The following is a 72,089-nucleotide window of genomic DNA, read 5'->3' as shown; positions in this document are numbered from 1 at the left end:
ATCAAAATTAAAAGCATCTGATGAGAAGCGTAAACTTGCCAATATGCCATTTACGACACGGAGTGGCAAGTAATGGCTGAGGCCCTGGCCTATGTTCATGGCTAGTGGTTCAGATTCACATGAGGATGGAAGCACTCATCCTCTCTCTAGAAAACTGCAGTGCCACTCCTAGGTGGGCCAGGTATTTGTGTCGGCCACTTGGGTCGCTTAGCTTAGCCATCCAGCGACCTTGGTGCACCTCTTTTTTTCTTTGCATCATGTGCTGTTTGGGGCCTATTTTTTAAATCGGCCATCCTGTCTGACACTGCAGTGCCACTCCTAGATGGGCCAGGTGTTTGTGTCGGCCACTTGGGTCGCTTAGCTTAGCCATCCAGCGACCTTGGTGCACCTCTTTTTTTCTTTGCATCATGTGCTGTTTGGGGACTATTTTTTAAATTTGCCATCCTGTCTGACACTGCAGTGCCACTCCTAGATGGGCCAGGTGTTTGTGCCGGCCACTTGGGTCGCTTAGCTTAGTCATCCAGTGACCTCGGTGCAAATTTTAGGACTAAAAATAATATTGTGAGGTGTGAGGTGTTCAGAATAGACTGGAAATCAGTGGAAATTATGGTTATTGAGGTTAATAATACTATGGGATCAAAATGACCCCCAAATTCTATGATTTAAGCTGTTTTTGAGGGTTTTTTGTAAAAAAAAAAAAAAAAAAAAACGAATCCAAAACACACCCGTATCCGCCCAAAAAATTTCAGGGAGGTTTTGCCAAAACGCGTCCAAATCCAAAACACGGCCGCAGAACCGAATCCAAAACCAAAACACAAAACCCGAAAAATTCCGGTGCACATCACCACTTATAGCACTTAGAGCATGGCCACTTATGAGAGCAAGGGGTCTGACCCAGCAGCAAACCATCCCGGCAGGCCAATCCGCTACCGAACTGTATATGCAGCCCATTTAGAAACAGGTAGAGGTGAGCTCCAGTCATTTTTGTGAAGAAATTGAGTCTAGCCACTGCATGGAAGATAGATTGTAGGGTTGCAAACTGTCCTTTGTTGCAGACAAATCTAACATTTCAGAAAGTGCAAAGGAAATATCATCAAAGCCAATTTGGGTGGACCTCGATTATAATATTTACATTATCATGGGTTGCCCACCGTTTCCTTAAACCCCATAAGGCTATAAGGCTAACTATGTAATTGTGCATTGGTGATGTCAGGGTGTGATGATGTTATGTGTGTCACCACAGGCCTCTATCTCAGCATTCTAAAGCGTTTTGGACCAGTGCACTTCCTTCAGGAGAATTGCAGACTTTCTTGGGAGTCACGGAGGCCTCTTATAAACCCAGAAACCTCCTGGACATTGTGAAACCTTTGCTTCTCATCTTCTAACCTGCAGCACAGTAACTGCTGGAGTTATATTACGTACAGCACATTACTGCATATAGCATAGCACCCTTTAATATTTATTCTGACTGAAGTGTTACTGAAATGATATAAAAGGCTGTGGCTTAGTATTTCCCTTTGAAGGAGGTAAAGTGGCCCAGATGTTTTATGTAACCTAGTAAATAAATGATGGGAGTGTTCCTCGGTGCAATATGATTAGCTGTCATCTACACTGTGCTGTACCCAGCTTATTCAGGGACAGCATTATCACATGTGCGCATCATCAGTACTTTAGCTTACACATTGAAAGCCCCTAGCTCGTCTTTGCATCTGCTTGGTGTTAAGAGTGACAAGAAACAGAGAGAAGCTAATGCAAATTTTTCATTGTGTTTTCAATCCCTATCCCTTATTTAATGGCTCATAGGCGGCTGTCAGCAAGAGAAGAGCCAAATAGGAGTCGTACGCTTCAAAAACTACTGGCACTGACAAATTCCTTGCTCAATCTCTGCGCACGAATGATCTGGCAGATTTGCTCAATGGGTAAGGAATGGAAAAAGGAGAGATACTGGCCAAACATTTGAAAAGGTTATATCATTGCTTAATTGCTCTCTATCACATGTATCTTGGAATCCAGGCCCACTCCTATCCCATTTGTATAAATGTTAGCTTATTACACAAACTATATTTCTCCATTGTCCATAAATGTTAGAGGTGAAAGCTATAACTTAGAAAGGGAAATAATAAAGTACATTTCACATAAATGGTAACTTAAAGCATCGGTGGAGATTTATGGCAGCTGGTGCAATTCATATATAGTATACTTGCCAACTCTCCATGCAATAGTAGCAATCTCCCTGACTCCCTGAAGAGTCTTGCAATCTCCCTGATTGCACCTTATCCCCATTACTGTATGTAGCAGTTATATTTTTTTTGAGAAAAAGAAATCAGAGATACTGTATATACATTCAAATGGGATCATTTTCCTGCATTTGTTATAAGGCACAATGGGGTAGCTGTATTAACCTGGGGAAGGGATAAATAAGTGATAAAGTAGTGATAAGCGCAAGGTGATAACGCACCATCCAATCATTACAGATTTAAAAAATGACAGGAGCTGACTGGCTGGTGCGTTATTACCTTGCACTTAACACTTCTTTATCCCTTCTCTAGGCTTAATACATCTGCCCCATTGATCACTATGGCTACATGCATTTTAAAATAAGGCTTCTCGTGGCCACTTATATGGAACTCCTTGCAGGGCCGAAAATGGGATTTTTTTCAGCAACAAGTAGATCTTCCTGACTGCTTTTGGGCTCATTTACATTTGGATGTTAGTAAATTTTATGACACGCCTCTCAGACATAACAGTACTCGCCCACTTTAACACTGCGCTGATAGGTGTTGCTTTCACAGTCTCCATGAAATGCTTTTTCAAAAGTAGGAAAGTATGCAGCAATAGCAAATGGATATTTTCTCCATAGCAAAAAGGTTTATCTAGTGCAAGTTAAAAACATGTAACTACTACACATGTGATCAGTTGCGCTGGGTAACATCTGTGGCTCCCCAACACTAGCGCACACAGGGGGGGGGGGTTCTGAGTACCCAGAAACCCCCCCTGACAGACCAAAGAATTTTTTTTTTAAACGCGTCCGCGTCCCGTGATTTAAGCCGAGCCCCTTTGGTGTTTGGCTCCGCCCCTTCTAGGGACCCGCGAATCGCGGGTTGTACACCTGTCATGGACTGGCTGTATGTCAGCTGCAGCTGCTATTGTCTCTGATGCTGCCACAGTCCTTACATTCCGTGCTGCCTCTATTCACTCAGCCCACTCTCTGATCCTCTTCCTTCCTTCCTGGAGGAAGGTACTGTATTTCAAGCTTAGATTAATTCATAAATATACATACATACAGCATGCAGTAATATTTTATAAGTTTATATATATATATATATATATATATATATATATATATATAAACTTATATGACCAGACGAAGTTCATTCTACCCGTGGGTACTGCATCTCCGACTGCTCTCTTGACGTGGTGTCCGGACGAGTCACGGCTGGCATCCTCACCCGGCGGCGCGGGTTTCAGGTCCTGGTCCTCGGACGGCGGTGTGCAGGTTATGCCTGGGTTGTAATTTGTTATACCATGTGGTAATCAGCCCACAGAGTGGGAATACAGGGTACGAGTCTCTTTAATCATTGCGAGCTGCATAGACTTACCTGTGTGCAGTGGCGTCACAAGGCGGGTGCGGGGGGTGCGGCCTGCACCCGGGTGTGACGCCTGGAGGAGGGTGACACCAATGTCATCTCCTCCGCACTGACAGGAACCAGGTGCTGCAGTGAGAAAGTCTCCTACAGCACCCGGCTCCTGTCACAGAAGAGGAGCCGACAGCGAACGGAGACTGGCTCTGGGGGAAGCCCAGCATCTCCGGAGATGCTGGGCACGCCCCCAGAGTGACGATTTCGGGATCCCACGAAGCCACGCCCCTAAGTACAAGGCCACGCCCCTTTTACCGCGATCGTGGCAGGAGATCAGGGACGCGCACCGGGTGTCACCACACCCGGTGACGCCTCTGCCTGTGTGTCAAATAAAATCAAACTGATCTGCACTATGAGCGCATTCTTCTTTTGTTTCTAGAGATCTATATATATATATATATAATTTATACAGTGTATGTGTAATGTGAAAATGTCTTGTAAACGACATTGAAGCGTTGAAGACAAATTGTTTCTGAGCTACGAGTGCTGCCGACACATGTATTATATGGATGGTAATGGCTTTGTTTCATTATTACCGGAGGGCACCGGCGCTACCTAAAGCTGATTGAGGAAATGGAGTGCGGCAGATGGCTGGTATATATATATATATATATATATATATATATATATGTAGACAAATACATATACATATTGGTTTCCATATCTGGCTAACCCCTTCAAGGTCTAGCACCTGGCATTGTCATGTTTCTTCTATACAGTGATGGGTTTCTAATACATTTTTAGAATAGCTCTATGACTATTCCAAAATACATTTGGTCTATCTACGAGTATCTATCTGTCTATCTATCTATCTATCTATCTATCTATCTATCTATCTATCTATCTATCATCTCATGTAGGCCTATATATCTATGCTAGTTTAACGGACCTGGCATATACTGGGTCACCACAGTCTCCACCCTCGTGCTTGGCTCCGCCCCACTCTGGAAACCCCCTCCTGCATATCCTGCGTTTGACCCTGCACAATCAGAAATATCCCCATTGTGCATTAAAACACAACTGGATAAACCCTCACCATGCAGCCCTCCAGCTGTTGTGGAACTATACATCCCAACATGCCATGTCCCAGTTCGAGAATACCCTAATAGGAAAACGATTACTGGGCATGCTGGGATGTGTAGTGCTACAACAGCTGGAGAGCTGCAAGTTGAACACACATGACATAGAGATTCTTTGGTGGTAATATAATTAACCTGTGTCCTCTTCTGAGGCATAGATTTCACTGTAATATGGACTACATAGGCTGGTTGGCATAGAGATTAATAGATTTCTGTTCCACATTTGTTTTCAAGTACTTCCTTCAATTTATTATCAGACAAAGTTAACTATTGTCCAGGAGGCAGCCAATGAGAGCAGAGCCTAAAGAAGGACAGTATTTCAATGACAGCATGACTATGCTTTAGCCCATGATTCTGAGCTACACGCAATGCCCATGTTCACATAATTGTGTGTAAAACTCTGAAGTCTGAGGGTACACACAGAGGTGCTGATGCGAACATAACAAATGGTATCAGAGTGTGGCGCAAGTGATGTGCGTTCATGTGCAGTGACTGGGAGGTGGCTAGTAGTACACGCAGAAATGGCCCGTTCCATGGCCATATTATGTGAGTGTCTCAGGCGTGTCATTGCAAGCGGCTGTTTTCCTAAACACACAGCTGCAGCCATAGGAGGCCGTGCTCATAGGGCTGGTGCAATTTTCAATGGTGCCGCTGATGGTGGCGTATAAGGATGCACCACTCAGTATTATAGCTTGCATGGGGGCTAAAAGGGTGGGCGTCTATCCTTGCACATTTGGTTGCACAGGTGTATACCAGTGAAGGAGTTTGTAGGGCATTTGCATAAGGTCGCAGGCGAGCGGCCACCAATAGATGCTGCAGCAGAATCAGTTCGTAAGTGTCTCATGGATGAGTGCTCCTAGTCCATAAATTCCCATCTGACACTATGCTGTGTCCACTGTCTTCACACATAGGGGTAAATCAGATCAAATTAAATGCGATGGGTGCGAGTTGCTATTGCCACTGTGTTTCAACACCGGCATCCACATCCAAACTCGCAAACATTATGGACAATTTCAGCCCGAATTCGCTGAAAAGTGCTTGCAGCCCTACGGGGCAGAGAGCACTTTGTGTGAGTTTGGGCTGCGTAAGGTGCGCTGTTGCTGTGATGACACGTGCTGCGGGGAAACTCACATTTTATTGGATTGACTCCATAGTATGGGTCAAATTTTCCAAAAATATTATTTCCTCCTTAAGGGTTCAGGTTTGGTCAATAGAAGTACAGTATATAATTGCAGAGGCATGTTTATACATATTGGACACTGTTTTATGGTGGGGGAGTCTGTATTTTTATTTACACAAATTTCCTCATAAACATATACTGTACAACCCAGATATCCAGAATACTACTGTATATAAAATATTACTCAACAGTTCTATCACATTACACATTATCATTCCCATCTTTTTTACACCAAGCAGTGCCGAACAGGTAATACCCAGTGCCCAAGAAATATTGCCCAGCAGTGTCCATGGGAGGGTACATGGCATTACAACCAGTAGTGTCCAATAATGTCGAGCAGCTATCAACACATTATATGCTCAATGGAGTATTCTCATTTTGATTGATCCTTTTGCTGAGCTATTAACTACTACTAGTCAGTGACGCTTTGCTGTCATTGGCTAGGTCCGCATGATACCGATGTTTCTCTTTTACAATGTTTCTCTTTTACAATGAGCTCCAGCTGCAAATTAGATTTCATTCCAGCTAAAGTCAAAAGGCTGCTTATGTTGGCTGTTACAGACAACTAATGGCAGCAGAGCATTTTAGGAGTTGCTTGCTCTGTACTGCTCACCTCTCGGCTGAATTAAATTGAGTCACCTTGGTGTGCCAGAACAAATGAAACACATCATGGGAATACAGATATTTTTCTTCAAAATAGGATATCACAGGTGATCAATGGCTACTGCATCACCAATAACTAGGAAAAAAAATCTTAAAATAGCTAGAGATGAGCGGGTTCGGTTTCTCTGAATCCGAACCCGCCAGAACTTCATGTTTTTTTTCACGGGTCCGAGCGACTCGGATCTTCCCGCCTTGCTCGGTTAACCCGAGCGCGCCCGAACGTCATCATGACGCTGTCGGATTCTCGCGAGGCTCGGATTCTATCGCGAGACTCGGATTCTATATAAGGAGCCGCGCGTCGCCGCCATTTTCACACGTGCATTGAGATTGATAGGGAGAGGACGTGGCTGGCGTCCTCTCCGTTTAGAATAGATTAGAGAGACACTTGATTTACTAATTTTGGGGAGCATTAGGAGTACTCAGTACAGTGCAGAGTTTTGCTGATAGTGACCACCAGTTTTATTTATAATCCGTTCTCTGCCTGAAAAAAGCGATACACAGCACACAGTGACTCAGTCACATACCATATCTGTGTGCACTGCTCAGGCTCAGGCCAGTGTGCTGCATCATCTATTATCTATATATAATATTATATATATCTGTCTGACTGCTCAGCTCACACAGCTTATAATTGTGGGGGAGACTGGGGAGCACTACTGCAGTGCCAGTTATAGGTTATAGCAGGAGCCAGGAGTACATAATATATTATATAGTGAGTGACCACCAGACACACAGTGCAGTTTATTTAATATATCCGTTCTCTGCCTGAAAAAAGCGATACACACAGTGACTCAGTCAGTCACATACCATATCTGTGTGCACTGCTCAGGCTCAGGCCAGTGTGCTGCATCATCTATATAATATATATTATATATCTGTCTGACTGCTCAGCTCACACAGCTTATAATTGTGGGGGAGACTGGGGAGCACTACTGCAGTGCCAGTTATAGGTTATAGCAGGAGCCAGGAGTACATAATATTATATTAAAACAGTGCACACTTTTGCTGCAGGAGTGCCACTGCCAGTGTGACTAGTGACCAGTGACCTGACCACCAGTATATATAATATTAGTAGTATACTATCTCTTTATCAACCAGTCTATATTAGCAGCAGACACAGTACAGTGCGGTAGTTCACGGCTGTGGCTACCTCTGTGTCGGCACTCGGCAGCCCGTCCATAATTGTATATACCACCTAACCGTGTTTTTTTTTTCTTTCTTTATACATACATACTAGTTACGAGTATACTATCTCTTTATCAACCAGTCTATATATTAGCAGCAGACACAGTACAGTGCGGTAGTTCACGGCTGTGGCTACCTCTGTGTCGGCACTCGGCAGCCCGTCCATAATTGTATATACCACCTAACCGTGGTTTTTTTTTCTTTCTTTATACATACATACTAGTTACGAGTATACTATCTCTTTATCAACCAGTCTATATATTAGCAGCAGACACAGTACAGTGCGGTAGTTCACGGCTGTGGCTACCTCTGTGTCGGCACTCGGCAGCCCGTCCATAATTGTATACTAGTATCCAATCCATCCATCTCCATTGTTTACCTGAGGTGCCTTTTAGTTGTGCCTATTAAAATATGGAGAACAAAAATGTTGAGGTTCCAAAATTAGGGAAAGATCAAGATCCACTTCCACCTCGTGCTGAAGCTGCTGCCACTAGTCATGGCCGAGACGATGAAATGCCAGCAACGTCGTCTGCCAAGGCCGATGCCCAATGGCATAGTACAGAGCATGTCAAAACCAAAACACCAAATATCAGTAAAAAAAGGACTCCAAAACCTAAAATAAAATTGTCGGAGGAGAAGCGTAAACTTGCCAATATGCCATTTACCACACGGAGTGGCAAGGAACGGCTGAGGCCCTGGCCCATGTTCATGGCTAGTGGTTCAGCTTCACATGAGGATGGAAGCACTCAGCCTCTCGCTAGAAAACTGAAAAGACTCAAGCTGGCAAAAGCACCGCAAAGAACTGTGCGTTCTTTGAAATCCCAAATCCACAAGGAGAGTCCAATTGTGTCGGTTGCGATGCCTGACCTTCCCAACACTGGACGTGAAGAGCATGCGCCTTCCACCATTTGCACGCCCCCTGCAAGTGCTGGAAGGAGCACCCGCAGTCCAGTTCCTGATAGTCAGATTGAAGATGTCAGTGTTGAAGTACACCAGGATGAGGAGGATATGGGTGTTGCTGGCGCTGGGGAGGAAATTGACCAGGAGGATTCTGATGGTGAGGTGGTTTGTTTAAGTCAGGCACCCGGGGAGACACCTGTTGTCCGTGGGAGGAATATGGCCGTTGACATGCCAGGTGAAAATACCAAAAAAATCAGCTCTTCGGTGTGGAGGTATTTCACCAGAAATGCGGACAACAGGTGTCAAGCCGTGTGTTCCCTTTGTCAAGCTGTAATAAGTAGGGGTAAGGACGTTAACCACCTCGGAACATCCTCCCTTATACGTCACCTGCAGCGCATTCATAATAAGTCAGTGACAAGTTCAAAAACTTTGGGTGACAGCGGAAGCAGTCCACTGACCAGTAAATCCCTTCCTCTTGTAACCAAGCTCACGCAAACCACCCCACCAACTCCCTCAGTGTCAATTTCCTCCTTCCCCAGGAATGCCAATAGTCCTGCAGGCCATGTCACTGGCAATTCTGACGAGTCCTCTCCTGCCTGGGATTCCTCTGATGCATCCTTGCGTGTAACGCCTACTGCTGCTGGCGCTGCTGTTGTTGCCGCTGGGAGTCGATGGTCATCCCAGAGGGGAAGTCGTAAGCCCACTTGTACTACTTCCAGTAAGCAATTGACTGTTCAACAGTCCTTTGCGAGGAAGATGAAATATCACAGCAGTCATCCTACTGCAAAGCGGATAACTGAGTCCTTGACAACTATGTTGGTGTTAGACGTGCGTCCGGTATCCGCCGTTAGTTCACAGGGAACTAGACAATTTATTGAGGCAGTGTGCCCCCGTTACCAAATACCATCTAGGTTCCACTTCTCTAGGCAGGCGATACCGAGAATGTACACGGACGTCAGAAAAAGACTCACCAGTGTCCTAAAAAATGCAGTTGTACCCAATGTCCACTTAACCACGGACATGTGGACAAGTGGAGCAGGGCAGGGTCAGGACTATATGACTGTGACTGCCCACTGGGTAGATGTATGGACTCCCGCCGCAAGAACAGCAGCGGCGGCACCAGTAGCAGCATCTCGCAAACGCCAACTCTTTCCTAGGCAGGCTACGCTTTGTATCACCGCTTTCCAGAATACGCACACAGCTGAAAACCTCTTACGGCAACTGAGGAAGATCATCGCGGAATGGCTTACCCCAATTGGACTCTCCTGTGGATTTGTGGCATCGGACAACGCCAGCAATATTGTGTGTGCATTAAATATGGGCAAATTCCAGCACGTCCCATGTTTTGCACATACCTTGAATTTGGTGGTGCAGAATTTTTTAAAAAACGACAGGGGCGTGCAAGAGATGCTGTCAGTGGCCAGAAGAATTGCGGGACACTTTCGGCATACAGGCACCACGTACAGAAGACTGGAGCACCACCAAAAACTACTGAACCTGCCCTGCCATCATCTGAAGCAAGAAGTGGTAACGAGGTGGAATTCAACCCTCTATATGCTTCAGAGGTTGGAGGAGCAGCAAAAGGCCATTCAAGCCTATACAATTGAGCACGATATAGTAGGTGGAATGCACCTGTCTCAAGTGCAGTGGAGAATGATTTCAACGTTGTGCAAGGTTCTGATGCCCTTTGAACTTGCCACACGTGAAGTCAGTTCAGACACTGCCAGCCTGAGTCAGGTCATTCCCCTCATCAGGCTTTTGCAGAAGAAGCTGGAGGCATTGAAGAAGGAGCTAAAAGGGAGCGATTCCGCTAGGCATGTGGGACTTGTGGATGCAGCCCTTAATTCGCTTAACAAGGATTCACGGGTGGTCAATCTGTTGAAATCAGAGCACTACATTTTGGCCACCGTGCTCGATCCTAGATTTAAAGCCTACCTTGGATCTCTCTTTCCGGCAGACACAGGTCTGCTGGGGTTGAAAGACCTGCTGGTGACAAAATTGTCAAGTCAAGCGGAACGCGACCTGTCAACATCTCCTCCTTCACATTCTCCCGCAACTGGGGGTGCGAGGAAAAGGCTCAGAATTCCGAGCCCACCCGCTGGCGGTGATGCAGGGCAGTCTGGAGCGACTGCTGATGCTGACATCTGGTCCGGACTGAAGGACCTGACAACGATTACGGACATGTCGTCTACTGTCACTGCATATGATTCTCTCAACATTGATAGAATGGTGGAGGATTATATGAGTGACCGCATCCAAGTAGGCACGTCACACAGTCCGTACTTATACTGGCAGGAAAAAGAGGCAATTTGGAGGCCCTTGCACAAACTGGCTTTATTCTACCTAAGTTGCCCTCCCACAAGTGTGTACTCCGAAAGAGTGTTTAGTGCCGCCGCTCACCTTGTCAGCAATCGGCGTACGAGGTTACATCCAGAAAATGTGGAGAAGATGATGTTCATTAAAATGAATTATAATCAATTCCTCCGCGGAGACATTGACCAGCAGCAATTGCCTCCACAAAGTACACAGGGAGCTGAGATGGTGGATTCCAGTGGGGACGAATTGATAATCTGTGAGGAGGGGGATGTACACGGTGATATATCGGAGGGTGAAGATGAGGTGGACATCTTGCCTCTGTAGAGCCAGTTTGTGCAAGGAGAGATTAATTGCTTCTTTTTTGGGGGGGGTCCAAACCAACCCGTCATATCAGTCACAGTCGTGTGGCAGACCCTGTCACTGAAATGATGGGTTGGTTAAAGTGTGCATGTCCTGTTTTGTTTATACAACATAAGGGTGGGTGGGAGGGCCCAAGGACAATTCCATCTTGCACCTCTTTTTTCTTTTCTTTTTCTTTGCATCATGTGCTGATTGGGGAGGGTTTTTTGGAAGGGACATCCTGCGTGACACTGCAGTGCCACTCCTAGATGGGCCTGGTGTTTGTGTCGGCCACTAGGGTCGCTAATCTTACTCACACAGTCAGCTACCTCATTGCGCCTCTTTTTTTCTTTGCGTCATGTGCTGTTTGGGGAGGGTTTTTTGGAAGGGACATCCTGCGTGACACTGCAGTGCCACTCCTAGATGGGCCCGGTGTTTGTGTCGGCCACTAGGGTCGCTAATTTTACTCACACAGCTACCTCATTGCGCCTCTTTTTTTCTTTGCGTCATGTGCTGTTTGGGGAGGGTTTTTTGGAAGGGACATCCTGCGTGACACTGCAGTGCCACTCCTAGATGGGCCCGGTGTTTGTGTCGGCCACTAGGGTCGCTTATCTTACTCACACAGCGACCTCGGTGCAAATTTTAGGACTAAAAATAATATTGTGAGGTGTGAGGTATTCAGAATAGACTGAAAATGAGTGTAAATTATGGTTTTTGAGGTTAATAATACTTTGGGATCAAAATGACCCCCAAATTCTATGATTTAAGCTGTTTTTTAGTGTTTTTTGAAAAAAACACCCGAATCCAAAACACACCCGAATCCGACAAAAAAAATTCGGTGAGGTTTTGCCAAAACGCGTTCGAACCCAAAACACGGCCGCGGAACCGAACCCAAAACCAAAACACAAAACCCGAAAAATTTCAGGCGCTCATCTCTAAAAATAGCCACATATGTTATACAGCATTTAAAATATAACTTTTAATTCCTGTAAATGACCCTGACAACTTCTGCAAACCCAAATTGGCAAAGGGTAGTGCAGACCTTACCGGGTAACACCATCCCAGAGGGTGGTATAGGAAAGAGGTCAAAGGCATTCTGCACTTTCTCCCTCTTGATTACCTTTGTCAGCCAGCACTAGGACCCACTCCGGCTCTTACAGCAGGTCCTTCCTGGTGAATTTGCTACTGCGGAAGTGTGGCAACCAGCATCCATTGCAGTCAGATGCAGCCCACAAGCTCCTGGCCCTGCTACATGCTGTACCACCACCGCTTAACTGCTCTAGTACTATTATTTACCTCACAGTGAATATATCGCCCGATGGTGCATACTGCACCAGATGCCCTACAATGCCCAGCAACTCCTACTTGCTCTAACTGGTTAAGTCTCAATATTTGGCTTTCTGGTACATTTTATATTTCACTGGTGCCTAATGTTCTAAACCGATATGACATATCACTAAGTAATGTGCCCAGGTACCACAGATGCCAGATGGAGCAGCATGCACTGTGCAGTACCAGTAGCAGCCAGCATGAAATTCATGAAATTGAGAGGCTCAGAAACTTATCCCACATGGAAGAGTTCTATGAAGATGCAGCTCAAGCAAGAGAATCTCTGAAAGACTACAACTACTATAATCCAGGTGACAATCCTAATCCTGATGAAGTAGATAGAGCCATGGGGACTACAGGCTTAAATGAGGACAAACATGTTTCCATGGTTCAGGGGAAAGGTTCAGCATATGACTGCGTATAGCCCTGCAGACAGTATATGAAGACAGAAGTCTCATGAGGAGGATACATTTAAGGCGTGCACTGTACACTACCAAATTGAGTGAATGTTTAAACATGAATTACTATATTGATAGAATGATGTCCACATTTCAGCAGCCAACATCTGTAGGAGTCCAAGATGATGGCGAACAGCTCGCAATGGCGATGTTAACCTAATGTCTGAAATCTATTTCCTAGTAGTAGCTTCAGAAACTAAAATGACTAAGCTACCAACAGAGATTGTCGGGACAAAATTGTTTCAGTTCCAAGAACACCTACCAGTTGAAGTAAGTGCTGAGAATAATACATTACACACAAAAATTACCAAGCCTAAGAAGTCTAAGTAGAGGTATTGCGTATGTCACAAAGTTGAGCTCAAGGGCACAGAATTAAAACTGAAAGTTGTGAATGCCGCACAGCAAAGAACTGTGACCAGGGGTTACAGTGAGGGGGAATGGGGTGGAACTGAGTTTCACCACCTGTAATGGCAGGTGGAACTAGTTCCACCTCCTCCATGGCCCTGCACAGTTACTCCAACAGAAAAGCCTGCCCCAGCATCCTTGTCAATAGAGGATGTGGGTGGCGCTAGTGTCACTGATGAGTTGCAGCTACCTTCCCCTTCCTCAGGTCCTGGGGACTCTATTGTCCTCTGCCTGCAGCCCGCCCCTCCTGGTACTTGTCGAAGGGTGTTCATCCCCTCCTCAGAACCCAGTGGCTTCTTTTCTGACATGGCGTATGTGATGTTATGACGTCGCCACCACTAAGTGAAGAAGGGCCACAAAGAGGAGCAGGCTTTGGGATGCTTAATACAAGGTGAAAGGGGGCTGGAGGAATGAACAGCAGTGGAAAATCTGCTAGAGGGACACGGTCAGTGAGCTGCTGAAGGGACACGGGCAGTGAACTGCTGAATTATTAGAGGCAGAGATGTGTATAAGGGGCACACATGTGGGCATTATTTGTAAAATGGGCACTACTGCTGCGGGCATTATGTGTATAAATGGAACTACTGTGGGCATTATGTGTATAAAAGGCACTTCTGTGGGCATTATGTGTATACAGTGCATCCAGAAAGTATTCATAGCGCTTTACTTTTTCTACATTTTGTTATGTTACAGTCTTATTCCAAAATGGAATAAATTAATTTTTTCCTCAAATTCTTCACACAATGGGGCAGATGTATTAACCTGGATAAGGCATAAGGAAGTGATAAACCAGTGGAAAGTGCAAGCCAATCAGCTCCAATATGTAAATTAACAGTTAGGAGCTGATAGGCTGATGCATCTATCACCTTGCATTTATCACTGGTTTATCACTTCCTTATGCCATCTGCAGGTCAATACATCTGTCCCAATATCCCATAATGACAACATGAAAAAAAATTTTTAGAGATATTTGCAGAATTTATTAAAAATGAAAAACTAAGAAATCACATGTACATAAGTATTCACAGCCTTTGCTCAATACTTTGTTGATGCACCTTTGGCAGCAATAACAGCCTCAAGTCTTTTTGAATATGATGCCACAAGCTTGGCACACCTACAGTGTCTTTGGGCAGTTTCGCCCATTCCTCTTTGCAGCATCTCTCAAGCTCCAACAGGTTGGATGGGAAGCATCAGTGCACAGCCATTTTCAGATCTCTTCCGAGATGTTCAATCAGATTCAAGTTTGGGCTCTTGCTGGGCCACTCTAGGACATTCACAGAGTTGTCCTGAAGCCACTCCTTTGATATCTTGGCTGTGTGCTTAGGGTTGTTGTCCTGCTGAAAGATGAACCATCACCCCAGTCTGAGGTCAAGAGCTCTCTGGAGCAGGTTTTCATCCACGATGTCTCTGTACATTGCTGCATTCATCTTTCACTCTATCCTGACTAGTCTCCCAATTCCTTCTGCTGAAAAACATCCCCACAGCATGATGCTGCCACCGCCATGCTTCACTGTAGGGATGGTATTGGCCTTGTGATGAGCAGTGCCTGGTTTCCTCCAAACATGACGCCTGGCATTCATACCAAAGAGTTCAATTTTTGTCTCATCAGACCAGAGAATTTTGTTTCTCATGGTCTGAGAGTCCTTCAGGTGCATTCTGCGAAACACCAGGTGGCCTGCCTTGTGCTTTTTACAAAGGAGTGGCTTCCGTCTGGCCACTCTACCATACAGGCCTGATTCGTGGATTGCTGCAGAGATGGTTGTCCTTCTGGAAGGTTCTCCTCTCTCCACAGAGGAATGTTGTAGCTCTGACAGAGTGACCATCGGGTTCTTGGTCACCTCCCTGACTAGGACCCTTCTCCCACAATCGCTCAGTTTAGATGGCCGGCCAGCTCTAGGAAGAGTTCTGGTGGTTCCAAACTTCTTCCATTTACGGATGATGGAGGCCACTGTGCTCATTGGGACCTTCAAAGCAGCAAATATTTTTCTGTACCTTTCCGCAGATTTGTGCCTCGAGAAAATCATGTCTCGGAGGTTTACAGACAATTCCTTTAACTTAATGCTTGGTTTTTGTGCTCAGACATGCACGGTCAATTGTGGGATCTTATATAGACTAGAGATGAGCGGGTTCGGTTTCTCTGAATCCGAACCCGCCCGAACTTCATGGTTTTTTTCACGGGTCCGAGCAGACTCGGATCCTCCCGCCTTGCTCGGTTAACCCGAGCGCGCCCGAACGTCATCATGACGCTGTCGGATTCTCGCGAGACTCGGATTCTATATAAGGAGCCGCGCGTCGCCGCCATTTTCACACGTGCATTGAGATTGATAGTGAGAGGACGTGGCTGGCGTCCTCTCCATTTAGATTATAAGAGAGAGAGATTTACTGGAGCTTAGGACTAGGAGGAGTACTGTAGAAGTGTAGAGAGTGCAGAGAGTTTACTAGTGAGTGACCACCAGACAGTGCAGTTTATTTAATATATCCGTTCTCTGCCTGAAAAAAGCGATACACACAGTGACTCAGTCACATACCATATCTGTGTGCACTGCTCAGGCTCAGCCCAGTGTGCTGCATCATCTATATATATTATATATCTGTCTGACTGCTCAGCTCACACAGCTTATAATTGTGGGGGAGACTGGGGAGCACTGCAGTGCCAGTTATAGGTTATAGCAGGAGCCAGGAGTACATAATATTATATAGTGAGTGACCACCAGACAGTGCAGTTTATTTAATATATCCGTTCTCTGCCTGAAAAAAGCGATACACACAGTGACTCAGTCACATACCATATCTGTGTGCACTGCTCAGGCTCAGCCCAGTGTGCTGCATCATCTATATATATTATATATCTGTCTGACTGCTCAGCTCACACAGCTTATAATTGTGGGGGAGACTGGGGAGCACTGCAGTGCCAGTTATAGGTTATAGCAGGAGCCAGGAGTACATAATATTATATTAAAATTAAACAGTGCACACTTTTGCTGCAGGAGTGCCACTGCCAGTGTGACTGACCAGTGACCTGACCACACTGACCACCAGTATAGTTAGTAGTATACTTATATTGTGATTGCCTGAAAAAGTTAAACACTCGTCGTGTGACTTCACTTGTGTGTTGTTGTTTTTTTTATTCTATAAAAATAAAACTCATTCTGCTGACAGACAGTGTCCAGCAGGTCCGTCATTATATAATATATAATATATAGCTGTCCGGCTGCAGTAGTGATATATATATATTTTTTATATCATTTATCATCCAGTCGCAGCAGACACAGTACGGTAGTTCACGGCTGTGGCTACCTCTGTGTCTGCACTCGGCAGGCAGTCCGTCCATAATTGTATACCACCTAACCGTGGTTTTTTTTTCTTCTTTATACATACATACTACTACGACATCTCTTTATCAACCAGTCTATATTAGCAGCAGACACAGTACAGTACGGTAGTTCACGGCTGTGGCTACCTCTGTGTCTGCACTCGGCAGGCAGTCCGTCCATAATTGTATACCACCTAACCTTTTTCTTTGCATCATGTGCTGATTGGGGAGGGTTTTTTGGAAGGGACATCCTGCGTGACACTGCAGTGCCACTCCTAAATGGGCCCGGTGTTTGTGTCGGCCACTAGGGTCGCTAATCTTACTCACACAGTCAGCTACCTCATTGCGCCTCTTTTTTTCTTTGCGTCATGTGCTGTTTGGGGAGGGTTTTTTGGAAGGGACATCCTGCGTGACACTGCAGTGCCACTCCTAGATGGGCCCGGTGTTTGTGTCGGCCACTAGGGTCGCTAATCTTACTCACACAGCTACCTCATTGCGCCTCTTTTTTTCTTTGCGTCATGTGCTGTTTGGGGAGGGTTTTTTGGAAGGGACATCCTGCGTGACACTGCAGTGCCACTCCTAGATGGGCCCGGTGTTTGTGTCGGCCACTAGGGTCGCTAATCTTACTCACACAGCTACCTCATTGCGCCTCTTTTTTTCTTTGCGTCATGTGCTGTTTGGGGAGGGTTTTTTGGAAGGGCCATCCTGCGTGACACTGCAGTGCCACTCCTAGATGGGCCCGGTGTTTGTGTCGGCCACTAGGGTCGCTAATCTTACTCACACAGCTACCTCATTGCGCCTCTTTTTTTCTTTGCGTCATGTGCTGTTTGGGGAGGGTTTTTTGGAAGGGACATCCTGCGTGACACTGCAGTGCCACTCCTAGATGGGCCCGGTGTTTGTGTCGGCCACTAGGGTCGCTTATCTTACTCACACAGCGACCTCGGTGCAAATTTTAGGACTAAAAATAATATTGTGAGGTGTGAGGTATTCAGAATAGACTGAAAATGAGTGTAAATTATGGTTTTTGAGGTTAATAATACTTTGGGATCAAAATGACCCCCAAATTCTATGATTTAAGCTGTTTTTTAGTGTTTTTTGAAAAAAACACCCGAATCCAAAACACACCCGAATCCGACAAAAAAAATTCGGTGAGGTTTTGCCAAAACGCGTTCGAACCCAAAACACGGCCGCGGAACCGAACCCAGAACCAAAACACAAAACCAGAAAAATTTCAGGCGCTCATCTCTAATATAGACAGGTGTGCACCTTTCCAGATCATGTTTAATAAACTGAATTTACCACAGGTGGACTCCAATTAAGCTGTAGGAACATCTCAAGGATGATCAGTGGAAACAGGATGCACCTGAATGCAATTTCGAGCTTCATGGCAAAGGCTGTGAATACTTATGTAGATGTGATTTCTTCATTTTTATTTTTATTTTTATATAAATTTGCAAAAATCTCAAAAAAACTTTTTTCACATTGTCATTATGGGGTATTGTGTGTAGAATGTTGAGGGGAAAATTAATTTATTCCATTTTGGAATAAGGCTGTAACATAAAATGTGGAAAAAGTGAAGCGCTGTGAATACTTTCCAGATGCACTGTAAATGGCATTACTGCAGGCATTATGTGTAAGGGGCAGGGAAACTACTGAGTAATGTAATGTGAATAAGGGGCACTACTGTGTTTTGTAACATGAACAAGGAGCACTACTACGTGGTGTAATATGAATCAGGGGCACTACATACAGTGAAATGTGAATAAGATCATTCTACCGTGTGGCATATTTTGAATTGGGGTACTATTGTGTGACCACACCCTTCCTTGTGAGACCACACTGATTGTTTTGCAACTAGCAGGGTGCCGAAAACCCTAGCTCTGGCTCCGCCCAATAAGAGGGGGTGGTAGGTGGTAGGGGAAATGAGTTCCACCACCTCTCCAGGACCACTTTATGACCTGACTGTACAGAAAAATCTAATCAGCCTTTAATGTAACAAGTGGTCACTGGAAAGATTGCTGATACATGGAGTTGGTAGCCACAAGGGATTTCAGTTTCAGTCATTAATGGTTTAGATCACTGAGGATGTGCAAACTTATAATAGTGGAAGGAACTGGAAACAGAACCCTTACAGCCAGAAAAGTCATAGTTCACATAAAGATAACCAGTGATACCATAGTCACTGACTTACAAAATGTGTTAGTCATACTGGGTTTGTGGAAAAACCTCATTGATATAAGTATCCTTGACTAGAATGGATACAAGGACTGTACATCTTAGACACGGAACAGTGGTGTGCGATGAGAGCCTCTGAGAGTAGTGAGACTATGGTACTATGGCATAGACAGCAAGACCACGTGGGGAGTGATAATGCCCAGAAGTTTGTTTCAATGGCTATGCCTACAGATGGGAAGCATGTCTGAATTAGAGACTGACAGCGTGGATGTCAAATAGCAGACCAGGATTTCTGTGAAAGCAAACAATAGTAAACCCCTTGAAAATATTAGAGGACTTTGCAAGTATCACATTCTGTACACCACAAAATGCTCAAGGGAAAGTGTCAACAACTGATCTGCCTACCACTGAGAGGGAATTTGTGACATTTGCAGAGACTGCTAAAGAGATTGTGTTGTATAGGATGAGAAGGAAGAAAATGGTTTGCCTTCCAATATAAAATGTTATGATTAGTGATGAACTGCTGTACCTACCTCTGTGTCGTCAAGTATACTATCCATCCATACCTGTGGTGCATTTAAGTTTTGCACAGTTTGCTGACCACCAGTATATAATATATAGCATTACGGTACAGTAGGCCACTGCTGTACCTACCTCTGTGTCGTCAAGTATACTATCCATCCATACCTGTGGTGCATTTCAGTTTTGCACAGTTTGCTGACCACCAGTATATAATATATAGCATTACAGTACAGTAGGCCACTGCTGTACCTACCTCTGTGTCGTCAAGTATACTATCCATCCATACCTGTGGTGCATTTCAGTTTTGCACAGTTTGCTGACCACCAGTATATAATATATAGCATTACAGTACAGTAGGCCACTGCTGTACCTACCTCTGTGTCGTCAAGTATACTATCCATCTAAATTCTATACCTGTGGTGCATTTCAGTTGTGCAGTTTGCTGACACAGTGACCACCAGTATATATAGCAGTACAGTACGGAAGGCCACTGCTGTACCTACCTCTGTGTCATCAAGTATACTATCCATCTAGATTCTATACCTGTGGTGCATTTTAGTTTTGCAGTTTGCTGACAGTGACCACCAGTATATATAGCAGTACGGTACGGTAGGCCACTGCTGTACCTACCTCTGTGTCGTCAAGTATACTATCCATCTACATTCTATACCTGTGGTGCATTTTAGTTTTGCAGTTTGCTGACACAGTGACCACCAGTATATATAGCAGTACGGTACAGAAGGCCACTGCTGTACCTACCTCTGTGTCGTCAAGTATACTATCCATCTACATTCTATACCTGTGGTGCATTTCAGTTGTGCAGTTTGCTGACACAGTGACCACCAGTATATATAGCAGTACGGTACGGAAGGCCACTGCTATACCTACCTCTGTGTCGTCAAGTATACTATCCATCTACATTCTATACCTGTGGTGCATTTAAGTTTTGCAGTTTGCTGACAGTGACCACCAGTATATATAGCAGTACGGTACGGAAGGCCACTGCTGTACCTACCTCTGTGTCGTCAAGTATACTATCCATCTAGATTCTATACCTGTGGTGCATTTCAGTTGTGCAGTTTGCTGACACAGTGACCACCAGTATATATATACTAGTACGGTACGGAAGGCCACTGCTGTACCTACCTCTGTGTCATCAAGTATACTATCCATCTACATTCTATACCTGTGGTGCATTTTAGTTTTGCAGTTTGCTGACAGTGACCACCAGTATATATAGCAGTACGGTACGGAAGGCCACTGCTGTACCTACCTCTGTGTCGTCAAGTATACTATCCATCTAGATTCTATACTTGTGGTGCATTTCAGTTGTGCAGTTTGCTGACACAGTGACCACAAGTATATATAGCAGTACGGTACGGAAGGCCACTGCTGTACCTACCTCTGTGTCGTCAAGTATACTATCCATCTACATTCTATACCTGTGGTGCATTTTAGTTTTGCAGTTTGCTGACAGTGACCACCAGTATATATAGCAGTACGGTACGGAAGGCCACTGCTGTACCTACCTCTGTGTCGTCAAGTATACTATCCATCTAGATTCTATACCTGTGGTGCATTTCAGTTGTGCAGTTTGCTGACACAGTGACCACCAGTATATATAGCAGTACGGTACGGAAGGCCACTGCTGTACCTACCTCTGTGTCGTCAAGTATACTATCCATCTACATTCTATACCTGTGGTGCATTTCAGTTGTGCGCAGTATATATAGTAGTAGGCCATTGCTATTGATACTGGCATATAATTCCACACATTAAAAAATGGAGAACAAAAATGTGGAGGGTAAAATAGGGAAAGATCAAGATCCACTTCCACCTCGTGCTGAAGCTGCTGCCACTAGTCACGGTCGAGACGATGAAATGCCATCAATGTCATCTGCCTAGGCCGATGCCCAATGTCATAGTAGAGAGCACGTAAAATCAAAAAAACAAAAGTTCAGTAAAATGACCCAAAAATCAAAATTAAAAGCGTCTGAGGAGAAGCGTAAACTTGCCAATATGCCATTTACGACACGGAGTGGCAAGGAACGGCTGAGGCCCTGGCCTATGTTCATGGCTAGTGGTTCAGATTCACATGAGGATGGAAGCACTCATCCTCTCGCTAGAAAAATGAAAAGACTTAAGCTGGCAAAAGCACAGCAAAGAACTGTGCGTTCTTCTAAATCACAAATCCCCAAGGAGAGTCCAATTGTGTCGGTTGCGATGCCTGACCTTCCTAACACTGGACTTGAAGAGCTTGCGCATTCCACCATTTGCACACCCCCTGCAGGTGCTGGAAGGAGCACCCACAGTACAGTTCCTGATAGTCAAATTGAAGATGTCAGTGTTGAAGTACACCAGGATGAGGATATGGGTGTTGCTGGAGCTGGGGAGGAAATTGACAAGGAGGATTCTGATGGTGAGGTGGTTTGTTTAAGTCAGGCACCCGGGGAGACACCTGTTGTCCGTGGGACGAATATGGCCATTGACATGCCTGGTCAAAATACAAAAAAAATCAGCTCTTCGGTGTGGAATTATTTCAACACAAATGCGGACAACAGGTGTCAAGCCGTGTGTTGCCTTTGTCAAGCTGTAATAAGTAGGGGTAAGGACGTTAACCACCTAGGAACATCCTCCCTTATACGTCACCTGGACCGCATTCATCAGAAGTCAGTGACAAGTTCAAAAACTTTGGGTGACAGCGGAAGGAGTCCATTGACCACTTAATCCCTTCCTCTTGTAACCAAGCTCCTGCAAACCACACCACCAACTCCCTCAGTGTCAATTTCCTCCTTACACAGGAAAGCCAATAGTCCTGCAGGCCATGTCACTGGCAAGTCTGACAAGTCCTCTCCTGCCTGGGATTCCTCCGATGCATCCTTGAGTGTAACGCCTACTGCTGCTGGCACTGCTGTTGTTGCTGCTGGGAGTCAATCATCATCCCAGAGGGGAAGTCGGAAGACCACTTGTACTACTTCCACTAAGCAACTGACTGTCCATTAGTCCTTTGCGAGGAAGATGAAATATCACAGAAGTCATCCTGCTGCAAAGCGGATAACTCAGGCCTTGGCAGCCTGGGCAGTGAGAAACGTGGTTCCGGTATTCACCGTTAATTCAGAGGCAACTAGAGACTTGATTGAGGTACTGTGTCCCCGGTACCAAATACTATCTAGGTTCCATTTCTCTAGGCAGGCGATACCGAGAATGTACACAGACCTCAGAAAAAGAGTCACCAGTGTCCTAAAAAATGCAGTTGTACCCAATGTCCACTTAACCACGGACATGTGGACAAGTGGAGCAGGGCAGACTCAGGACTATATGACTGTGACAGCCCACTGGATAGAAGTATTGCCTCCCGCAGCAAGAACAGCAGCGGCGGCAACAAGTAGCAGCATCTCGCAAACGCCAACTCGTTCCTAGGCAGGCTACGCTTTGTATCACCGCTTTCCAGAAGAGGCACACAGCTGACAACCTCTTACGGAAACTGAGGAACATCATCGCAGAATGGCTTACCCCAATTGGACTCTCCTGGGGATTTGTGACATCGGACAACGCCACCAATATTGTGCGTGCATTACATCTGGGCAAATTCCAGCACGTCCCATGTTTTGCACATACATTGAATTTGGTGGTGCAGAATTATTTTAAAAACGACAGGGGCGTGCAAGAGATGCTGTCGGTGGCCCGAAGAATTGCGGGCCACTTTCGGCATTCAGCCACCGCGTGCCGAAGACTGGAGCACCACCAAACATTCCTGAACCTGCCCTGCCATCATCTGAAGCAAGAGGTGGTAACGAGGTGGAATTATTCAACCCTCTATATGCTTCAGAGGATGGAGGAGCAGCAAAAGGCCATTCAAGCCTATACATCTGCCCACGATATAGGCAAAGGAGGGGGAATGCACCTGACTCAAGCGCAGTGGAGAATGATTTCAACGTTGTGCAAGGTTCTGCAACCCTTTGGACTTGCCACATGTGAAGTCAGTTCAGACACTGCCAGCCTGAGTCAGGTCATTCCCCTCATCAGGCTTTTGCAGAAGAAGCTGGAGACATTGAAGGAGGAGCTAAAACAGAGCGATTCCGCTAGGCATGTGGGACTTGTGGATGGAGCCCTTAATTCGCTTAACCAGGATTCACGGGTGGTCAATCTGTTGAAATCAGAGCACTACATTTTGGTCACCGTGCTCGATCCTAGATTTAAAACCTACGTTGTATCTCTCTTTCCGGCAGACACAAGTCTGCAGAGGTTCAAAGACCTGCTGGTGAGAAAATTGTCAAGTCAAGCGGAACGTGACCCGTCAACATCTCCTCCTTCACATTCTCCCGCAACTGGGGGTGCGAGGAAAAGGCTAAGAATTCCGAGCCCACCCGCTGGCGGTGATGCAGGGCAGTCTGCAGCGAGTGCTGACATCTGGTCCGGACTGAAGGACCTGCCAACGATTACTGACATGTCGTCTACTGTCACTGCATATGATTCTCTCACCATTGAAAGAATGGTGGAGGATTATATGAGTGACCGCATCCAAGTAGGCACGTCAGACAGTCCGTACGTATACTGGCAGGAAAAAGAGGCAATTTGGAGGCCCTTGCACAAACTGGCTTTATTCTAACTAAGTTGCCCTCCCTCCAGTGTGTACTCCGAAAGAGTGTTTAGTGCAGCCGCTCACCTTGTCAGCAATCGGCGTACGAGATTACTTCCAGAAAATGTGGAGAAGATGATGTTCATCAAAATGAATTATAATCAATTCCTCCATGGAGACATTCACCAGCAGCAATTGCCTCCAGAAAGTACACAGGGATCTGAGATGGTGGATTCCAGTGGGGATGAATTAATAATCTGTGAGGAGGGGGATGTACACAGTGAAAGGGGTGAGGAATCGGAGGATGATGATGAGGTGGACATCTTGCCTCTGTAGAGCCAGTTTGTGCAAGGAGAGATTGATTGCTTCTTTTTTTGGTGGGGGCCCAAACCAACCAGTCATTTCAGTCACAGTCGTGTGGCAGACCCTGTCGCTGAAATGATGGGTTCGTTAAAGTGTGCATGTCCTGTTTATACAACATAAGGGTGAGTGGGAGGGCCCAAGGACAATTCCATCTTGCACCTCTTTTTTCTTTCATTTTTCTTTGCATCATGTGCTGTTTGGGGACAATTTTTTTGAAGTGCCATCCTGTCTGACACTGCAGTGTCACTCCTAGATGGGCCAGGTGTTTGTGTCGGCCACTTGGGTCGCTTAGCTTAGTCACACAGCGACCTTGGTGCACCTCTTTTTTTCTTTGCATCATGTGCTGTTTGGGGACTATTTTTTGAAATGCCATCCTGTCTGACACTGCAGTGCCACTCCTAGATGGGCCAGGTGTTTGTGTCGGCCACTTGTGTCGCTAAGCTTAGCCATCCAGCGACCTCAGTGCAAATTTTAGGACTAAAAATAATATTGTAAGGTGTGAGGTGTTCAGAATAGACTGGAAATGAGTGGAAATTATGGTTATTGAGGTTAATAATACTATGGGATCAAAATGACCCCCAAATTCTATGATTTAAGCTGTTTTTTAGGGTTTTTTGAAAAAAACACCCGAATCCAAAACCCACCCGAATCCGACAAATTTTTTTTGCCAAAACGCGTCCGAATCCAAAACACGGCCGCGGAACCGAATCCAAGACCAAAACACAAAACCCGAAAAATGTCCGGTGCACATCACTAGTTATGATAGGTCTGAGTATGAAGTCAGCAAATGCCATTTCCATAGTAAGCTGGTAGAGAGTACTATAGCCAATACATTGCATATAACTAACAAGACTAGTATTGGTGAGATGTCTACCAAGATTCAGGATTCTTGTACTGTATTTCTGTAATGGGAGATAGCCTTGAGCGAGGGTGGTGTTAGTAGGAGATTAGCTGCACTCTGATATGTCTCCATCTTGTCTATCTGAACCGCTATGGCTCTTACAGACCTTCCTGCTGAATGCACTGCCTTGCCGCGCTTTCTTCTACACCAGCGTCCACAGCAGTCGAACGCAGCCCACAAGCTTCTGACCCTGCTACAGCCCAAAGGGCTGAAGACACGTGCTGTACTGCGCCAGCACTGTGCTGTCTGCCGCAGTGATGGTATAGTGCCTGATGATGCATCCTGCAGTGAGCGCACTACAACACACAGCAACCCCTGCTTACTCCAGGCTAACTTTGCACCACAACTGTGCTTTTAACCCTTTCATATACTGCTGTTACCTTAAACATGCTGGTCTATAATAAACCCAGTTACCTGGTTAATGGTGGGATGTACTTATATGCATCGGGGGCCATCACCAGCCATTGCAGCGATGCTAATCGCATATGTACTACCATATGGGATTAGTATCTCAATGAGATGGCAGAGGTCCCCGGCGGTACCTGGTAGGCCGGAGGAGAGAGCATGCGGTGGTCTCCAGGGGTCTCTGCAACCTCCCATCCCTGGGAGGTGACGTCGGCAGTCAGTCCCAGGCTCCTCCTCTACCTCCCTGCAGCCAGAAGAAGCGATGTCTGAGTTGCTGGAGGTAGGAGAAGGTGGCAGTGACCTGGGACTGTGACGGGAGCTGCCTGCATACAGGTATGGGGGGGTCGGCGTGAGCAGCGCTGGATGGCGGGGATGGTGAGATGACATAAGAAGCCTGTAAGCTTTTATAGGGTATCACCATAAAAAAGATAACAATACCCTCCGCAATAAAAAGCGGGAGGACCAGGGTTAGTACATGTGAAAATGCGGTAAAAAAACAAAAACTGGGTTTTTACTAGTGATGAGCGGGTTCGGTTTCTCGGAAACCGAACCCCCCCGAACTTCACCCATTTTACACGGGTCCGAGGCAGGTTCGAACCTTCCCGCCTTGCTCGGCTAACCCGAGCGCGCCCGAACGTCATCATCCCGCTGTTGGATTCTCGCGAGATTCGGATTCTATATAAGCAGCCGCGCGTCGCCGCCATTTTCACTCGTGCATTGGAGATGATAGGGAGAGGACGTGGCTGGCGTCCTCTCCGTTTATTGTTAAACTTGATTGCTTTATTGCTTAATTGTGGGGAGAACTGGGGAGCAGCTGTTAGGAGGAGTACAGTGCAGAGTTTTGCTGATCAGTGACCACCAGTTTTATCCGTTCTCTGCCTGAAAAAAACGCTCCATATCTGTGCTCAGTGTGCTGCATAATATATCTGTGCTCACACTGCTTAATTGTGAGGACTGGGAGGCAGCTGTATTATATAGCAGGAGTACAGTGCAGAGTTTTGCTGACAGTGACCACCAGTATACGTTGTCTGCCTGAAAAACACTCCATATCTGTGCTCAGTGTGCTGCTTTATTGTGGGGACTGGGGACCACTAGTATAATTAATATTATATAGGAGGAGTACAGTGCAGAATTTTGCTGACCTGTGACCACAAGTATACTATATACAGATGTAGCCACCTTTATCTTGACTGTTTCTCCGCCGAGACGGGCGTTTAGTCACGCTAATGCGATAGCTGAGTTTCATCACAGGCAGGCGCGTTGAGGCGATCTAGATACTCATCATGCATTACACATCTCCACCACTGTGTCGCTAATGCTCCACTAATCCAGTACTTTCGATCGTACAGTATAGCGGCGGATTGATCTACAGCTCTGGCAATACTGTAGGCGTAACGGGAGGCGGTGGAAAAAGTATGGAGTACTGTACAGTATGTGTATGGAGACGCAACTACAGTAATTGTGTAAAAGGAAGAATGTACAGTACAATGTATAAACACCGTGCTTTTAAAATATATGAGCGTCTGAGTTCGCTAATGCATAATGGGAATGGAGGACTAGCAGGAGGCGGAGGAAAACACCGTGCTTTACAAATGCGAGCGTCCGAGTCCTCTAAGGCATAAACCAACAGCAATGGGGCGGGGGCCGGCCGCTGTTTGCAGTACTTTCACACATGAAATTGGAAATCTCTCATGAGGCGTCGTGGGCTAGGGGTGAAGGCTCCCACCTCCCTCGCTGGGGGTCCAGGGTTCGAGACCTGATGTGCTTTCTTTCTTTCTTTTTTTTTTTTTTTCTGTAATAATGCACTGTATTATTTTATTTACACTGTAAGACAGTCAATGGAAGGATGCACACAGATTTCACATAAATCAAAGTACATCTGCAGGAGCGATTCTTTACGCTAAATGCACCTAAACAGCGGGAATGAAATGAGTGTATTCTGACGCTACCAACTGAGCAAAACAGTACTGTAGATCTTCAGCGTTTGTGTATTGCACAGGACCTGAATTTCCTCCCTGTGCAGGCCCCCAGGGGGGAAGGGCGATGGGGGTAGGGGGGAGACGATGGAAAATACTGTGCCTTTGAAATGCAATTACATGAGCGTCCGAGTACACTACGGCATACTGTAAACCAACACCAATGGGAAGGAAGTGCCAACCTTATTTTTAATGTGTTCCCGTGACATTCACTTTAAAAAAAAAAAAATTCTCTCCAATACAGTACATCCAATGGAAGGATGCACACAGGTTTCACATACAGTAAATCAAAGTACATCTGCAGGAGCGATTCTTTACGCTAAATGCAACCTACAGTACAGTACTGTAAGTGAGCAAAACAGTACTACAGTGGGCGTTTGTGTATTGCACATGACCAGCATTTGCATTCCCTCCCTGTCTACTGCATGATCTGTGCAGGCTCCCATGGGGGAAGGGCAACAGGCTAGCCGGAGGCGGAGGAAAACACCGTGCTTTACAAATGCGAGCGTCCGAGTCCTCTAAGGCATAAACCAACAGCAATGGGGCGGGGGCCGGCCGCTGTTTGCAGTACTTTCACACATGAAATTGGAAATCTCTCATGAGGCGTCGTGGGCTAGGGGTGAAGGCTCCCACCTCCCTCGCTGGGGGTCCAGGGTTCGAGACCTGATGTGCTTTCTTTCTCTCTTTTTTTTTTTTTTTCTGTAATAATGCACTGTATTATTTTATTTACACTGTAAGACAGTCAATGGAAGGATGCACACAGATTTCACATAAATCAAAGTACATCTGCAGGAGCGATTCTTTACGCTAAATGCACCTAAACAGCGGGAATGAAATGAGTGTATTCTGACGCTACCAACTGAGCAAAACAGTACTGTAGATCTTCAGCGTTTGTGTATTGCACAGGACCTGAATTTCCTCCCTGTGCAGGCCCCCAGGGGGGAAGGGCGATGGGGGTAGGGGGGAGACGATGGAAAATACTGTGCCTTTGAAATGCAATTACATGAGCGTCCGAGTACACTACGGCATACTGTAAACCAACACCAATGGGAAGGAAGTGCCAACCTTATTTTTAATGTGTTCCCGTGACATTCACTTTAAAAAAAAAAAATTTCTCTCCAATACAGTACATCCAATGGAAGGATGCACACAGGTTTCACATACAGTAAATCAAAGTACATCTGCAGGAGCGATTCTTTACGCTAAATGCAACCTACAGTACAGTACTGTAAGTGAGCAAAACAGTACTACAGTGGGCGTTTGTGTATTGCACATGACCAGCATTTGCATTCCCTCCCTGTCTACTGCATGATCTGTGCAGGCTCCCATGGGGGAAGGGCAACAGGCTAGCCGGAGGCGGAGGAAAACACCGTGCTTTACAAATGCGAGCGTCCGAGTCCTCTAAGGCATAAACCAACAGCAATGGGGCGGGGGCCGGCCGCTGTTTGCAGTACTTTCACACATGAAATTGGAAATCTCTCATGAGGCATCGTGGGCTAGGGGTGAAGGCTCCCACCTCCCTCGCTGGGGGTCCAGGGTTCGAGACCTGATGTGCTTTCTTTCTTTCTTTTTTTTTTTTTTTCTGTAATAATGCACTGTATTATTTTATTTACACTGTAAGACAGTCAATGGAAGGATGCACACAGATTTCACATAAATCAAAGTACATCTGCAGGAGCGATTCTTTACGCTAAATGCACCTAAACAGCGGGAATGAAATGAGTGTATTCTGACGCTACCAACTGAGCAAAACAGTACTGTAGATCTTCAGCGTTTGTGTATTGCACAGGACCTGAATTTCCTCCCTGTGCAGGCCCCCAGGGGGGAAGGGCGATGGGGGTAGGGGGGAGACGATGGAAAATACTGTGCCTTTGAAATGCAATTACATGAGCGTCCGAGTACACTACGGCATACTGTAAACCAACACCAATGGGAAGGAAGTGCCAACCTTATTTTTAATGTGTTCCCGTGACATTCACTTTAAAAAAAAAAAAATTCTCTCCAATACAGTACATCCAATGGAAGGATGCACACAGGTTTCACATACAGTAAATCAAAGTACATCTGCAGGAGCGATTCTTTACGCTAAATGCAACCTACAGTACAGTACTGTAAGTGAGCAAAACAGTACTACAGTGGGCGTTTGTGTATTGCACATGACCAGCATTTGCATTCCCTCCCTGTCTACTGCATGATCTGTGCAGGCTCCCATGGGGGAAGGGCAACAGGCTAGCCGGAGGCGGAGGAAAACACCGTGCTTTACAAATGCGAGCGTCCGAGTCCTCTAAGGCATAAACCAACAGCAATGGGGCGGGGGCCGGCCGCTGTTTGCAGTACTTTCACACATGAAATTGGAAATCTCTCATGAGGCGTCGTGGGCTAGGGGTGAAGGCTCCCACCTCCCTCGCTGGGGGTCCAGGGTTCGAGACCTGATGTGCTTTCTTTCTTTCTTTTTTTTTTTTTTCTGTAATAATGCACTGTATTATTTTATTTACACTGTAAGACAGTCAATGGAAGGATGCACACAGATTTCACATAAATCAAAGTACATCTGCAGGAGCGATTCTTTACGCTAAATGCACCTAAACAGCGGGAATGAAATGAGTGTATTCTGACGCTACCAACTGAGCAAAACAGTACTGTAGATCTTCAGCGTTTGTGTATTGAACAGGACCTGAATTTCCTCCCTGTGCAGGCCCCCAGGGGGGAAGGGCGATGGGGGTAGGGGGGAGACGATGGAAAATACTGTGCCTTTGAAATGCAATTACATGAGCGTCCGAGTACACTACGGCATACTGTAAACCAACACCAATGGGAAGGAAGTGCCAACCTTATTTTTAATGTGTTCCCGTGACATTCACTTTAAAAAAAAAAAATTTCTCTCCAATACAGTACATCCAATGGAAGGATGCACACAGGTTTCACATACAGTAAATCAAAGTACATCTGCAGGAGCGATTCTTTACGCTAAATGCAACCTACAGTACAGTACTGTAAGTGAGCAAAACAGTACTACAGTGGGCGTTTGTGTATTGCACATGACCAGCATTTGCATTCCCTCCCTGTCTACTGCATGATCTGTGCAGGCTCCCATGGGGGAAGGGCAACAGGCTAGCCGGAGGCGGAGGAAAACACCGTGCTTTACAAATGCGAGCGTCCGAGTCCTCTAAGGCATAAACCAACAGCAATGGGGCGGGGGCCGGCCGCTGTTTGCAGTACTTTCACACATGAAATTGGAAATCTCTCATGAGGCGTCGTGGGCTAGGGGTGAAGGCTCCCACCTCCCTCGCTGGGGGTCCAGGGTTCGAGACCTGATGTGCTTTCTTTCTTTCTTTTTTTTTTTTTTTCTGTAATAATGCACTGTATTATTTTATTTACACTGTAAGACAGTCAATGGAAGGATGCACACAGATTTCACATAAATCAAAGTACATCTGCAGGAGCGATTCTTTACGCTAAATGCACCTAAACAGCGGGAATGAAATGAGTGTATTCTGACGCTACCAACTGAGCAAAACAGTACTGTAGATCTTCAGCGTTTGTGTATTGCACAGGACCTGAATTTCCTCCCTGTGCAGGCCCCCAGGGGGGAAGGGCGATGGGGGTAGGGGGGAGACGATGGAAAATACTGTGCCTTTGAAATGCAATTACATGAGCGTCCGAGTACACTACGGCATACTGTAAACCAACACCAATGGGAAGGAAGTGCCAACCTTATTTTTAATGTGTTCCCGTGACATTCACTTTAAAAAAAAAAAATTTCTCTCCAATACAGTACATCCAATGGAAGGATGCACACAGGTTTCACATACAGTAAATCAAAGTACATCTGCAGGAGCGATTCTTTACGCTAAATGCAACCTACAGTACAGTACTGTAAGTGAGCAAAACAGTACTACAGTGGGCGTTTGTGTATTGCACATGACCAGCATTTGCATTCCCTCCCTGTCTACTGCATGATCTGTGCAGGCTCCCATGGGGGAAGGGCAACAGGCTAGCCGGAGGCGGAGGAAAACACCGTGCTTTACAAATGCGAGCGTCCGAGTCCTCTAAGGCATAAACCAACAGCAATGGGGCGGGGGCCGAACGGTCGGCGGCCATTTTGTCAGGTTGCTAAGCGATCCAGCTCGGTATACCGTAATGTGCATAGACCTCGCTTATCCCAATGTAATTGATCTAGGGGATTGTGACGCTCCTTCAGCATTGCCCCCTGGAGTGTGAAATGTATGCCATACTGTATCTCACTACATATCCGAGCGCTGCCACGTGCTGGGAGTTCACGGTCGGCGGCCATTTTGTCAGGTTGCTAAGCGATCCAGCTCGGTATACCGTAATGTGCATAGACCTCGCTTATCCCAATGTAATTGAGCTAGGGGATTGTGACGCTCCTTCAGCATTGCCCCCTGGAGTGTGAAATGTATGCCATACTGTATCTCACTACATATCCGAGCGCTGCCACGTGCTGGGAGTTCACGGTCGGCGGCCATGTTGTCAGGTTGCTAAGCGATCCAGCTCGGTATACCGTAATGTGCATACAGTAGACCTCGCTTATCCCAGTGTAATTGAGCTAGGGGATTGTGACGCTCCTTCAGCATTGCCCCCTGGAGTGTGAAATGTATGCCATACTGTATCTCACTACATATCCGAGCGCTGCCACGTGCTGGGAGTTCACGGTCGGCGGCCATTTTGTCAGGTTGCTAAGCGATCCAGCTCGGTATACCGTAATGTGCATAGACCTCGCTTATCCCAATGTAATTGAGCTAGGGGATTGTGACGCTCCTTCAGCATTGCCCCCTGGAGTGTGAAATGTATGCCATACTGTATCTCACTACATATCCGAGCGCTGCCACGTGCTGGGAGTTCACGGTCGGCGGCCATGTTGTCAGGTTGCTAAGCGATCCAGCTCGGTATACCGTAATGTGCATACAGTAGACCTCGCTTATCCCAGTGTAATTGAGCTAGGGGATTGTGACGCTCCTTCAGCATTGCCCCCTGGAGTGTGAAATGTATGCCATACTGTATCTCACTACATATCCGAGCGCTGCCACGGTCGGTGGCCATTTTTAGTGTGCATAGAACTCGCTTATCCACATAGGCCCCTGTGTTTTTAACTACTATATTGAGATGCACATTTCTAGGCCTACAGTATTTAATATACAGTAAGCAGCATTGTTGTTAGGCAATAATTGAAGAATTTACATACAGTACTGACATGTACTGTATGTAATGCTTGTACATCATGTCAGTCGACCCTTATGCTGTACACTACTGTAAGTCTCACAGGGCCCATGCACTTCCAAGGAGGGTTATTTACTGTACTGTATCTGTTTCATACAGGAAACTAATTGCAGTCCATAACACTGAAGTTGTATTTTCAGTACTGTACAGTATACAATACTTAAATTTGAACATCAGGTACTGGATAGTAAACATGTACAGTATTAACTTCTATCATAAAACTCTTATGCATTTTCAGATGTGTAAATTTTAGACTACAGTATTCACAAATGTTTTCTCTCCATACAGGAATTATAGTTGGACAACATGCCAGTAACTATCAACAAAACGATGAGCAAGATAATCGCCAACATGAAAAAAGAAAATAAAACCATCAATGAGATCCATGCATGGCTCAAGGAAAGTGGCATTATAGTCACTTTAGAAACGGTGCGCTATCATGCATTCGAGAGAACAACGCCCAGATTTGTATTTCCTACAAAATGCACATGGTACGTACTGTACACTACTGTAATGTTTAAATGACTTGCTTTATACCATAAACAATTTTTTTGAAATAAAATAAAAACTTCATCAATTGTAACTGTGATTGTGCTGTTCATGAATTCATATTTTTCATACTGTATTGTACTGTAGGAGAGTGCAACAAATTGTGGAGGAACTAACTCGTGAGGATGATGAGCGTACTGCTCTGCAAATAAAACGAATTCTCCATTCCAAGTATGACCTGGACATATCGGCCACCAGCATCAGAAGGATGCGACGGAAAATGGGATGGACCTTTGGCGCAACAAGGTAAAATACTGAAAGCAGTATAAACCATACAGTAAATGCACTGTTAATAATCCCTTGATACGTGATATAATAATGCCATAAATCATTATACAGAGTGTGTACTTTATACTATATACAGTATGTGTGTGTGTATATACTGTATATATTCTATCCCAAAAGAGATACCTACTGTATAGGCACTCAGAGACAGCAATGAAGCATTGCCGGCTTATTGTGATGATTACATACTGTATACTGTGTGTGTGTGTTTGTGTTTGTGTGTATGTACAGTATGTATATATATATTACTCTGTATGTAACTTAATGTACTGTATGTACAGTTTAATGTATACAGTAGGTATATAATACAGTATACTGCACATACAGTCTACTGTATATACAGTAATCTGTAAATCTGTAATTTCATAACTGTATCTGATTTCATTATTTTTGGCTCTTCACAGGATATCTCCAATGATAAGAGATGTGAATAAAGAAAAGAGAGTGGAACAGGCACGGCGATGGATTGAGAGTGGTGAAACATTTGATGATGTCATTTTCACAGATGAATCGTCTGTTGCCCTTGAGCGGTTCTCCAGAATGTCATTCAGGAAACGTAACCATATCTCTTTAAAACCACGCCCAAAGCATCCATTGAAAGTCCATGTATGGGGAGGCATATCACGATTAGGAGCTGGTCCCCTATTATTTTTCGAAGGTACAGTACTATACTTTATTCTGTGCCTGTGTTCTGTAAAAATACATGTTGTACTGTAGAGTACGTGTAACTGCACAATAAAAGGAGTTGCTTATTAATGAACAACATTTTTTGATTTCTGTAGGAATCATGGATAAGAAATTTTTCCAAGAAACAATAGTAGAGAAATGTATGGTGCCATTTGTGAATAAATATTACCCAACTCACCATAGGATATTCCAAGACAATGATCCTAAACACTCCGCCTCAGCCAAATTTATGGAAGAGAAAGGTATGAATTGGGAACGCACACCACCAGAGTGAGTATTCTTTCAACAGTGTACAAGTAAAATTTTGGATAGCACTCTAGTACTGTAAAAAAAAAATTTGTTTAATAAACAGTACAATATTGTATGTTTAATTTTCTCTATTTACTGTAATGTAATTAATTTTTTCTATACGCTTTTTTTTTATTTTTATATAGATCACCAGACATGAACCCAATCGAATTAGTGTGGGCTCAATTGAAGAGGTACGTTAGGAGTGTTGCAAAGCCAACAACAAAACAGCAACTGGTGGATGGGATAAAGAAATTTTGGCTAGAAGTACTCACACCTGAACATTGTAATAATTATATAAATCACCTGTATAAAGTATTACCTGTTGTAGTTGAAAGAAATGGTCAAGCCACAAATATGTAGTTCTGTATTTTCTGTTTAAAATTTTAAATTGGTGCATTATTAAAAAAAATGATAAAATTGCCTTTGTCTGATTATTGCATAAACTAATGTAGAATATTATACAGTAGTAATGTTATTGATGTGTACTGTATGAACAGTTATTTTCAGTTTTATAAGTCCTGAATAAGAGTACTGTACATTTTGATCAGTGCAGTACATGGAATCGGATGTTGTAATACTTTATTTTTACATTAATATTGATGTTTTTCCAATAAATATTCAATTTTACAGTATGGTACGGTACAGTACATGAGGGTACCTGTACAGTATGATACGTCATTATGGGGGAGAAATACTGTATCCACTAAATGTACAGTAAAATGTTTTTTTCTTATTACAAACACACAAATGCATCTCAGATGGAAATATGCTATACACAGCAGACAGCTTATGGTGACAGAACTTCCCTACTGTATCCCCACCCATAGTCGTGGTATATTTTAGATTGCCTAATGAGACACTCCTGCAGCATTGCCAATGATTCATGTAAAACCTGTGTGCAAACAGTATCTGTATTGAATGCAAAGTACAGTAAGAGTACAGTATACAGTATTATCAGAGCCAAACCTGACCAACATGATGCCCTAGGCTAGATTTTGGCTGATGCCCTCTTGCACAGATGCTACGTAGTTCCGCCTCTAACCCTGCACCCCTTTCCCAGCACCATCACCCATTTTGGCGCTCCTACCCCCTATAATCTAAATAAGAACAATGTGCACATTTAGTGCCAGCCCAAAACAGTGTACAGTATGTTCTTGCTGGGAAGGGGCATGGTAACACAATAATACCCGAAGATGAAATGACACAACACAGTACTGCAACTTTATTCACATTATATCATGCAGTGGTGTCTCTTATTCTCATGACATCATATCATAGTACCACATTACTCCTAACAGTAATGCCCCTTATTCACATTACACCCCACCACATTCATCTTTATTTACATTAGACCACAGGTTCTCAAACTCAGTCCTCAGGACCCCACACAGTGCAGGTTTTGCAGGTCTCACAGAATCACAAGTGAAAAAATTAGCTCCACCTACTGTATGGACCTTCTAAAATGTGTCAGTTAGTAATGAATACATCTGTGCACTTGCTGGTTTACCTGCAAAACATGCACTGTGTGGGGTCCTGAGGACCAAGTTTGAGAACCACTGCATTAGACCATGCAGTAGTGCCCTTTCCTTATGTTACACCAGAAAATATTGTAGTACACCTTATACACATACAGTACAGTAATGCCACACATTAGTAATGCATTTCATATTTAAATTTTCTGATTTAATTTCATAGAGCCGCAGTCACTCACAGAATATAGGCATGTACTGTAGCATCTCATTTTATTCTGCAGAAGCTGATTATTCCCGTTTGGCTAGTTTGCCGCCTCTGTACAGTATATCACAATAGAAAAAAGTTATAGTGTCAGTGAAAAAAGCACCTCATGACAGATACTGTACACAAGCTCATGTCTAAATACTGTATACTGTAAGCAGTGACATTAAGGGGTACAGTACTGTATATGCAATTGCAGTCGAATTCCGGCAGGAATACGGAAAAAATGGACACGGGATCCCCCATCTTTTTAGAACCAGCACCGGGCTCTGCGCCTGGTCCTGGTGCAAAAAATAAGGGGGACAAAAAAAGCGTAGGGGTTCCCCATATTTTTTGAATCAGCACTGGGCTCCACTAGCTGGACAGATAATGCACAGCCGGGGGAGACTTTTATACCGGTCCCTGCGGCCATGGAATTAAATACCCAACTAGTCACACCTGGCCGGAGTACCCTGGAGGAGTGGGGGCCCCTTAAATCAAGGGGACCCCCCTCCAGCCACTCGATTATCTCTATCACCCCTGTGTATTGTAGCTAGGGGATTGTGACGCTCCTTCAGCATTGCCCCGTAGCCTGCAAAATCTGTGCTGTTATTTGCTCCATAGCTGAGTGCCTCCTAGGAGCTAGGAGTCACAGGCGGTAGCCATTTCAATTGAGTCTGCCCTGCTATAGAATTGTACAGGTATGTGTACATTACCATACGGTGCATAGAACCTTTACAGTAGAAACTCTCCTGCAGCTTTGGCCTGCTTTACTGTATGTACTGTAAAACTTGTGTTTTGTCAGTTTGCTATGCGACCGAGCCCGGTGTAACGTACAGTACTGTAATGTGCATAGACCTCGCTTACAGTATCTCTGTGTATTTTGGCTAGGGGATTGTGACGCTCCTTCAGCATCGCCCCGTAGCCTGCACAGCTTATGCCATTTCTCATTCCATACCCAACTGCTGCCTGCCACGAGGTGGGGGTTCAGGAGGTGGGGGTTCATGGGTAGTGGTCGTTTTGACAGTGTGCTATGCGATTGAGTCCGGTGTACCGTAATACTGTATGCAATCCTACAGTAGCTTATCCCTCCCCTGTGTATTTTGGCTAGGGGATTGTGACGCTCCTTCAGCATTGCCCCATAACCTGCACAAGGGTTCAGGGGCGGCGGCCATTTTGCCAGTGTGCTACAGTATGTCATCGAGTCCGGTGTACCATAATATGCATACTGTGTATTTTAGCTAGGGGATTGTGACGCTCCTTCAGCATTGCCCCATAGTCTGTACAATCTGGACTATTACTTGCTCCGTAGCCTAGGGCCTCTGTGGGGCAAGGAGTCATAGGTGGTAGCCATTTCTATTCAGTCTGCCCAGCTACAGAATTGTATGTGTACTGTGTACGGAGCATAGAACCTTAACCTGCATAGAACCTGCACATTATGGTACACCGGACTCGATCGCATAGAACCGCTCATGCAGCTACTGTATGCCCTGGTTTACAGTATGTGAATAAAAAAAATAATAAAGTGTCTGAAAAAAACTACAGTAACATGCATTCGTACTTAAGGAATCGAACCCTGGACTCTGAGTATAGGAAGCGAAACACTTCACCACTTCGCCGCAGACAAATGTATAAATCCGTTGGTTTTGATTATGCTGTAATGGCTACGGGATTAGGACGATAACATACTGTAGAAAATTCCTAATCTTGAGAGGCAATAGTGAACTTGTAACACACATCCATTTGCGACAGTGTACACTACTGGTTTTACAGTACTGTGTTTTGTCTGCGGGACTTGGACGCTCACATACAGTATTCATAAAGTATTGTAGATGGATCATATACTGTATGCTGTACTATTTGCGTCGGTGTCGTACTGTATATACAGTACTGTATTAAATAATGCAGCGTAATGAGTACAGTATTTACTGTATGCAGCGTAATGAGACGCCTTAGTAAAGTAGTCCTTATTATGTATGTCAGTATTGTATTTTACGGGAGACCACACGCATGCGCAGTGGTGATTGTAAAAAGCGACATCTGGTGGCTGATCGCAGGTATTACACGTAAAGGTAACGCCAAACGTCAAATGTCTGTCTCCGTGCGATTAGATAGCCTCTCTGTGGCTAGGCGCGCCTCGCTACGCCACAGTACGCTGCGTATGGTCGAACGGGACAAACGCCGCGGCCACTCAAGATAAAGGTGGCTACATCTGTATAGCAGTACGATACGGAAGGCCACTGCTGTGCCTACCTCTGTGTCGTCATTAAGTATACTATCCATCTACATTCTATACCTGTGGTGCATTTTAGTTTTGCAGTTTGCTGACACAGTGACCACCAGTATACTATATATAGCAGTACGATACGGAAGGCCACTGCTGTGCCTACCTCTGTGTCGTCATTAAGTATACTATCCATCTACATTCTATACCTGTGGTGCATTTTAGTTTTGCAGTTTGCTGACACAGTAACCACCAGTATACTATATATAGCAGTACGATACGGAAGGCCACTGCTGTGCCTACCTCTGTGTCGTCATTAAGTATACTATCCATCTACATTCTATACCTGTGGTGCATTTTAGTTTTGCAGTTTGCTGACACAGTGACCACCAGTATACTATATATAGCAGTACGATACGGAAAACTACTGCTGTGCCTACCTCTGTGTCGTCATTAAGTATACTATCCATCTACATTCTATACCTGTGGTGCATTTTAGTTTTGCAGTTTGCTGATACAGTGACCACCAGTATACTATATATAGCACTACGATACGTAAGGCCACTGCTGTGCCTACCTCTGTGTCGTCATTAAGTATACTATCCATCTACATTCTATACCTGTGGTGCATTTTAGTTTTGCAGTTTGCTGACACAGTGACCACCAGTATACTATATATAGCAGTACGATACGGAAGGCCACTGCTGTGCCTACCTCTGTGTCGTCATTAAGTATACTATCCATCTACATTCTATACCTGTGGTGCATTTTAGTTTTGCAGTTTGCTGACACAGTGACCACCAGTATACTATATATAGCAGTACGATACGGAAGGCCACTGCTGTGCCTACCTCTGTGTTGTCATTAAGTATACTATCCATCTACATTCTATACCTGTGGTGCATTTTAGTTCTGCAGTTTGCTGACACAGTGACCACCAGTATACTATATATAGCAGTACGATACGGAAGGCCACTGCTGTGCCTACCTCTGTGTCGTCATTAAGTATACTATCCATCTACATTCTATACCTGTGGTGCATTTCAGTTTTGCAGTTTGCTGACACAGTGACCACCAGTATACTATATATAGCAGTACGATACGGAAGGCCACTGCTGTGCCTACCTCTGTGTCGTCATTAAGTATACTATCCATCTACATTCTATACCTGTGGTGCATTTTAGTTTTGCAGTTTGCTGACACAGTGACCACCAGTATACTATATATAGCAGTACGATACGGAAGGCCACTGCTGTGCCTACCTCTGTGTCGTCATTAAGTATACTATCCATCTACATTCTATACCTGTGGTGCATTTTAGTTTTGCAATTTGCTGACACAGTGACCACCAGTATACTATATATAGCAGTACGATACGGAAGGCCACTGCTGTGCCTACCTCTGTGTCGTCATTAAGTATACTATCCATCTACATTCTATACCTGTGGTGCGCCTCTTTTTTTCTTTGCATCATGTGCTGTTTGGGGACAATTTTTTTGAAGTGCCATCCTGTCTTGACACTGCAGTGCCACTCCTAGATGGGCCAGGTGTTTGTGTCGGCCACTTGTGTCGCTTAGCTTAGTCACACAGCGACCTTGGTGCGCCTCTTTTTTTCTTTGCATCATGTGCTGTTTGGGGACAATTTTTTTGAAGTGCCATCCTGTCTTGACACTGCAGTGCCACTCCTAGATGGGCCAGGTGTTTGTGTCGGCCACTTGTGTCGCTTAGCTTAGTCACACAGCGACCTTGGTGCGCCTCTTTTTTTCTTTGCATCATGTGCTGTTTGGGGACAATTTTTTTGAAGTGCCATCCTGTCTTGACACTGCAGTGCCACTCCTAGATGGGCCAGGTGTTTGTGTCAGCCACTTGTGTCGCTTAGCTTAGTCACACAGCGACCTTGGTGCGCCTCTTTTTTTCTTTGCATCATGTGCTGTTTGGGGACAATTTTTTTGAAGTGCCATCCTGTCTTGACACTGCAGTGCCACTCCTAGATGGGCCAGGTGTTTGTGTCGGCCACTTGTGTCGCTTAGCTTAGTCACACAGCGACCTTGGTGCGCCTCTTTTTTTCTTTGCATCATGTGCTGTTTGGGGACAATTTTTTTGAAGTGCCATCCTGTCTTGACACTGCAATGCCACTCCTAGATGGGCCAGGTGTTTGTGTCGACCACTTGTGTCGCTTAGCTTAGTCACACAGCGACCTTGGTGCGCCTCTTTTTTTCTTTGCATCATGTGCTGTTTAGGGACAATTTTTTTGAAGTGCCATCCTGTCTTGACACTGCAGTGCCACTCCTAGATGGGCCAGGTGTTTGTGTCGGCCACTTGTGTCGCTTAGCTTAGTCACACAGCGACCTTGGTGCGCCTCTTTTTTTCTTTGCATCATGTGCTGTTTGGGGAAAAAAATTTTGAAGTGCCATCCTGCCTGACACTGCAGTGCCACTCCTAGATGGGCCAGGTGTTTGTGTCAGCCACTTGTGTCGCTTAGCTTAGCCATCCAGCGACCTCGGTGCAAATTGTAGGACTAAAAATAATATTGTGAGGTGTTCAGTGTTCAGAATAAACTGGAAAGGAGTGGAAATTATGGTAATTGGGGTTAATAATACTATGGGATCAAAATGACCCCCAAATTCTATGATTTAAGCTGTTTTTTAGGGTTTTTTGAAAAAAACACCCGAATCCAAAACACACCCGAATCCGACAAAAAATTTTCGGTGAGGTTTTGCCAAAACGCGTCCGAATCCAAAACACGGCCGCGGAACCGAATCCAAAACCAAAACACAAAACCCGAAAAATGTCCGGTGCACATCACTAGTTTTTACCTCATTTTTCCCTTAGTACATCCCGCTGTAAGTGCCTAAACTCCACTTCACATTCTGCTTGTGCCTACTGTTCTACAGCAATGGAACATTTCAACAGGTGACACCAATATAGCAGAGCAGAGCTGATATTTTGATGTCACCCCCTCGGATGGTGACACAGCAGCGGTGATAGCAGTGATGGATGATGATTGCGTCATCCACACTGTGTTGGGAGAGGCTGGGGACTGCCAACCCACATTGTGATGAGAATGTGAACATGACACAAAAATTAAATACACTGAGGATGTGGCTTAATGAATACAATGCCACACTGTATGTGTGTGCTACTGGTTCTGAAAAGGGGGTGACATCACTGGTCTGATTAACAATTGGGTGGGTGGGACTACGGCTCCAAGCATCCACATAAAAACAAGTATTAAAATTGTATTTCTATTTCTTCCCAAAATTATGTCATTTTAAAATTGTACTTATTACAGAGAGACATTGGGGGAAATAGTGTAGCGGGTGTACATGCCCACATGGCACTGGTTACACCCACACCAGGGAGGTTGTCTCTTACTTTTAGAAAGTTGTCTCCGAGCCCAAGTGACCCATTAGACACCAGGGAGGTAATTCCTGACCGTTAGAGGCCTTAGATCACTCTGAACACCCATTTTCCAGATGCAGAGTCCATGTGGCAACACCGTCACTGACCCATGACCCCTGCATCTGGCTTGCTCCATGCAACCAGTAGCTCTATTTCAGTGCTTCCTAGAGCGACCAAGTGATGCAGTGTATGGAGTCGCCTTGATCGTCCAACCAGTTCTACCCTTCCTTCTGCCGGCGGCACTGCCCCTCATGTGAAGTCGTCTGTGTGGGAACATGGTCTGGCTTTGCTAGCCTTTCTTAGAGTTGTGACGAACATTGTCCTAGAAGCCACAAGAGATTCAGCTTCCTGAATTGATTGTAGGCATGACAGGTAATGTTTCACCGATTTTACATTTCATCATGTAATACTTTTCCCTGGACAGGAGACTCCTGCCAACACTGGTAATGGTCACCCTAGCTAACATCTTGAGGAAGTTTTAGTGAAACGCTGCTCAATGTATTGAAAGCTCATCGGTGGCTGGAAATGGGACAGCTGCCTTCTGCCAATTGGTCGAGTGGAATAATTTCTAATAAAAATTTGATTAGGCTTCTCCTTTAATTCTGAGGGAGCTATTTATTTCTACAACAGCTGCATAATGTAATAGTTTCCACAGAAAGCATGAATGAATCTGAATTACCTGGCTGTGATATCACAGAGGTGATCTTTGCCACCCTGATCTGTCATTTTTAAATAAATGATCATTTATCACTTCATTATGGATGCACGTGGGAGCCCTGTGCAATATGCTAAGGTAAATGTATGTAAATATCTCTCACCTGCTGGATAATAGCAGGTCTCACTTCCTCTCCGTAATAATGGATGAATATTAATCAATGTTAATGACTAAAGTATATATTCTCTAAGGGGGTGATTGGGAGGAATTAAAATAAATTATCAAGTGCAATGTTACTGTTGCGTTTTCCGATGTTACAATATTATCATAAAGAGAGACTTTTTTTTAAATGAATAATATAATGGGGGTGATTTACAGATGCAATTCCTCATTTACAGTTACATGTAAGTCCATTTTAGAGGTGTAAACCAGAAAATGTGCTGTAGACCAAATCATAGCTGTAACTTATACATTTTCATTAAAATTTGCAAAATGAAGATTTCAAGTTTCTTATATTTACAAAATGACACTTCTGTGCAAAGGAATTATTTTTACATTGCTGGGGATTTTCTGCTGCCACTGCCAGTAAAAGTGATTTGCTCCTTGGGTATTTTCTGCTTATAACAAGCTACATATGCAAATAGGTTTATATTTGTCACTCGTGAAACGCCTACACATTAAAGGAATGCACCTGTTTTATTAACCTACTGGGGGACCTGTACCTACATATTAAAAAAAAACAACCCTGTATAGCTAAATAATGATATTATATAATAATAATAATAATAATAATAATAATAATAATAATAAACAAATGGCTGGACTGTTAGGCTTGAATACACCATTTACATTCAAGTAAAGACAGTAAAAAATATACAAAATTCAATTAACCAAAGAAATAGACACATAACATAAATAAGTGCATTATGCACACAACAAATAAAAAAAAAGTTTATGCATTAATGTAAAAGGGAAGAGGTTCAGGAATTAAATAATTAGCCAGAACACTACAGAGCCCTGCAGAAAATTGGCTGCAATGTGCTGCGTTCTACAGTACGAAACCTGGTCACCCCGTAGCAAGTAAAGCTAAGTTTCTTAACAGTGACACGCGGATAAGTGAACGAAACACTAAATGCAAATCCAGACAATTAAGTGCCTAATATAAACATTTTTATTGGAAACATACATCCTTTAAATAGTAGATTGTCCACCATACTATGTGAGGACATAAATGAGAACAGTTCTTTTAATACCTGATTACAATTCTATTCCCAATAGATTTGTTTTTAATTTGCAAAATAGAAACCTTATGTTCGACCTCACTCCCTTAGCTGGTTTCCAGGACTGGATGAACAGGCATCAGGAGGTGTACTTGTGACTTAACTTTACATTAACTATTTCATAAGGGAGAGAGAGAGAGAGCAATATATTTTTAAACAGTTTGTGTTTCTGCAGTCCAGTTTAGAATCCATCTGCCTTGCCAAGTTAAGGGCTAAAAACAAAATATAGGTTAACATTACAAAATAATCCATGGGATATTAAAAGTTGGACACAGTTTAGATTAAAAATGAAATAAAATCAATGGAAACTTGAAACATAACTGTTTAAAAAAAAAATACGATTTTTAATTAAATGTTTTATGACAATTCCGACTATACTTAAAGGGGGTTGCTTCTTGTTGGAGGTATTACACAATCCCATTATTTATTCACAGTTGCTCAATGCAGAAGGGATCAGTGAAGGAAAGGATTGGCCATTGGAAAGGAGTGTCAGGTTGGGGGGTGTGACCACAACATACCCTAATGATATGTTGTGCACTAGGACTGGGGCTATTTTTTAGCCCTGGCATTTGATTTGATGTTACTGGGGGTGTGGCCAGTGCTCACAGGGGCATATCACGAATCAGGGGGGCCTGGCCTCGAGGCACACCCCCATCTTTCTTTGACACAGGCACGTTGGGCCTGAGGGCAGGCAAATAGAGAGCCGGAATGGTGTGCACTGGCTCCCTGTGTGGCTGGACCGGCCCAACATGCCATAGGCCCTTCTGGCATTTGCCAGAAGTGCCAGATGGCCAATCCGGCCCTGTTGTATACCAGCCAAGATGGTTGTAAGGTGCCAGCTAATGTGCCATGCTGTGTTCGCATAACAAGAGAGTCATATGTTTGTTATCTATATGTTCAGAGACACAACTGTTATTCCAAATTTCGGTCAGATTTCTACCAAGGATCAGGTGTAATATGAATAGCATATGTTACACTGACCTGTGCTTTGTACTAAATTGTAGTATGTACATATTTTAAGGAGCATACACACAAGAAGATTTTGCCTCAATAAAGATAAAGGTTTCCCTTGAAATGTCTCCAGCAGCAGAATGACCCTCACCATTCTTCTATCTTCTCTGGAACAAAAGATCAGTATAGCACAGATCATGCCCCTAAATTTGCCAAGGCTGTGCCGCAACTTGCCCATATGCTGCCCTGTCCGCCAGAACCACACCAAGGGGAAAGTTTACAATTCGGAGTCTTCTGAATCATTGGATTTAACAGGGAAATAGTACAAAACACACCTGGTATTGTATTTAGTAAATGTGCCCCCAAATATTGTACACCATGATAGTACACAATTCATTTTGCTTTGATTTTTCGCTCTCCTTCACTGCCTTTACAATACTTGGTACAGTTTGTATGTGATTTTGCTAGGCCTTATGGTGATGTATATTTAGTGCCATATATATACTGTACCATTGTTGAGAAAATCAGCAATACAATGTTGTCTTGCACTTCCTGTTATAAATGCCTGAAGCAATATTTTAATGAGTTGTTGGTGTGAGCTGTCTTCTAGGCGAAAGATCCTGTGACTAATCTCAGGAAATCATTCAGAGGCATTCAGGAATCTGTCAAAAGTTTGATAATGTCACAAATATATTTAAGGAGCATAGTGTATGTGATCCAGCCAATACATGGGACTCTCTTCATTGATGAACAAGAGATGACTAACGTTATGTAGACATGTAGAAGGATAAAATAATAAATGAAACATCTTTAACACACAGTAAATGTAACAATGTTTTATGCGTTGTCTGTTAAATATAATTTTAAGGAGTATATTTATCCAACTTGCCTACTTTTCATAGCTGCCCTCTGGGTGACTCAAAGGGCCAATATGAAAATAAGAAGTGGGCAGCTATGGCTCCTCAGGTTCATCGTGGTTGGCCCTGGCCTATTGGTGGCATTGGATTATTGCTGTTGGCTGCTCTTTCCCAGGAACCAGTCACCTTAATTAAGGTGCTGCACAGATCTAAGCTGAAAAATCTCCTCCTCTTCCTGTTATCTGCCTCCTTTTTCCCTCCACCTTCCAACCCATGATAAAATAGTGAGCTACTCTATGACACGTAGTGTGAAAGACTAGCAGGCGGATGCTACCAGCAACTAAGTACTAGTGTGACTATGAAGAGATGAATTTTGTTGCTGCATGTCAGTCATGTGACCAGCACTCAGCATTAAGAGGTATAAAGTCAATAACTTAGTGTGTACACTGTGGACAAAGTGGTGATAATACTGCTGTGTGGGGAGAGGGGTGGTACCGGTGTAGTGTGGAGAGAGCGATGGTACTGGTTGTAGTGTTGGGAGGATGGGTAGTACTGGTGTAGTGTGGGGAGAGGGGTAGTACTGGTGTAGTGTGGGGAGAGGGGTGGTATTGGTGTAGTGTGGGAAGAGGGTGGTACTGGTGTAGTGTGAAGAGGGGGTTGGTACTGGTGTAGTGTGGGGAAAGGGGTGGTATTGGTGTAGTATGCGGAGAAGGGTGGTATTGGTGTTGCATGGGGAGAGCGGTGGTACTGGTGTAGTGTGTGGGGATGGGTGGTATTAGTGTAGCATGAGGAGAGCGGTGGTACTGGTGTAGTGTGTGGGGAGGGGTGGTACTGGTGTAGTATGGGGAAAGGGGTGGTACTGGTGTAGTGTGGGAAGAGTGGTGGTACTGGTGTAGTGTGTGGGGAGGGGTGATACTGGTGTAGTGTGGGGAGAGCGGTGGTACTGGTGTACTGTGTGGGGAGGGGTGATGCTGGTGTAGTGTGGGGAAAGTGGTGGTACTGGTGTATTATGGGGGAGAGGTGGTGCTGGTGTAGTGTGGGGAGAGGGTTGGTACTGATGTAGTGTGGGGAGAGAGGTGGTACCGGTGTAGCGTGGGGAGAGGGGTGGTACTGGTGTAGTGTGAGGAAAGGGGTAATATTGGTGTTGTGTAAAGAGAGGAGTGGTAATGGTGCAGTGTGGGGAGAGTGCTGATATTGATTTTGTATGGGGAGAGTAATGGTACTCGTGTAGTGTATAGATAGGTAATATATTGGCATAATGTAGAGAGAGGGTGTAGTATGGGTGTAGTGGTAATATTTCTGTAGTGTGGGGGTTGCTATTGTACTGTGCGGAGGGTGCTAGTAGTACTGTAGTACGTTGGGGTTGATAGTGTTCCTGCAGTGTGTGATTGGAATAGCCAATTATGCAATGGGGTTGGGGGACATTGCTTTATTGTGGAGGGATGGGGATAATGCTGATATGTGCAGAGTATGAGGCTTTGCTGTACTGTTGAGAGACTGGGGTATATTGCTGTAATATTGAGAGTCTGCAGGACATTGCTGTAATGTAGAGGGGCTGTGAGTATTGCTGTAAGGTGCAGTGTCTAGACAGCATTACTGTAAGGTGGAGGGTCTGGGTGGAATTACTGTAAGTTGGAGGGGCTAGATGGCATTGCTGTAAGATGCAGGGGCTAGATGGCATTGTTGTAAGGTGGAGGGGCAGCAGGACACTGCTGTCATCTGTAAGGGCTGGGAGCATTACTGTATGGTGGAGGAGCTAGATGGCATTGATGTAAGGTGGAGGTACTGATGGCATTACTGTAAGGTGGAGGGGCTAGATGGCATTACTGTATGTTGGAGGAGCTAGATTGCATTGCTGTAAGGTAGAGGTACTGATGGCATTACTGTAAGGTGGAGGGGCTAGATGGCATTACTGTATGTTGGAGGAGCTAGATGGCATTGCTGTAAGGTGGAGTGGCTGGGTGGCATTACTGTAAGGTGAAGGGGCTGGATGGCATTACTGTATGGAGCAGGGGCTAGATGGTGTCAAAGTCGAAAAATATCATGCTTCACATTGCCATATATTTAACCCCATGCACATGCCCGCTGCTCGTGCATATAGTCTGCTGTACGTGCACATGTCCGCAAATTGCGTACGCTCGCTCCAGCGAGTACGCGCGGTATATGCGTATTTACGGTAGAGTTTATGAGCTTGTAGCGGGCGACTCGTTTATAGTATATTTAACCCACATAGCGGGTTTTGTAGGTAATATTCCCTTTAATAATATCTGTAAGTATGATTAGTGTAACTGGTTCAGGGACAGAGAGATTCCTCTTTGCATGCTGGGAGCGCTCAGACAAAGGTTGGAGGGTAGTGTATGGTGTCCAGCTGTGGGGTATTGAAGGGGTGTTGTGCCTATGATAGTTGGGAGGGATTCGCATAGTTCCTGCTCATGGTTATGCACAGAAGTAGAAAATAAGATTAATTGCATTCCGAATAAATTACACATAAGTGCAGGGTAGGTGAATGGAATTCAGTCATTTCTTTCCCACAGACTGAATACAATAGCCTTATTTACACTAAGCTTTGAGATTCTATGAAGAGGGCTTACACCTTTGTTTATGAATAGAACCAGGTTTCTCTCCAGAATAATGAGTGCTGAGTAGTCAATTGTCTCAACTGAAGGTGGGGTAAACAAAGCCCAGAGACAGAGTTTGTTTGGAAGATCCAAAACAATAGCTTTCCTCAATATAATCAGACAAAGAGGAATTTAGAATACTAACAAGTCCTAGCCATCGCCCACTTCTTGAATTAACCAATGATCCCAGGTGCAGTACATGTCCCACCCCCTAACCAATGGAAAGAGAGCACACAGTATCTATTGTAGTATGTCTTGAGTTAGTAAATAAATATAGCTTGCAATAGGCTTGGTGACACAAGACTCTGCAAGGTTTTCACACTGAAGGCTAGAGCCCTGGTCCAGGTTGCGCCGGCGAAGTCATTCCCACGTGTGTAAGTTTCTCTGTAACCAACTTATTCTCTGTTTGTATTTGCCATACTCTCTCTCTGTTATTTGTTTAGGATTATGAAACTGTTGTATATTGTATAATTTCAATTATTCTGTTTAGGTGTTTATGTTAGTGCTGTAGTGTATAAGCTGTAACTGTTTTCCCCTTTTACATACTAAAATCATCTAGATAAAGGTTTTAGAACCTTACAAGGTATTGTGTGTTTATCATTACATTGCTAAGGGTATTCGGAGCGTCTCAATCGCTCAAGCAGCTTTTATATTAACAAGGTTAAGAAGCGTTATATCATTACAGTATAAGTATATCCCTTCATTGTGTTGCATACAAGGTTTACTGTGTGTCATCCTGTGAGCGTCTGCGCCGCTTGTTTTCCTCTGGTGGGCACAGCGTCCGCTACGCTAGTAGCGTAGCATTACGGTACTCGGACTGCCTATAGCGTGCTCAATATCCAGCGTAAGCCGTGAGCGAACATGCCGCTCGTGCGTCTCGACCACGGCCTAGCGTCTGCTACGCTAAGTGCGTACCCTTACGGTACCCCGTACGCCCATTGCGTACTGAGTCTCTTACCAATATATAGTGAATGTTATAAGATAAATAATTAGCTTTATCAATGGCATTGCTTGTAAGGTGGAGGGGCTATATGGCATTACTGTAAGGTGGAGGGGCTACATGGCATTGCTGTGAGGTTGAGAGGCTGGATGGCATTACTGTAAAGTGGAGGGACTGGATGGCATTACTGTATGGTGGAGGGGCTAGATGGCATTGCTGTAAGGTGGAGGGACTGGATGGCATAACGGTAAGGTGGAGGAGCTAGATGGCATTGCTGTAAGGTGGAGGGACTGGATGGCAATACTGTAAGGTGGAGGGGCTGGATGGCATTCCTGTAAGGTGGAGGGACTGGATGACATTAATGTAAGGTGGAGGGGCTAGATGGCATTGCTGTAAGGTGAATGGACTGTATAGCAATACTGTAAGGTGGAGGGGCTGGATGGCATTGTTGTAAGGTGGAGGGACTGGATGACATTAATGTAAGGTGGAGGGGCAAGATGACATTGCTGTAAGGTGAAAGGGATGTTCAGCACTGCTGTCATTTAGAGGGACTAGGACACTTACCGTAGTGTGAAGGGGTTCCAGTAATGTTTTTATGTAATGGATTGGGGACATTGCTGTAATGTAAAGGGGTTGGGTAACATTGCTCTAATATAAAAAGGGCAGGGTCATTGCTGTAATATGGATTACCCGGAGGCATTGCAATAATGTGGAAGGGCTCCGAGTCATTGATATAATTTGGAATAGCTGTTTGGCAATGCTGTATTGTGGGGGAACTGGGGGCATTACTGTAATGTGGTGGGCTGGAGGGCATTGCTCTAATGTGGTAATGTGGGGTAGCTGGGGGTATTGCTCCGATGCAGATGAGCAAGGGGGCATTGTTGTAATTTCGGGAGGATATTGGTGAAATGTGTGTGGTATTGCCAATTGTAATTGTTGTAGTGAGAGGAATAGAATTGCTGTCATTTGGGAGTATTACTGTAATAAATGATGTGTGTGTATTTGTTATGATTGTAATGTGGAGGGTATTGTTAATTACCATATGGTGTGGGGTATTGGTGTGTGTGTGTGTGTGTGTGTGTGTGTGTGTGTGTGTGTGTGTGTGTGTGTGTGTGTGTGTGTGTGTGTGTGTGTGTGTGTTGGGGGCAGGAGGGCACTTATCGATGTAATGGAGTGCCAATAATGTTGGGGGAGATTATTAATATAATGCAGGTGTTAACAATGTAAAGTTTGTGGTCATTAGGAGAAATAAGCCTAGTTTTTAAATATGCATTCTATTGATTTAATATAAGAACCGGCTGGTGAGAGTGTTTATTAGTTGCTTGGCTTTCCAGGAGGTGAATAGTATCTACTTCTTTTCCCAACAGGACCCTAACATTCCAAGATCCAACCAAGCAGCAACCAAGTAGAAGACACCAGCAGGTGGTAAAGGCTGCAAGGACAGGTAAGAGCCTTACGCATTCAGGGCTTATGACAATAGGGAAAGCCTGGAAGTATATCCTTATTCATGTTGCTTGAAGAGACATTCTACTAACACTGATGTGCACTGTATTTGAATATTGTCTTCAGAAATAGTTCCGAACACAGAAATGCCTGAAGAACATATCCACAAACCATGTCACTGGATGTCTAGGTATTTGTCAAATAATCTCCCTGAGCTCAATTTACAAACTTTTATATCATCTGTTGGGAAGAGCAGAAATTAGAGCAGGCATTAACACTCACATCATACAATGTTATGACCTGTTTCATTATAATATGCTATTTATGAAAGCAACAATAATACAACTAGCCCTTTTTAGCCACTTGCTGATTTCATTTTTGTCCAACTTTGATACTGTATACATGATTTATAAAAAGTCTCTATTTACTGCAGATTCAGACTTTCTATATTGCATTACTGAGCTGTTTGAAAGTAGATATTGTAATTATACAATTATACAGGTTGAGTATCCCATATCCAAATATTCCGAAATACGGAATATTCTGAAATACGGAATATTTTGAGGGAGAGTGAGATAGTGAAACCTTTGTTTTCTGATGGGTCAATGTACACAAACTTTGTTTAATACACAAAGTTATTAATCATATTGTATTATAAGACATTCAGGCTGTGTGTATAAGGTGTATATGAAACATAAATGAATTGTGTGAATGTAGACACACTTTGTTTAATGCAAAAAGTTATTAAAAATATTGGCTAAAATTACCTTCCGGCTGTGTGTATAAGGTGTATATGAAACATAAATGCATTCTGTGCTTAGACTTAAGTCCCATCACCATGATATCTCATTATGCTATGCAATTATTCCAAAATACGGAAAAATCCGATATCCAAAATACCTCTGGTCCCAAGCATTTTGGATAAGGGATACTCAACCTGTACAATGGCAATGATATACAGATGTGTCCAGGATCATCTTGTAATCTATTCGCAGCAAGCGCAACTCGTTTGACGCGAATAGTGTGCCCGCAACTCTTCCCGGGCATGTGCGTATGCATCCACTTCCATAGGAATGCATGGTGCATGTGCATGCTGCACTAGTCGCAGCAGGCTGCAGGTATTCGCTGCGATGATGCGTACGCATGTGGCAGGCGAAAAAACGCAAGCTGACTAATGACACAACTGAGAGCTGTTTGAATCTAAATGAGAATGATGGTACTTCTGTGATTCTATATTAAAATATGTTTTTAGAATAAATATTTAATGACCATTATTTTCTGCAATATTATTATTGAATATATTATATTATTAATGTAATAGTATTATTACCATTGGTTTGTATAATTAGCGTTAGCTGCCTATACTCTCTCTGTGTTTGCCAGGGACGTGATTGAAAGGTAGACTAATATTGTCTAAAGTGATGGCTACAACTCTTCCATGCTGGTGACAGCTACACCCAGCTGCATGTTAGTCCACCTCTTGCAGATTTGACACCATCTACTAACAATATAGCCACACTTACCACATGAGGCCATGTTTCCATTTCCATTCAGCATCTGGCAACTCTTGACATAACTTGGAGTCTATACTACTGTTGTCCTACTGAACATTACTATATAAATGGTTTTTTTCATACATGCATTTTTTTCTGTAGCAGGTGGGGACTTCTTCTCCTCAGCTGCATCGGTGACAGTGGCTCTGATGGGGAAGAGAGAGAGAGGAGGCAGCGGTTCGTCAGTGGCATACAACAGCTGGAGTCGGCGCAGTGTATCTAAGCCTGCATAGATGCCCTTGGCAATTGCCTATTCTGCCTATGCCTGGGGTCGGCTCCGTGTGGAGCCTTCATTGTGCAATTGCCCCTGCGGGAGCATCCACTCTTTCTGGAGTCTGGGAGGCCTCCTCCAAATCCAGGAGTCTCCCAAACATCCTTCTGAATGGATGACAACAGCAGCTGTGTGCGTGCACTCTGTGTAACCCAGTATCCGGTCTCTAGGTCGACCACACTTAGGTCGCCTATGTCTAGGTCGACCACTATTGGTTGACAGTAAGTAGGTCGACATGGTCTCTAGGTCAACATGATCTCTATGTCGACATGTTCTAGGTCGACATGACAGAAGGTCAACATAGTTTAAAAAAAAAAAATCTTAATTTTTTGAACTTTTTCAGGCTTTACGATCCACATGGACTACAATTGGGAATGGTAACCTGTGCCGAACACAGTGGTAGCGGAGCGAGGCACCTTCCCCGAAGCATGGCGAGCACACGGTACACTAATTGGGGTTCCCGGTCACTCTACGGAGAAAAGGACACCAAAAAAAATTAAAAATCTCATGTCGACCTTGTACATGTTGACCTAGAAACCATACCTACTTACTGTCGACCAATAGTGGTCGACCTAGACACTGTCGACCTAAGTGTGGTCGACCCTATAATCCACACCCGTGTAACACATGCGTCATAGGAGTTTTCAAAAAAGTGAATATCAGATTGCATGCGGCTCTGAATCAGGCACTTAGGGCTAGATATAATAGGGTGCGAGTACTGTAAAAGTGCGAGTTTAGCTCTAAACTTGCACATTTTTAGAGCCTGCACATGTAGTAGGGTGCGAGAACATGCAAAGTTGTATGATTCTTGCATTAATGCAAGTCGCAATGGGCAATTTCCAATGGAAAATATATAATTCGGCCAATGTAATAGGGTGCGAATTCTAAACTCGCTCCAAAATCCTTACCAAATGGGCTATTCCCACTCGTGGGTGTCCATGACACCCATAGAGTGGGACTAGAACCTGTCAGGGGTGTTTTAAGAGCAGAGGGGACCCACATGCAGTCACCGTCGTGGGCCCCCTCCTCTCCGGCAGCAAGTAGACTCTGGAATACTGCCAGAGTCTACAGCGCATACGCAGGTCTCCGGGAACATGGCGCCCACGCCTTGTTCCCAGGGATATCTCCAGTGCGCATGTGCAAATCACTCGGAAACGGCCACGGGGGCCATTTTCCGAGTTATTTATGTCTACACTGGAGGGCAGTCGCGGCGAGACTCTGGAATGGTAAGTATATTAAATGGGTGCAGTGTGTGCGCTGCGGGCCCCCCTGGACCCAGGGACCCGTGTGCACTGCACACACTGCACCCATTGTAGAAACACCAATAGAACCTGTGGTGAGCGCAGCGAGCCTCCGAGCCCGCAGCGTGGCGAGCACAGCGAGCCCGCAGGGGACTCTTTGCACTCGCCCTGCTGCCGACATACTGACAGCCGGCCCTGAGTTCTTTGAGCTGGTCCTGGCTTTAAATGTGTGTGGTTCTCCTGTATTTTAAGAACCAACACCAGGCTCTTGGACTGGTCCTGGTTCTAAAAATAGGGGGAACAAAATAAGTTGTGGGTATTTTATAAATCAGCAACAGGCTCCATTAGCAGGGGGGTAATGCCACAACAAGGGGACACACTTGAAGGGATACTGTGGCCCAAGAATTAACCCCCCTAAGTCGGGGCTTCCTGGGGAAGTGGGGACCCCACCTTGGCTGCTGGTGCTGAGTTGATAGCGGGCCTAATTCAGACCTGATCGTAGATGTGCTAAATTGACCACATCTACGATCAGTCTTCAGACATGTGGGGGGACGCCCAGCACAGGGCTCGTTTGCCCCGCATGTCAGGCCAAACCCCCCCGTACAAGTACCAAAGCATCGCACATCGGCGATGCTTTTGTACTGGAAGAGTAGCTTCCTGTCACGCAGCCACCACGGCCCGCCCCACCAATGGTCCAGGCAAGCCTGCGTTGCCCGGACCACGCCCCCTAAATGGCGGCCAAATGCTGCCAGCCCGCCCTCTCCCGCCCAGCGACCACCTCTGCCTGTCAGTCAGGCAGAGGCGAACGCAGTGCTAATACAGTCGTCAGCTGTCTGGCATGCGACGGCCCACTGCGGCACCGACGCATGCGCAGTTCATACCAGATCATTGCTGTATGAAAACGCACAGCAACGATCAGGTCTGAATTAGCCCCAGCATTCAGTGAATTTGACTTTTTAAATAATATTATTTTTTATAGGAGAACCACAGGTCCCAGCAAGCCTCACCCTAATATCGGATTGATCTACACCAGGGATAGGTGAGAATGGATTTTGTTTTACAGGGATTATGGATTCTAACTGGACAAGGGGATGTGTTTTAAACCAGGGATAGGCATACCTCCCAACTGTCCCGATTTCAGCGGGACAGTCCCGCTATTCGGACACTGTCCCGCTGTCCCTCCCGCGGGTTGCAGTGTCCCAAGGGTGGGTGGGGCAGATAGGAGATCCTGTGATCTCCGCTGCTCTGCGAAGCAGTCGGTGATCACTGAATTAGATGCCGTGCGCAACGTGCACGGCATCTAAACAATACATGGAGTGAGGCGGGGGCACGCCCCCAAAATGACGGTAAACGGGGGTCGTCTGATGGGACCACGGCCGCTTCTGATGAAGCTCCGCCATTCTGATGAAGCCCCACCCCCTTTTAGGATGCGGACGCGTCTCCGGCGCGGCAGGTCCCGCCACACATCATTAGAAAGTTGGGAGGTATGGATAGGTGTGTATGTGTAAGTGTGGGTGAGAGTGTGTATTAAAGTTTTAATTTCACTGTGTGTGTGTCTTGTCATTATTTTACTTATTTTTTTTACAGTGGGCTATAGGTACCAGTGGGCCCTGCTATGCCCCACATGCTGGTACTTTTGGTTCTCCAAGTAACGGCATGTGGAGAAGGCTTGCTGGGACCTGTAGTCCTCCTGTAAAAACCTACATTATTTCAAAACTCAAATCACTGAATGCTCTTCACTCGGCACCCACAGTCCAGGGCTTTGGGGGGTCCTTACTTCCACAGGAAGCCTCTGCCTGGGCTGACTAGTTAGGGGGATTAATGCTTGGGCCAGAGGACACCCTACTCGTTTTGTTCCCCATATTTTTAGAACCAGGTCCAAAAGCCCAGTGATGGTTCCTAAAATAGAGAGGAACCACACACATTTATAGAAACAGGACCGGCTCAAAGAGCTCAGGGCTGTTTATGCTTCTGGAGAGGAACCCCGCACTGTTTATTCCCAGGTTTTTTTTACTATTTTTCTCCCTTTTACACGCAGAAGCATACACGATCTCCCAGATCTGTGCATACTGCTGTACAAATACACCTTCTAATGAAACTCGCACTACAAGGTGCGAGTTTAACCACTACAAAACTTGCACGGACTTGCACTTGTAGTAGCTTCGAACTCTAGAATTTGCAGGCTATTTAATTTGCAAGTTGAGGGACAAACTCGCACCTTCAAAATGGGATGTGAGTTTGATTCTACAAGAATACTCGCACCCTATTACATTTAGCTCTTGTGTGCACCTGACAGGTCTTAAAATCAATAAACAACACAGAAAACATATTACAGAAAGTAACTATAGGCCTAATTCAGCTTGGATCGCTGAAGTACGGAAATCGCTATTCGGTGACTTCCGCACTTCTGCGCATGCATGATGACTTAGATTGCAATCGCACATAATCGCAATCTAAGTCCCGGCGGGGACGTTGGGGGTGTCATTGCGTCAATGTAGGGGGGCCTGGTGAGGTATGGTGTCACGCAGGCGCTGCAACCCGAAACATGGCGGCCCGGTGACTGCCTTCGCAGCTAAGCTACCCTAAATATGCAAGCACTTCGCTGTTTAACGAAGCTTTCGAATTTGTAGCATGCAGGGCGGCCTTGTCCTGTGCCCCCCCTTCTACTACAACTCGTGCTGAATTAGGCCCTGTGTCAGCTGAATTACCTTATAACAGACATATTTAAGGTATGAACTATTATTTTCTAGAGTTGCATATTAATATCCGTCACTCACATCTTTGGAGACATTTGTGTAAAATTTTTCACACTGTGCATCGCGTAGCCCCTCCAAACGAAAGGTTTTGATCTGCAGCCAAAGTTTTGGTGAAAGCTCATTATACCATAAATTCGTCCTCCACTGTCCCAACAACCTTTCTCCCACATCTAGAAAGTTAAAACTGTTGCCCCATAATAACCCACGTTCTCAGCACAGCCCAACAACTGATGTCCCGTCCAAGTAAAATACATTTTGTCATAGTTAGGGAATGTTACCTTTAGCACAAGTGTAGTGTTTCTGCCCAGCAGAGAACCTAAATCAACATTATCTATTATTACACAATGTTAAGACCAGAAAGGAAGGTGGGTGGTGGATTTTAATAACAACTTAAGCTATTTTCGAAGAGGCAATTGAGAAGTATAAAACCAGAAGTTTAATTTTTTTTTGTGTGTGTGTTTTGTTTTGCTGCATCAGCAACCTGAATTCACCGCAAACACAAGACTATTCTCCTTGTGACCCAAATATAGTTCTCCTTTCTGTTCTGATAAACACTGCATTGTTTTAGAGACACTTTTAAATTGTTATCACAGCAAGGAAATGATTTCTTTCTCACATCATGCAAGAGCATAAATAGACAGTTGTGGGCCCCAGAACATAAACTTTGTACTATGCACAGTTGTTGCTCACTGCTTCTGGCTTGCTGAAGCTCTCTCCACTGACCGGTCTGTGTTTGCTGTTGTAGTAACCAATAGAAAGCACATTAAATGTTAGCCAATCACAGGCTTCCTATTAGTTTAAATGACAGCAGCTACACCTTGATCACTAGAGGGAGCTACAGTAATGCTTCGTACACACTGTGTGATATATGGGGGGTCATTCCGAGTTGTTCGCTCGTTATTTTTTTCTCGCAACGGAGCGATTAGTCGCTAATGCGCATGCGCAATGTCCGCAGTACGACTGCGCCAAGTAAATTTGCTATGCAGTTATGAATTTTACTCACGGCATTACGAGGTTTTTTCTTCGTTCTGGTGATCGTAATGTGTTTGATAGGAAGTGGGTGTTTCTGGGCGGAAACTGGCCGTTTTATGGGAGTGTGTGAAAAAACGCTACCGTTTCTGGGAAAAACGCGGGAGTGGCTGGAGAAACGGAGGAGTGTCTGGGCAAACGCTGGGTGTGTTTGTGACGTCAAACCAGGAACGACAAGCACTGAACTGATCGCACTGGCAGAGTAAGTCTCGAGATACTCAGAAACTGCACAGAGAAGTCTTTTCGCAATATTGCGAATCTTTCGTTCGCAATTTTGAGAAGCTAAGATTCACTCCCAGTAGACCGCGGCTTAGCGTGTGCAAAGCTGCTAAAAGCAGCTTGCGAGCGAACAACTCGGAATGACCCCCATTGTTTGTTATATTGACAAACGATATAGCGTTAGTATATCGGCGGGTGTATGCTGTACACACCTACCGATATACTCACGGAACAACGTTCATAGACATATCGCGTTGGCCCTGCAACACAGCTGATGCAGATATATCTTGCAGTTATTTAGGTACATCAGGCTGTGTGTATGGTCATGCGGTTGACAGCAGCAGCCATTCAATATGATGTCACAGAGTGGGCAGGCATATTCAAATGACTCTAGTGCCAGATGTATTGGATGGTGGATTGGTAAGTGTGTATGCACAAGATGGTTTGTCTGTACACTTTGCCAATTGTTACATCGGTCAGCGGGTTGGCTGATTGATGGCCAGGTGTGTACCCAGTCTAAGCTGTAGAAGGTGAGGAATTTTCTGCAGCCCTACTGCTGCTGCATGGGGCTTTGCCATGGTAGGCAAACTACCCCAGCTCTAGCTATGTAACTTCTGCACCCCTGCTACCACGGTAGTGTTACCCCCTGCCTAAATGGATTCACCACTGCCCAAGCAAATGAAAATTAATCAAGTGCCTCAGTAAACCACACCATGCAGTAACAATATACATTACGTCCCCAGAGCACAACTTAAATATTAGTTGTTCTTTTGTGATATCCAGCAACTATATACCAGTACAAAGTGACGCTCTACCGAGGTATTTAGAAGTAAAGGATATACAACCTGAGGCAAATGGGCACAAATTGAGTGACTGATGCCTTTTTTTACATAGTTTCAGGTCCACGTTCACTCTGCGTGACATTCACACATTACTGCATGAATTCATGACACCCATGCAAAATGTCAGTGTCACGCAGCGTTAGTTATACATGTGCTTACAAGGGGATAGAGAAAGATAGTGATCATTTCTAAATATTGTTTTTACTTTTTGTATTATTATTATTATTATTATTATTATTATTATTATTATATCATTGATGTTTTACATGTATTTATTTCAATATGTCTATAGATAGATATAGTTTGCGAGCAGTGCCATCGCAAAAAGTATAGAGATCTTGCGGTTGGTCTGTCGCTGCCCCATGGCCCTTGCTTCTGGTTAGCAGCCAATGGGGATATTCATAGAACTAAAAAAAAATAACATGTGCACTGCAGGTGGGCAGATGTAACATGTGCAGAGAGATTTAGATTTGGGTGGGTTATATTGTTTCTGTGCAGGGTAAATACTGGCTGCTTTGTTTTTACACTTCAATTTACATTTCAGTTTGAACACACCCCACCCAAATCTAACTCTCTCTGCACATGTTATATCTGCCCCACCTGTAGTGCAACATGGTTTTGCCCATTAGTATGCTTTTTTGGTTTACTAACAACTCTAAACAACCCCCAATATCGCTGCTGCAGTGCCATCTGGACACTCAAGACATGCACACTGCAGCCTGTCTGTACAGGCCTCCCGTCCCCTTGGTGTGACATAACGTCATTTGGTCAGGGGGTACGGCTGGCACAGGGCATAGTGCCATCCTGCTACAGGTTGGATAGATAGATAGATAGATAGATAGATAGATAGATAGATAGATAGATAGATAGATAGATAGATAGATAAATAGGATTTTGATAACCTACCGGTAAATCCTTTTCTCCTAGTCCGTAGAGGATACTGGGGATGACATCAAGACCATGGGGTATAGACGGGATCCGCAGGAGACATGGGCACTCTAAAGACTTTTCATTGGGTGCGAACTGGCTCCTCCCTCTATGCCCCTCCTCCAGACCTCAGTTGTAAGAACTGTGCCCAGGGAGACTGACATTTCGAGGAAAGGATTTACTTTAAACTAGTGGTGAGATATCTACCAACTCACACCCTCAACCATGCCGCACACCAGGGCCGGTTCTAAGGCTTCCAGCGCCCTGGGCGGGCCCAAGGGGCGTGGCTTCATACAGGGGGCGTGGTCAGTTACGCCCCCTGTACAGTAGTGAAATGATGTGCGGTGCACGATGACGTCATCGCACACCGCACAGCAAAGGTCCTCTCCAAGAAGGGAAACTAGACGCTACGCATCTAGTTCCCTTCATGGAGAGGACCTTTGCTGTGCGGTACGCGATGACGTAATCGCGCACCGCACAGTAAAGGTCCTCCCCCAGAAGGGAAACTAGACGCTACGCGTCTAGTTCCCTTCACAGCGGGGGGCAACGGCAGCGGCAGCGGGACAGAGCGGGGAGCGAGGGGCACAGCAGCAGCGGATCTTGCCATGGTGCGGCGCCCTCCGGATGGCGCCGGCGCCCTCCAGAAGGCGGCGCCCCGGGCAAAAGTCCTGCTTGCCCGTGGCAAGATCCGCTACTGCCGCACACATGGCATTCAATATAACACACGCCAACAGGCATGAACCAATAGCAGCAACATGCTGAAAACTAAGATAACACAACTTGTGTAACTGTAATAACTAAACTGCAGGTAAAGTACGCACTGGGACGGGCGCCCAGCATCCTCTACGGACTAGGAGAAAAGGATTTACCAGTAGGTTATCAAAATCCTATTTTCTCATACGTCCTAGAGGATGCTGGGGACGAAATCAAGACCATGGGGTCTATACCAAAGCTCCAGTACGGGCGGGAAAGTGCGGATGACCCTGCAGCACCGATTGACCAAACTTTAGGTCCTCCTCGGCCAAGGTGTCAAACTTGTAGAACTTAGCAAATGTGTTTGACCCTGACCAAGTAGCTGCTCGGCAGAGTTGTAAAGCCGAGACCCCCCGGGCAGGCAGCCGCCCAGGATGAGCCCACCTTCCTAGTGGAGTGGGCCTTTACCGACGTCGGTAACGGCAATCCAGCCGTAGTATGAGCTTGCTGAATCGTATTTCTGATCCAACGTGCAATAGTCTGCTTGGAAGCAGGACATCCAATCTTGTTGTGAGCATACAGGACAAACAGAGCCTCTGTTTTCCGTATACGAGCCGTTCTAGCAACATAGATTTTTAAAGCTCTAAGCACATCTAGAGATTTTGAATCAGTGAATGTGTCAGTAACTACTGGCACAACAATAGGTTGGTTTATGTGGAAAGATGAAACCACCTTCGGAAGAAAATGTTGTCGAGTCCTCAACTCTGCCCTATCTTCATGGAAGATCAGGTAAGGGCTCTTGTGAGACAAGGCCCCCAATTAGACACCCGTCTTTCAGATGCCAAAGCCAAAAGCATCACCACTTTCCAAGTGAGAAACTTCAACTCTATCTTTTGTAGAGGCTCAAACCAATCCGATTGAAGGAACTACAATACCACGTTAAGGTCCCATGGTACCACTGAAGGCACAAATGGAGGCTGGATGTGCAGAACCCCTTTCACGAAGGTCTGAACCTCTGGAAGAGAGGCCAACTAAGTTTGGAAGAACACTTACAAGGCCGAAATCTGGACCTTGATTGATCCCAATCGGAGGCCCGCCTCCACACCATCCTGCAAAAAATGTAGAAAACGCCCTAAGTGAAACTCTTCCATAGGAGCTTTCTTGGATTCACACCAAGACACATATTTTCTCCAAATATGGTGGTAATGTTTCGACATTACTCCCTTTCTGTCCTGAATAAGGGTGGGGATGACTTCCTTGGGAATACCCTTCCTGGCTAGGATATGGTGCTCAACAGCCATGCCGTAAAACGTAGCCGCGGTAAGTCTTGGTACACCCACAGCCCCTGCTGCAGCAGGTCCTCTCGAAGAGGAAGAGGCCGAGGATCTTTTATGAGCAACTCCTGAAGATCCGGGTACCAAGCCCTCCTTGGCCAGTCTGGGGCAATGAAGATTGCTCGAACCTTTGCTTTCCTTATGATCCTGAGTACTTTTGGGATCAGCGGAAGTGGAGGGAAGACATACACTGACGGAAAAACCCACTGGGTTACCAGTGCATCCACTGCTACTGCTTGAGGGTCTCTCGACCTGGAACAGTATCTCTGAAGCTTCTTGTTGAGACGAGATGCCATCATGTCTATTTGAGGAACTCCCCAAAGACTTGTCACTTCTGCGAAGACTTCTTGGCGAAGGCCCCACTCTCCTGGATGGAGATTGTGTCTGCTGAGGAAGTCTGCTTCCCAGTTGTCTACTCCCGGAATGAATATTGGCGACAGAGCTTGTAGATGTTTTTCTGCCCAGCGGAGGATTTTTGTCGCCTCTGCCATTGCTGCTCTGCTTTTCGTTCCGCCCTGCCTGTTTATGTATGCGACTACTATTACATTGTCCGCCTGGATCTGCACGGGACGGTCTTGAAGAAGATGTACCACTTGTTGAAGGCCGTTGTAAATGGCTCTTAGCTCCAGCACGTTTATGTGAAGGCAGGCTTCCTCATGTGACCAACGTCCCTGGAAGTTTTCTCCCTGAGAGACTGCACCCCAGCCTCGGAGACTTGCATCCGTAGTTACCAGGACCCAGTCCTGAATCCCGAACCTGCGTCCCTCTAGCAGGTGAGAGCTGCGCAACCACCACAGGAGAGAAATCCTGGTTTTTGACGACAGGATCATCTTTCTGTGCATGTGTAGGTGTAACTCTGACCACTTGTCCAACAGGTCCCACTGGAATACTCTGGCATGGAACCTGCCAAACTGTATGGCCTCGTAGGCCGCCACCATCTTCCCCAACAACCGAATGCACTGATGGATCGACACACTCGATGGTTTCAATATCTGTTATACCATTTTCTGGATTTCCAGAGCCTTGTCCAGCGGAAGAAATACTCTCTGAACTTCTGTGTCCAGAATCATCCCGAGGAAAGACAACCTTGTCGTTGGTTCCAATTGTGACTTTGGGTAATTTATGATCCACCCGAGTTGTTGGAGTATTGACAGAGAGAGTGATATGTTTTGTAACAACTGCTCCCTGGATCTCGCCTTTATCAGGAGATCATTCAGATAAGGAATTATATTGACTCCTTTCTGACGAAGGAGGACCATCACCTCCGCCATCACCTTGGTGAATACCCTCGGCGTCGTGGAGAGACCAAAAGGTAGGTAACGTCTGGAATTAGTAATGGCAATCCTGAACTGCGAATCTCAGATAAGCCTGGTGAGGAGGATAAATGGGAACATGCAGGTAAGCATCCTTTATGTCCACTGACACCAAGTAGTCCCCCTCCTCCAGACTGGCAATCACCGCCCGAAGTGATTCCATCTTGAACTTGAACCTTCTCAGGTAGCAATTCAAATCTTTTAGATTTAGGATCGGTCTGACTGAGCCGTCCGGCTTCGGAACAACAAAGAGGCTCGAATAAAAACTCCGCCCTTGTTGTGACAATGGTACCAGGACTATGACCTGGTCTTGACATAATTTTTGGATTGCCGCTGTTACTGCTTCTCTTTCTGGCGGAGAAACTGGCAAGGTCGATTTGAAAAATCGGCATGGGGAACGTCTTGAAACTCCAGTTTGTATCCCTGGGATACTATTTGCAACACCCAGGGATCCAGGCCAGACAGAATCCAACCCTGGCTGAAGAGTTTGAGACGTGCCCCCACCCGAGCGGCCTCCCGCAAGGGAGTTCCAGCGTCATGCTGAGGATTTGGCAGAAGTAGGGGTAGACTTCTGCTCTTGGGAACCTGGTGCCGCTTTGGGCTTTTTTCCCCTTCCCCTACCTGCAAAGAAGGGGGAACCTCTCGTCTTTTTGTATTTATTGGGCCGAAAGGACTGCATTTGTGGGTGATAGGTCTTTTTTGCCGGTGCAGCCACAATCATATATTGTTTACGTTTTGCCAATTTATGATCTATCTCTCTGGATTCACTATCGTCGACAGAAGAATCAGAGTCCATGTCTGTATCAGTGTTTACAACATTTGCAAATGGTCTCTTATGTGACCCAGAGGGGCCTCCCGCATAAGGAATAACAGCATCCTGAAAAATCACATCTTCCACAGATTTTCTCCAGCATGCAGCCTTAGATTCAGACTTATCTAATCTTTGGGTAATCAGATGCATACTGTCACGTATCTCTTTCATCCATGCAGGCTCTTGGTGTGCTGGTAGCGCCACCATATTACAACTCTGTGTCCCTAAAAGGGCTTCCTCCGGGGAGGAACTCCCTGCCTCAGACATGCCTCACACGTGTACAGCACACTCACAGACACACTGGGACTTATTTTGGGGACAGACCCACAGTAAAATCTGTCAGAGGGACACAGGATAGGAGCAGCCAGTTCACAATCCCAGCGCCAGTATTGCCTGTGAACACAGTATGCCCACAGCCCAACAGTGCCTTTAAATAATAATACACACTATTAAATACACCACCATTGCTTTGTGCCCCCCCTTAAAAGCACCCTGTACTTGTCATAAGTGGAGGAGAGAACCAGCGTGTTCTCTGCAGCCTGAGTAGAGAGAAAATGGCACTGAGTAGTGTGCTGGCTGCCTGAGGAAGAAGCTCCGCCCCCTCAATGGCGCGTCCTTACACTCAGTATACTACTTAATATTTATACTGGCGGGGGTAGGGCTGTGTTAGCGGCATCTTATGCGTCCCCTTTTAGCCAGTTTGAGGTAGTTTTCTTGCTGCCCAGGGCGCCCCCCCCTAGTATTCTTGCTGCCCAGGGCGCTTCCCCCCAGCACCCTGCAGTGCCTGTGTGTGTGGGCAGCAATGGTGCGCTGCGCTCCTGTCAGCCGCGCCTCACCTCAGCCGTCACTTACTTGATTGAAGATCATTCTTCTCATACTCACCTGTCTTCTGACTTCTGGCTCTGCGAGGGGGGTGACGGCGTGCTGTGGGAGTGAGCATCTAGGCACAGCTAGCATTCAGTTCCCTTCAGGAGCTAATGGTGTCCTGTCAGCCAGAAACAGAGCCATTAAACTCTTTAGGAAGTTGGTTCTGCTTCTGCCCCCTCAGTCCCACGAAGCAGGGAGTCTGTTGCCAGCAGATCTCCCTGAAAATAAAAAAACCTAACATAAGTCTTTTCAGAGAAACTCAGTAGAGCTCCTCAGAGTGCATCCAGTCTGCCTGGGTACATTTCTAAAACTGAGGTCTGGAGGAGGGGCATAGAGGGAGGAGCCAGTTCGCACCCAATGAAAAGTCTTTAGAGTGCCCATGTCTCCTGCGGATCCTGTCTATACCCCATGGTCTTGATGTCGTCCCCAGCATCCTCTAGGACGTATGAGAAAGATAGATAGATAGATAGATAGATAGATAGATAGATAGATAGATAGATAGATAGATAGATAGTCATTGGGGGATATTCAGTTGTTTGAAAAGTCAGTTGGGTGTCTGTTTTTTCCTGTCTATTAGATAGGAAAAAAACAGATACCCAACTGTCTTTTCAAACATTTGAATACCGCCCATTGGGTGAGATTCAAATGATATATCACGCCCAGTTTCCTTTCTAAAATGATCTCCATTTTCGCGCATATTGCGCCCATAGTAATCAGGTTTAGCTGTGTAAATGTTTGGTTGCCTCGCTACTCCGGGGATAGCGAGCTGAAATAATGATACAACGTCCCTGAGGGCAGAAACAGAACGGGTGTGGAAAGGGGTGAAAAGAATTGAATCCCGCCCATTGTGTCCTAAACCCAGGAGTAAGGTGATCTCATTAGACTACTACTGTACATGTGTTTTTTTGTTAATTCATGGCGATCCTTAGATTCTTATTGCCACAATAGGTGTTAATAAAAAAATATAAGTATCAGAAACCAGTTTATGCTGCTTAACACACACAATGGAAGAACATATAAATATAAATAATATAAATACATTTTATATAGATCACACAGGACGACATGAAAATTGTCATCAATACAAATCAGGAAATTATTACGCAACTTAAATCTGTGTTTAAATGTAAACATAGAGACAGTGTCGGATGTGCTGGCAGATGGAGCTACATTACCATTTTTAGGTTCCATATGACGGATCCATGTGTGGATTTTGAAATGATGCTCATTTCCAGGCCAAATTCTGAAGATCTAAAATATGTAGCGTGTTTCTCACCTATGCCACCTACCCATGCAGCCACACAACATGCGGCAACAAAGGCACAGCACATACAATAACAGCATCATGGTCTTTACAGTAATGACGTGTCTGGAGACATGAACTTCATAAATGTGGATCTCACAAGAAGTGTGCAAGTGCACTCAAAGTGTAGGTGAATACTTTTGCTTTATGCCACATTACCATTCCTAAAGAAAGAGAGACAGGCAGAATACCCTAAAACCTGTGCAAAAGAAGGTAGATTTGTCTATAATCATTTTCATGAATGTTATTAGCCTTGCATTATGAATTCCTTTAACCTTTTGCATAGTGACAAATATTTTAATCAGTTCGTCAGGTGTCCACATGTCCTTATTGCAGCATTTTTTCCCACCACCCCCTAATGGCAAAAGATTACAAATTTGTAATAGATTCCCCATTGGCATAACCCTTCACCAACGAATCCTAACCCGCTCAGTAGAAAAATGAATCCTCTATGAGATCATTTACTTTTTAAGATTCAAATGTCTCATTGTTCAATTCAAGACTCCAAAATATACATTTATACTAATTTTTTCACCAATCGGAATATAACTAGTTGCAGCTCACAAAACTTTTTACGCCACAATGTATTTCTACTATCATAAATGTGGACGCAACATACTAATATAACTACTGAGCTTACTTCCCCGAGTTTCAGAATATAGTGAATGTTTTATTCTACGAAACGCTGGTACATAAGTCTTTCTGTGAATGTGAAGGTTACTAGATGTCTCAGAGGGATTTTGTAACCATATATTGAAACAAGGTTGCAGGTTGAATATTTTTATAGGGGGAGGGATGAAACTGCCTATCTTACTTCTAATCAGTTTGACTAATGAATTGTAGATTACATGGTTGTGAACTATGTATCCTTTCAAGGAAGAATACCAAGATTTAAAGATTCAACCATGAAATATTTTGTCCCTAGAACAAGACTCGTTAATAGATGTGCAAAAGTGGATGACAGAACAAATGTTTTTTGACATTTGCACCAGTTTTTTAAGGGTAAGCCCATAGATTCAGGGCTGCCGAGAGCGGCCACGGGCCCGGGTACTTGAGGGGAATGGTCATATCTAGGGAGATGTGGCCACTTCCCCTAAAAATAACAGAAATGGCAAGGTTTGATGCCGCAAAGCAGTGCTGCACAGGAGGGTGCCTGCAGCTGCATAGGAGGGTGCCTGCAGCTGCACAGGGGGATATTTGTTACCCTCAGCAGTAGTGATGAGCGGGTTCGGTGAACCCCCCCGAACTTCACCCATTTTACACGGTTCCGAGGCAGACTCGGATCCTCCCGCCTTGCTCGGTTAACCCGAGCACGCACGAACGTCATCATCCCGCTGTCGGATTCTCGCGAGATTCGTATTCTATATAAGAGCTGCGCGTCGCCGCCATTTTCACTCATTCATTGGAGATGATAGGGAGAGGACGTGCAGCGTTCTCTCAGTTTCTGTGTTCAGTGTGCTGCAAATATCTGTGCTCAGTGTGCTGCAAATATCTGTGCTCAGTGTGCTGAAAATATCTACGTTCTCTGCCTGAAAAACGCTCCATATCTGTGCTGCACTGTAGTATATAGTAGGAGGACAGTGCAGAATTTTGCTGACAAATGACCAGTGCCACCAGTATTATATAGCAGTACGGTACAGTAGTCCACTGCTCTACCTACCTCTGTGTCGTCAAGTATACTATCCATCCATACCTGTGGTGCATTTTAGTTGTGCGCAGTATATATAGTAGGAGGACAGTGCAGAATTTTGCTGACCACCAGTATATAATATATAGCAGCACGGTACAGTAGGCCACTGCTCTACCTACCTCTGTGTCATCAAGAATACTATCCATCCATACCTGTGGTGCATTTTAGTTGTGCGCAGTATATATAGTAGGAGGACAGTGCAGAATTTTGCTGACCACCAGTATATAATATATAGCAGCACGGTACAGTAGGCCACTGCTCTACCTACCTCTGTGTCGTCAAGTATACTATCCATCCATACCTGTGGTGCATTTTAGTTGTGCGCAGTATATATAGTAGGAGGACAGTGCAGATTTTGCTGACCACCAGTATATAATATATAGCAGTACGGTACAGTAGTCCACTGCTCTACCTACCTCTGTGTCGTCAAGTATACTATCCATCCATACCTGTGGTGCATTTTAGTTGTGCGCAGTATATATAGTAGGAGGACAGTGCAGAATTTTGCTGACCACCAGTATATAATATATAGCAGTACGGTACAGTAGGCCACTGCTCTACCTACCTCTGTGTCGTCAAGTATACTATCCATCCATACCTGTGGTGCATTTCAGTTTTGCACAGTTTGCTGACCACCAGTATATAATATATAGCAGTACGGTACAGTAGGCCACTGCTCTACCTACCTCTGTGTCGTCAAGTATACTATCCATCCATACCTGTGGTGCATTTCAGTTGTGCGCAGTATATATAGTAGTAGGCAATTGCTATTGATATATTACTGGCATGTAATTCCACACATTAAAAAATGGAGAACAAAAATGTGGAGGGTAAAATAGGGAAAGATCAAGATCCACTTCCACCTTGTGCTGAAGCTGCTGCCACTAGTCATGGCCGAGACGATGAAATGCCATCAACGTCGTCTGCCAAGGCCGATGCCCAATGTCATAGTAGAGAGCATGTAAATTCCAAAACACAAAAGTTCAGTAAAATGACCCAAAAATCTAAATCAAAATCGTCTGAGGAGAAGCGTAAACTTGCCAATGTGCCATTTACGACACGGAGTGGCAAGGAACGGCTGAGGGCCTGGCCTATGTTCCTCATGACTAGTGGGTCAGCTTCACATGAGGATGGAAGCACTCATCCTCCTGCTAGAAAACTTAAAAGAGTTAAGATGACAAAAGCACAGCAAAGAACTGTGCGTTCTTCTAAATCACAAATCCCCAAGGAGAGTCCAATTGTGTCGGTTGCGATGCCTGACCTTCCCAACACTGGACGGGAAGAGGTTGCGCCTTCCACCATTTGCACGCCCCCTGCAAGTGCTGGAAGGAGCACCCGCAGTCCAGTTCCTGATAGTCAAATTGAAGATGTCACTGTTGAAGTACACCAGGCTGAGGATATGGGTGTTGCTGGCGCTGGGGAGAAAATTGACAAGGAGGATTCTGATGGTGAGGTGGTTTGTTTAAGTCAGGCACCCGGGGAGACACCTGTTGTCCGTGCGACGAATATGGCCATTGACATGCCTGGTCAAAATACAAAAAAAATCACCTCTTCGGTGTGGAATTATTTCAACAGAAATGCGGACAACTGGTGTCAAGCCGTGTGTTGCCTTTGTCAAGCTGTAATAAGTAGGGGTCCGGACGTTAACCACCTAGGAACATCCTCCCTTATACGTCACCTGGACCGCATTCATCAGAAGTCAGTGACAAGTTCAAAAACTTTGGATGACAGCGGAAGCAGTCCACTGACCACTAAATCCCTTCCTCTTGAAACCAAGCTCCTGTAAACCACACCACCAACTCCCTCAGTGTCAATTTCCTCCTTAGACAGGAAAGCCAATAGTCCTGCAGGCCATGTCACTGTCAAGTCTGATGAGTCCTCTCCTGCCTGGGATTCCTCCGATGCATCCTTGAGTGTAACGCCTACTGCTTCTGGCGCTGCTGTTTTTGCTGCTGGGAGTCAATCGTCATCCCAGAGGGGAAGTCGGAAGACCACTTGTACTACTTCTAGTAAGCTCTACCTCTGTGTCGTCAAGTATACTACAAAAGTTCAGTAAAATGACCCAAAAATCAAAATTAAAAGCGTCTGATGAGAAGCGTAAACTTGCCAATATGCCATTCTGCGACACGGAGTGGCAAGGAACGGCTGAGGTCCAGGCCTATGTTCATGGCTAGTGGTTCAGATTCACATGAGGATGGATGCACTCATCCTCTCGCTAGAAAACTGCAGTGCCACTCCTAGATGGGCCAGGTGTTTGTGTCGGCCACTTGGGTCGCTTAGCTTAGCCATCCAGCGACCTTGGTGCACCTCTTTTTTTCTTTGCATCATGTGCTGTTTGGGGACTATTTTTTTAAATCTGCCATCCTGTCTGACACTGCAGTGCCACTCCTAGATGGGCCAGGTGTTTGTGTCGGCCACTTGGGTCGCTTAGCTTAGCCACACAGCTACCTCATTGCACCTCTTTTTTTCTTTGCATCATGTGCTGTTTGGGGACTATTTTTTAAATCGGCCATCCTGTCTGACACTGCAGTGCCACTCCTAGATGGGCCAGGTGTTTGTATCGGCCACTTGGGTCGCTTAGCTTAGCCACACAGCTACCTCATTGCACCTCTTTTTTTCTTTGCATCATGTGCTGTTTGGGGACTATTTTTTAAATCGGCCATCCTGTCTGACACTGCAGTACCACTCCTAGATGGGCCAGGTGTTTGTGTCGGCCACTTGGGTCGCTTAGCTTAGTCATCCAGCGACCTCGTTGCAAATTTTAGGACTAAAAATAATATTGTGAGGTGTGAGGTGTTCAGAATAGACTGAAAATGAGTGGAAATTATGGTTATTGAGGTTAATAATACTATGGGATCAAAATGACCCCCAAATTCTATGATTTAAGCTATTTTTGAGGGTTTTTTGTAAAAAAAAAAAACACCCGCATCCAAAACACACCCGAATCTGACAAAAAAAATTCAGGGAGGTTTTGCCAAAACGCGTCCGAATCCAAAACACGGCCGCGGAACCAAATCCAAAACCAAAACACAAAATCCGAAAAATTTCCGGTGCACATCACTACTCAGCAGTGCGGCAATGGGGAGCAATGTCCTCTTAGCAGCTGACCTGGGCCCCTTTAACAAGCCCAGGCTTCTCCAACAAATCCAGATAATTAGCACCCATTCCCCACCTCTCGGTGCCTCTGCATGGATTTTGGGTACAAGGCAGTGTTGATGGCAAGGGACAGTATTCTTTGTCTGATGGAAAGTGCTAATTAGATTACAGCAAGCTCCTTGTTTAATTATAATTAGGTTCATGAATACGTCTATTTTTGGGGATATAGTCAAAAATAAGATTTTAAACCTACCGGTAAATCTTTTTCTCCTAGTGCGTAGAGGATGCTGGGAACTCCGTAAGGACCATGGGGTATAGACGGGCTCCGCAGGAGATATTGGCACTCTAAAGAACTTTTAGTATGGGTGTGCACTGGCTCCTCCCTCTATGCCCCTCCTCCAGACCTCAGTTAGAGAAACTGTGCCCAGAGGAGATCGACAATATGAGGAAAGGATTTTGTAAATCTAAGGGCAAGATTCATACCAGCCCACACCAATCAAACCATATAACTTAGAATATACGCAACCAGTTAACAGTATGAACGAAAAAACAGTATCAGTCAAAGACCGATTCCAACTGTAACATAACCCTTATGTAAGCAACAACTATATACAAGTCTTGCAGATTTAGTCCGCACTGGGACAGGCGCTCAGCATCCTCTACGGACTAGGAGAAAAAGATTTACCGGTAGGTTTAAAATCTTATTTTCTCTTACGTCCTAGAGGATGCTGGGGACTCCGTAAGGACCATGGGGTTTATACCAAAGCTCCAAACCGGGCGGGAGAGTGCGGATGACTCTGCAGCACCGATTGAGAAAACGCGAGGTCCTCATCAGCCAGGGTATCAAACTTGTAGAATTTTGAAAAATGTTTGAACCCGACCAAGTAGCCGCTCGGCACAACTGTAATGCCGAGACGCCTCGGGCAGCCGCTCAAGAAGAGCCCACCTTCCTAGTGGAATGGGCCTTTACCGAATTCGGTACCGGCAATCCAGCCGTAGAATGAGCCTGCTGAATCGTGTTACAGAGCCAGTGAGCAATAGTCTGTTTAGAAGCAGGCGCGCCAATCTTGTTGGCTGCATACAGGACAAACAGAGCCTCTGTTTTCCTAACCCTAGCCGTCCTGGCTATGTACATTTTTAAGGCCCTGACCACATCCAGGGACTTGGAGTCCTCCAAGTCACCCGTAGCCACAGGCACCACAATAGGTTGGTTCATATGAAAAGAAGAGACCACCTTAGGCAGAAATTGAGGACGAGTCCTCAACTCTGCTCTATCCACATGAAA

The sequence above is a fragment of the Pseudophryne corroboree genome, chromosome 7, assembly GCF_028390025.1.
Source record: "Pseudophryne corroboree isolate aPseCor3 chromosome 7, aPseCor3.hap2, whole genome shotgun sequence".
Classification (NCBI taxonomy): Eukaryota; Metazoa; Chordata; class Amphibia; order Anura; family Myobatrachidae; genus Pseudophryne; species Pseudophryne corroboree.
Note: the sequence above shows the minus strand (reverse complement) of the source record.